Source organism: Glycine soja, chromosome 7, assembly GCF_004193775.1.
Source record: "Glycine soja cultivar W05 chromosome 7, ASM419377v2, whole genome shotgun sequence".
NCBI classification, from domain to species: Eukaryota; Viridiplantae; Streptophyta; class Magnoliopsida; order Fabales; family Fabaceae; genus Glycine; species Glycine soja.
In genome coordinates, this window is record NC_041008.1 from 41,883,372 (window position 1) to 41,955,460 (window position 72,089).

At 34.6% G+C, this 72,089-nt stretch overlaps 3 protein-coding genes, 1 long non-coding RNA gene and 1 pseudogene across 8 annotated transcripts; 2 read left to right on the forward strand and 3 right to left on the reverse strand.

Moving 5' to 3' along the window:
* The first annotated feature begins 17,799 nt into the window (after window positions 1–17,799).
* On the forward strand, window positions 17,800–25,145 carry LOC114419792. 4 transcript variants are annotated; one of them, XR_003668299.1, is made up of 4 exons: window positions 17,820–18,596; window positions 22,647–22,743; window positions 24,154–24,200; window positions 24,710–24,963. It is a non-coding gene; the product is annotated as an uncharacterized LOC114419792 (long non-coding RNA). The 4 variants fall into 4 exon arrangements; XR_003668298.1 differs by having other exon boundaries at window positions 17,800–18,596; window positions 22,647–24,200; window positions 24,710–25,145; XR_003668297.1 differs by having other exon boundaries at window positions 24,154–24,963.
* A 5,598-nt stretch (window positions 25,146–30,743) lies between these two features.
* LOC114420707 (protein MAIN-LIKE 2-like) lies at window positions 30,744–34,552 on the forward strand. Its single transcript, XM_028386531.1, has 6 exons — window positions 30,744–30,855; window positions 32,749–32,942; window positions 33,008–33,343; window positions 33,425–33,667; window positions 33,761–33,913; window positions 34,463–34,552. The coding sequence occupies exons 1-6, from the start codon at window positions 30,744–30,746 to the stop codon at window positions 34,550–34,552; spliced, it is 1,128 nt and encodes a 375-aa protein (XP_028242332.1).
* Window positions 34,553–39,281: 4,729 nt separating this feature from the next.
* LOC114420709 (protein FAR1-RELATED SEQUENCE 5-like) lies at window positions 39,282–40,259 on the reverse strand. The gene is made up of 2 exons (XM_028386532.1): window positions 40,173–40,259; window positions 39,282–40,085 (listed from the first exon to the last, which is right to left on the reverse strand). The coding sequence occupies exons 1-2, from the start codon at window positions 40,257–40,259 to the stop codon at window positions 39,282–39,284; spliced, it is 891 nt and encodes a 296-aa protein (XP_028242333.1).
* Window positions 40,260–42,911: 2,652 nt separating this feature from the next.
* Window positions 42,912–43,256, reverse strand: LOC114420710 (annotated as a pseudogene).
* A 2,573-nt stretch (window positions 43,257–45,829) lies between these two features.
* Window positions 45,830–54,359, reverse strand: LOC114419793 (protein NARROW LEAF 1-like). 2 transcript variants are annotated; one of them, XM_028385576.1, is made up of 6 exons: window positions 53,854–54,359; window positions 52,425–52,925; window positions 51,417–51,560; window positions 49,871–50,111; window positions 48,540–49,040; window positions 45,830–46,645 (listed from the first exon to the last, which is right to left on the reverse strand). In XM_028385576.1, the coding sequence occupies exons 2-6, from the start codon at window positions 52,911–52,913 to the stop codon at window positions 46,218–46,220; spliced, it is 1,803 nt and encodes a 600-aa protein (XP_028241377.1). In that variant the 5' UTR covers window positions 52,914–52,925; window positions 53,854–54,359; the 3' UTR covers window positions 45,830–46,217. The 2 variants fall into 2 exon arrangements, with proteins under 2 accessions (XP_028241377.1, XP_028241376.1); XM_028385575.1 differs by having other exon boundaries at window positions 52,425–52,935.
* Between the last annotated feature and the right edge of the window lie 17,730 nt (window positions 54,360–72,089).

Below are 72,089 nucleotides of genomic sequence, written 5' to 3' on the forward strand. Positions count from 1 at the left end.
TCTTCAATGTTGTGAATTATATGCAAACACGAGCGCAATACACTTCCCACCATAAACCCTGAACTAGTATCTCATCAACCACAAAATTATCCCCAGTCCCATTATTCACACACATCTGACGCAACCCAAGACACTTTTGCTTTAACCCAACTAGAACAAAATATATTTGAACTAAACACATCTTCTTTTACCTAACTTTTTTTTGGATCATTTTTCACCAATTTTTTGACTCGCAAGCATTTGATGCTACTGAGGATCAATCTCAACCATACTTGAGTACCCCTATAGTAAAGTCTTTCTCATCAACCCAACCAAACGAGCTTGAGTTTACAGTAAAGCTATGCTTACCTAACAAAGAACTCGGTCCCTTTAGTGATGATGAAGACAAAGCTCTACAAAATCAACTCTAGGAGGAAGATGATGAGGAAGAAGCTGAGCATGTTTCACCAATTACAATCGTACCACCATACTACATACCACCATACATGCAAAATTTAGAAGAATCCAATTTTCAAGATTTTGAATATGGTCATAGCTTGGATCACGAAGAAGTTTAACATTTGGTGGGGATTCTCTTCGAAAGGATGCATTTTCTGACAAAGCAAGAAGTACAACATGCTTTGTAGCAGTATCATGTGAGCAAATGAGCTAACTATAAGACACAACTATTGAACCCAACAAAACTAATTGTCATTTGTGATGACGATAGTTGTGCTTGGAGGTGTAGGACATCATACATCCTTGCAAGTAAGTAGTGGGAAATAAGAAAGCTTTGTGAACCTCATCATGTTCAAATCCATTAATATCATATGATCATGCAAAGTTGTTGTCTTTACTCATTTGTAAAAGCATCCATAACTTGATTAAAAATAATCCATCAACTTTCAATACCAGCCTTGATAGCACACATAAAAAACACTAAAGGTAGACATGGCAAGAAAACCCGTACTCATGGGTACCCGTCCGAATCCATCTTGACTTTGACAGGTAATACCCGAGTTGACTGGGTATGGGTTCGGGTTCGGGTTTTTCCCGATAACCAAAAGTTGGGTATGGGTACGGGTATGGGATTACTACATCCGCCCCGACCCCGAACCCGGACCCGCCCTGCCACTTAAAAATAACATAAATAAAAATCCTATATTATGCACATGAAAGAATAGGGTCCCGTTCAAGATGAGAGAAAAGCTAAAGCGTGTATAAATTAAAATTGTATTGTATATCACCAAACTTGTTTCTTTTCATTAGACCTTTTTTGGAAGGAATAGGGGCAAACAACAAGTCCTACCCCCAACCTTAACCCTAACTTTGGACCTTGGCTCTTCCTCTTCTTCTTCCTTCAGGTATTGCTTCCTTCTCTCTTTCGATTTCAACCCTCTCTGCTCCATCGTTGCCTTTTGCTGTTCTCTATTTCCCTTTTGTTTTTACGGTTCCTCACTTTCGATTTTTGTTTCTTATTTCTTTTAAATTATCAACTTTTGGTTTGATTTGATTCGATGCAGATTCATTCGTACTGTTAGTTATATTACTGGATTCGGGGCAGATTGCTGCTAGCGTGTTTCTCCGCTTTCACATATAAGGTAAGAAATGATGGAGAGAATATCCAAGGAAATCTATCTCTCTTTGAATTACTGATTACTTGATTGTGTATGGGGATATGAGAACAAATAACATTTGCGTGATTTTATCATCTTCACTAAATTGCTATGTTTCACGGTTCAAATGTATTTGCAACAACTAACAATCAAGGAACAATAGTTGACTCTGGCACAACATTGGCATACCTTGTTCAAGAAGCTTACAATCCTTTTGTCAAAGTTGTAAGTTTTCTTTTACTTGAAATTTTGTAGCACTACAGTCTGCTGTGACAAAATTACTGTGATTTTATTCTCAAAATGTATTTCTTTGAGTACATAAAATCTGGCATGGCCATCTACATTCTTAGTATAACAAATGGTAATGTGAGTAACAGGAAAAACATTCTTTCTCAACCAGAAGGTTAGGCTGTTAATTTGAGGTTGTCCTCAATTTTAAATATGTCCCTAGTCAACTAAATGATCTATACCCAATGATGGTTTAAGATTTATATATGATAAGTCTCTAAGAGGCTATTTACATGCCCATTAATATGTTTACACAATCTCTATGAAAAAAAAAATTCATATTGTCTAATTGTCAACTTCATCAATACGAGAGTTTTTAACCCCTGCAGAATCTTGTCTTTGTTTTGCAAAACCAGGGGAGTCGCTGCAACTAGACTAAGTGTGAAATAGAAACAGTAACCATCTATCTATAAACCATGAAAATGAGGATCAATTATAAATATCTCAGTTTTGTTTGAAGAAATAGTCAATTATATATATATATATATATATATATATATATATATATATATATAAGTTTTGTTTCACACATCTCCCTTATTAATTTGTATATATCTCTCCTTGCTATAAAAGATGTCATGAGAACTATTTGTTAAAATTACATTACTCTAAAATTATTATGGTTGTTCTTCCTCTTTCTAAGCTAGTTGTCACCCATCATTGCTTTTTGAAGTACTATTCTCTACACTAGCTGCCATGGATTACATGTTATATGTACTAATATGCATGCATATGGATTTTGTTAAATCTTACTATTTGATTCATGTTTGTTAATCTGTATTAATTGCTTTGATTTTTAAAATAATAGCTAGTTGTTGAAGTCCATGGCAGAAAAATATGCAAACTGAAGAACCTAGTTCACGCCAACCAACTCTACAGTCTTCACACCAACCAACTCCAGTAGAGAGTTCTACTGGTATAGCTGAAGGTCCTAATAATGAACTTATGCAACAACCACCTAGCATGGAGGTGGATGACCATGTTGCATCGTCAACAAAAACTGGAGGAGGGGGGCTCAAAAGTATTGTGTGGAACCATTTTGATAAGATTAAAACTATTGATGGGCAAGACAAGGCCCAATGTAAATACTGCAAAAAGTTTCTCGGGGGAGGGAGCATCAAAGAATGGAACAAAGCATTTGCATGACCATATGGAGAAATGCATTCAGAAAAGGTTACATGACAAAGGGAAGGTACAAACATTTCTTATTCCTAAGGTTACACAAGGTAGACAAGAATTGACTGCTAGAAGTTATAATGAAGAAAATGCAAAGAAGGATCTTGCATGTGCTATTAGCATGCATGAATATCCATTTTCAATATAGGATTCTCATGAGCCTTAGGGTAGATTTCGGGTCCATGGGCTAAGTAAGAGCCCACTTATCTTCGTACATATTAGATTAAGGTTTCATCATTTTTGGGCCTTGTATTTAGGGCTCCATAATGTAGGTAGGGTACCCTAGAAATGTAGGATTTTTCAGCCCTTGTATTTTTGGACACTTAGACTAGTTTGTGTATTAGAGGTAGTTTTGTAATTTCACATGCATTAAGTGAATATTTGATGCGTGTGCTGGGAAATAAATTTAATTAAATTGGGAGAAACCCAATCCAATTAAAGTTTAGAGGGGGAGGTGAGCATTTGCTTGCTACACCCCATTGCCACATCATATAGTCACACTTTATGCATGTCTTTCATGCTTTACATGCCTCATGACATCTAAGCACACTTAGTGGAGAATCTTGGACTTGATCTTGGATTAGTGGGCTGAAACATAGATAAAATTAATTAATCATAATTAGTGAAATTTTGGCTCCAAAATTTGGCTCCACAAATTCAATTTCAAATTCAAGTGAAATTTGAATAGAAGTTCAAATTTCCCTCCAATTTTGTGTGATACTTAGACTATAAATAGAGGCCATGTGTGCGCATTTTTCAACTTTGATCATTTGAGAATTAGACTTCAAAGTTCAGATCTCATTTGAGGCACAAAATTTTGTGCCCCTTCTCTCCCTCTCCCTCCACTCATCTTCTCCTACCTTCAAACTCTTATCCATGGCTTCCTATGGTGGTGAGCTTCTTCTTGACTCATCTTCTCCTTGAAGTGACGTCTCCAATCATCTTTCTTCCTTCTCCATTTCGCTGCCATGATCTTCAAGAAACAAAGGATTTCATTGATGAAGAAGATCCAAGGTCTACAAGCTCCACATGGAGCTACGTCATGTTGTATCAGAGCATCTTTGTCTAGGTGATGTTCTTTTGCTTCCTCTATCTTTTTGTTCTGTCAATTCACTTTAATTCTTTGTTCTTCATCTTATTATTTATGTATATCCTCCATTTTCTTGTGGTTTGGTTCTATTTGGAGTAGATTCAAAAAAATAAATCGATTAAATCTTAGATCTACACTTGTTCTTGCATTTCTATGGTTCAAATTTTATAGATCTACTCTTGAATCATGTTTTTGTGTTGATTTTAGGTTCTATCATTTTTCAGTCATTATCTTCTTGTGGTGAACCTTTAGATATAAATTTTCTTCCAAAATATTGATTAGAAAAAAAACACAAAAATCTAAGTGTAAATCACTTAATCCATGTTGTCTTAGAGTCATGTTTAGTCATAATAATTGTCACATTATGTTCTAAGTTTGTGTTGAATTTTGATTTTGTTGATTGAATTCTAGATACATTTGTTCATGTATTCTTGTCATTCTTAGCCTATCTTTTGAATTTTAAGTCTAATTCATGCATGTTATTTAGTTCATAACATGTTCTAAATCAATTCCTAGAAGTAGTCTTGTTGTTGAACTTTTTTTTTTTGTTTTCTAAGTTTCCTACATGATGCCTATGAAGAAGTTGAGTTGTGGTGCTGAGTTGTGGCTGGATTTGTGAATCAAAATAAGTCTTAAGATCTCTTGAATTGTGTTATTCAAGACAATTGAGCATAAGCAAACACAAATTGTAACTATCCAAGCCTTAAGCAACATAAGCACTACTCTTGATTTCTAGGTTCAAATCGCTGGTGCTCGCAGCTTGAACATACGAACTTGTAAAATTACTGGGAATTGGTCACTATGAATCTTGAGCTGAAATTTTTACTGAATTTTCTAGACATCTGGAAAAAGAAGCAAGTGATTTGGATAAAAGGAAAAAATACGAAAAATAACACAAGTTGACAGGAAAATCAGTGTCCAAGAAAAATAAAAGTGAAAGGGAAGTGTGCTTGTTGTTTTTGCTCGAAATTTGTTCTATAATTGATGTCTATTTTATACCAATCTTAGTTCTGAAATTTTAATTGAAAATTAGTGTGAAAACAAGTGCCAAAACTAGAGGTTTCTTGAGTCTTTTTTAAAGTTTTTTTTACTCTACTCTAGAGTCATTCTACGTTTCTCTTTGAGTCCTAACTTGCTTTTATGTGTTTTTCATTGCTTTAATTGTTGAATAATACTTGAAAATTTATCTTGTTAAAACTCTATTGGTTTTAGCTTTCATTTCATTTTTTGGTCTTTGGTTATTGCTTCGCTCTTTGCTTCCTTGTTTGTGGGTTGCCATATAGGGAATTGGAAAGGAGGATTGGTGTCATCCCTTGTAGAATTTGAGTCAAGAAGCAAGGGGACAACCACCAAAATTGAGGATCGTTTTGTAATTTTGTAATTGACAATTTACTTACCTTCAATACTTTCAAGTTTTGTAACAAAAAGGTATTTCATTGGAAGTGTGTTGGGAGCCTCCAAAAGGTTACCAAACTTCCATTTGTGTATAATAATTTTAGGCAATTTTCTCTTAGGATAATGAGTGTTTTGTTGGGAACCTTAAATGTGTTCATCCATACACTCCTAGGATTTGCCTAGTTTACATTTATTGCACTTTAATTTCTTGATTATTTTTATAGCTTATTTTCTTTACTAGTCACACCTAGTTTATCTTGTAATTACGTAATACTTTCTTCTTACTTATCACGCTTATCTTGAGTTCTTTTGAACCCTAGCTTTTACCTTTTACAAACCCCCAACAAGAAAGAACCACAACTTAAGAACCAACATGAGTCATCATTCATCTAGTGTTAATGGTGAGGGTACTAGTCATAAGAATCCTCTATCTAGAATCTTAGATGAGTTGAGTTCTCTCAAGTTATGGAAAGAAAAACTAGAAAGAAAATAAAAAGGAAAAGAGAGGGTAGAAATAAATCAAGATGAGAGAGAACAAATAAGAGAGGAAGAAAGAAGAAAAATAATGAAAGAAATGAAAAGAGAAAAACATGTCTCCTATAGTAGTCATGACTCTTGCAAGAGTTTAAGTGAAGAACTTAACGACTATTATTGAGGGCGTCATAGTTCACATACTAAACATCATTCCCAAAGAAGAGAAAAGGATAGAAGGCCTTAAGAGGTTAACATTAGCCTCCCATATTTCCATGGAAAAGATAATGTTGAGGCCTACTTAGATTGGGAAATGAAGGTTGAACAACTCTTTGTTTGCCATTATATTATCGAAGAGAGAAAAGTTCCATTGGCTACCCTTAGCTTTCAAGGGTATGCCCTCTATTGGTGGACTTCCCTTGTTAGGGAATAAAGGATTCATGGGAATCCTCCAGTAGAGTATTGGAATGATCTTAAGAGTGTCCTTAGGAAGAGCCACATTCCTTCCTACTATGAAAGGGAGCTTATGGACAAGCTCCAAAGGCTTAGACAAGGGAGTACGAGTGTTAAAGAATATAGACAACAAATGGAACTACTCTTTTTAAGAGCTGGACTTGGGGAGAAGGAAAGAACAAGCAGAGCTAGGTTCCTTAGTGGGCTTAATATGGAAGTGAGGGACAAGGTTGAACTCCTTCCATATAGGGACCTACATGATCTAGTCCAACTTTGTATAAGAGTGGAGCAACAACTTAAAAGAAAACCTTCTTCAAAATCTTATGGCTTTCACTCTTATCCAAGGAAGGACTAAGCCCAAGGAATTTTGGGGGATGAACCTTCAAAACCCAAGGAAGATAAGGGTAAGACCATAGATAAATCCACCCCTAAGACTAGTTCCCAAGAAAGGACTAGCAATATTAAATGCTTTAAATGTCTTAGGAGATGTCACATTGACTCTCAATGCCCCACAAAGAAAACCTTGATTATGAGGGGCCAAGACATTTATAGTAGTCAAGAGGAGACTACTTATTCCATTTCCTCTAGTGGAAGTGAAGATGAAGTAATGGATGAAGATTCTAGTGAGGAAGTCTACCCCCATGAAGAAGGTGACGTCCTAATGGTTAAAAGGCTCCTTGGAGGCCAATATTGTGATATATCCCAATCCCAAAGAGATAACATCTTTCATACAAGATGCAAATTTTTAGATAAAACTTGTTATCTCATTGTAGATAGTGGATCTTGTTGCAATTGTTGTGGCACAAAATTAGTTTCCAAGTTAAAACTCACTATCATTTCCCACCCAAAACCTTATAAACTTCAATGGCTCAATGAGCAAGGGGAAATGATAGTTAACCAACAAGTGGCAGTACCTTTCTCCATTGGGACATATAAGGATGAAGTTAATTGTGATATAGTTCCCATGAAGGCAGGGCATATTCTCTTAGGAAGGTCATGGAAATTTGATAGGAAGATCATTTACAATGGCCTAAGTAATGAGATTACTCTCACCCATCTTGACACTAAATTTGCATTGCATCCTTAAACACCTTCACAGGTGGCCAAAGATCAACTAACTATGAAAGATAAGAGGGATGAGGAAGAAAAACTAGAAAAACAAAAGAAAAATAAGGATAGTAAGGCCTTGTCTTCAATGGCCAAGGGGAAGGAAAAAGTGGAAAATGATTCCTCCAAGAAGATTGTTAAGAAGGAAAATTATTTTGCAACAAAAGGTGATATCAAAAGAGCAATCCTTCTTAAACAATCTTTCTACCTTCTCATATCAAGGGAAACATCCCTTAGCACTACCATACCTATTGAGCTTGAGGTTATTCCTCAAGTAAAGGAGTTGTTGGATAAGGTTTTGATTCGTAAGAGCTTAACTCCTTGTGCTTTGTTGGTGCCCAAAATAGGTATTATGAGGCACCAAATCCCTATGATAGGTGGTATGATGAATGTGTTGAGTGGTGCAACCCTCTTTTGTAAAATCACCCATGCATCCAACATCTTCATGATTAACATACATAAGGACTCATTAGGTAGGTTTGTTCTTATTTTTAGTTTCAATACAAACTTAGGTGCTCATACGGGACACCTTAGGTTTGTCGTAAATTTTGGTGGGAATAATCAACGTGAAAATACAGTAAAAAGTATGTTTTATTGTATTACTTTTCTTAATTTTTTAAATAGTGATCAATGGGTTCCTACGAACCCTAAGAGAATAAATGTCATTCCTGAGTGGCCCACTCCACCAAGTATAAGGAAAATTTGGGGCTTCCATGACTTAACAAACTTTTACAAAAGGTTTGTCCCATATTTTTTTATACTTGTAGCACCACTCATTGAGTTGGTGAGGAACCATGTTCCCTCATGGGAAGATTTCCAGGAAATGGATTTTCAAACCTTACCTTACTCCAACATACCAAACACCATTAATGTATATGTTTTTATTCTTTTTATAGGTATTGAGGGAAGAAGCCCAGAGTTTCAGGAACCTCTGTATTTGAGGTTAAATCCTTTTCAAGGGGGAGGGAATGATGCAATCCTACCCCTCAAGGGCATTGGATAGAAGACTCCAAGAAGATTGGACCAAAGATGCAAGAGAAAGCCCTACGGTTCTCATGAGCCTTAGGATAGATTTTGGGTCCATGGGCTAAGTATGAACCCACTTATCTTCGTACATATTAGATTAAGATTTCATTATTTTTGGGCCTTGTATTTAGGGCTCCATAATGTAGGTAGGATACCCTAGAAAAGTAGGATTTTTCAGTTCTTATATTTTAGGGCACCTAGACTAGTTTTTGTATTAGGGGTAGTTTTGTAATTTCACGTACATTAAGTGAATATTTGATGTGTGTGTTGGGAAATAAATTTAATTGAATTGGGAGAAGCTCACTCCAATTAAATTTTAGAGGGGGAGGTGAGCATTTGTTTGCTAAACCCCATTGTCACATCATATAGTCACACTTTGTGTGCCCTTTATGTTTTACATGCCTCATGACAGCTAAGCACACTTAGTGGAGAATCTTGGACTTGATCTTGGATTAGTGGGCTGAACCATAGCTAAAATTCACTAATCAAATTAGTGAAATTTTGGCTCCACAAATTCAATTTCAAATTCAAGTAAAATTCGAATAGAAATTCAAATTTCCCTCTAATTTTGTGTGACACTTAAGTTATAAATAAAGGTCATGTGTGTGCATTTTTTCAACTTTAATCATTTGAGAAGAATTATACTTTAAAGTTCAGACCTCATTTGAGGCACAAAATTTCATGCCCCTTCTCTCCCTCTCCCTCCACTCATCTTCTCTTACCTTCAAGCTCTTATCCATGGCTTCCTATGGTGATGAGCTTCTTCTTGACTCATCTTCTCCTTAAAGTGGTGTCTCCAATCATCTTTCTTCCTTCTCCATTCCGCTACCATGATCTTCAAGAAACAAATGACTCCATTGATGAAGAAGATCTAAGGCCTACAAGCTCCACATGGAGCTACGTCAAATCTTGCTAGCAATCAATGATTAAATACTGAGGAACTAATACAATAGTAAACAAGTTTGCTTTGAACTTGAAACCATATGCATATGATTCCATTATTTCACCTTTTTCATGACCTTCAATTTACCCTTTAATGAGGGAACCTCAATCTTCAATTTAGGGTTGAAGGTTTCCTTTTATTTGGAGAGGAAGAATGCAAAAAACCCCTAATCCCCCAACAATAAAAATGCAACATCAGTTGCATTCTTGAACATTGTATAGTAAAATATTAGTTCACTCTGTTACTGAACAACCTAACATTTTGTAATTTCCATTAACACCAACTCACGAAAAGGAATAAAATGGGTAACATTTGAAACATAAAAGGATGAAATCATGAATTCTAAAACACAAAGAACTAAAACATGAATTAGTAAAATCATAAAAGACCAAAATGATATTTTACTTGAATTTTTATAAGGATTTCTACCTATTGCATTTTTAGTCTTCACCATATTTATGATGTATTTGAAATTGGTGCTCGTAAGTTCTAATTATGCTCTTGTTATTGTGATTTTTTCATAGGAATCTTTTGTTATGGAAAGTTAGAAATATTGTTAAACACTAAATGTAGATACTTCTCTTAATAAAAAATAAAGTTTAGTTTGCCACATTATAAAACACTAACCTTCACACACATTTCATTTGTTGCCGATTGTTTTCTATTTTGCAGGGCTATTGAGGTAGAATCTAGCACTTTGACTAAAATTCTAGACACATATGGAAGGGCTTCTAGACAACTAGTCAATTTTCATAAATCCAAGGTTTTTTTTAGTCCCCATGCAACAAATGATATAAAACAACACATTATGTCATTTCTTGGTATTTCTAACATTATTGGAACTAGAAAATATCTTCGTATGTCCTCCCCCATTGGAAGAAAAAAAAAATACGTTTTTGTCTTCTTGAAGGATAAACTTTGGAATAGGATCAATCATTGGTCAAATAAACACTTGTCAAAAGAATGAAAGGAAGTTCTTTTCAAATCTTCTGCCCAAGCCATACCTACCTACTACATGAGTATTTACCTATTACCATTGATTCTGGAGGATGAAATTCAAAAGTTGATGAACTCTTTTTGGTGGGGCTCAAGAGCGAGATTGAGTAAAGGCGTTCATTGGCTCAATTGGGAAAAGCTAACTATGAAAAATGAATTTGAAGGTTTGGGATTCACACATCTCCATGGCTTTAACCACATGCTAGGGAAGCAATGTTGAAAACTTTCCGCTAACTCAAATGCTATAGTGACAAAAGTGCTTAAAGCTAAATACTACCGTAACAACAATTTAGGGATGCCCCTCTAAAGCACAATCCAAGTTATACATGACATAGCATCCAGGCTTCATAGGCTTTGGTAAAGGAGGGCTCAAGATGGAGGGTTAATAATGGTCAATCAATCAACATTTGGACTCAACTATGGCTTAAAAACCCAGATGAACCTTATCTTTCTTCCACTCCACCTTTCGATCTTGAACTTTTAAATGTCAATTCAATTGTAGATCACGAAAGTTGTAATTGGAGGTGAGATATTGTTGAGCAAACCATTTCTGGAAATGATGTGCACGATATTAAAACGATACCCTTGACAAACACCAATGATGATAATTTGCTTATTTGGAAATCTAGTGCAAGTGGTACATATATTGTGAGATCAGCCTACAACTTGTTAATGGAGAAGATTATAAATAATGAGCCTCTTAGAATTCCTGGAAATTGGTCTATGATTTGGAACTTAAAAATCCCACCCATGATAAAGCTCTTCCTTTGGCGTGTTTTGAGAGGATGCCTTCCAACTCGTATTCGACTTCAAACCAAGGGGGTTTAGTGCACGAGATGTTGTGCTTATTGTGGGACCAATTTTGAAAATGAGTGGCATGTTTTATTTGCTTGTCAACAGGTACAGAATACTTGGGAGCAATCTGGCTTATGGAGACAAATCCAGCATCACATGAATCACGTGGAATCAGCCACCAAGCTCATCTTTTTGCTGCTGAAATTTATGAAAGAAGATCGCAGATGCACGTTTGCAATATCTCTTTGGTGCATTTGGAAAAGACACAATGAAAAAATATGAGAATCCAAGAATCCTCCACAATTACCTCGTTCCTGCATGCAATGCAGTTCTACCATGAATGGAGGAATGTGAGAAACTTTCAGCTGCAACCATATTCAACAAACACCGCACCAGATTACTGCACCCATTGGCAAAAACCCGAGCATGGATTCTTTAAGTTGAACGTTGACGCGACTATTTTTTCAAACCAAGCTAACCATGGAGCTAGAATGGTGCTTCACGATGAACAAAGGAGATTCTTAAGGAAAAAAAACATCTCACTTTAAAGGAGTTCCTGAACCAAGGGAGGCTGAAGCTTGGGCATTCTATCAAGCTATAAAATGGGTAGCAAAGCTGCACCTCAACAACACTATATTTGAGTTTGACTACAAGCCTATCATGGATGAATTAATTTCAAAGAGAAAGGGACTTTCATAATTTCATTATATCATTGTTAAGTGTAATTCACTTTTATGTCATTTTCCAAACTCTAGGGTGAATTTAGTAAGGAGGCAAGTCAACCATATTGCCCATTCTATAGCTAGGGCACTTAGGTTTCATGTTACCAACCTTATTTTTTAGCATATTTCCAATTGTATTCATGCTTACATTTTGAATGAAATGCAATAAGTTTATTCTCTTAAAAAAAGAAAAAAAAAACCATCTCTTATATATTATTGAAACAGATGATCATAAAATAAGTTGACTTCGCCTAAAGAGCGTATTAAAGGTACTCGTTAATAAATTATTAAAATTATGATAAAACTTAATTAAATAGTATATTTTCATATAAACCATTTTCCTAAGTGCTTCAAGGATAGCGGTCAGCATTTTCTAACTAATTCTAACATTTGAAATTTCTAAGCCATGTCTAAATTATTAAAATTTAGAGCATGTTTAGGATAACGTTAAAAGTTAGATTATTTCAATAGTTGATTATTTTTATAATTGATTATAATTAAAATTAATTTTTTTTGTATAAATTTGTTAAAAATTTATTTGGAAATAATTAATTTTGTTTGGATGCAATAAAAAATCAGCTTATATATAATAAAAAGTATGAAAAAGAAAAAAAATATAGAAAAATAATCATAAGTTACAAATTTCAACTTCATAAAAATATTTTTTTAAAAAAAAAATATTATTCTAAATTTAAACTATGATCGGAAACATTCAGTTTATTTTGAAAAACCATTATTTTTCTATAAAAAAACAGCTAAAATTTGGGAATTTTATAAGTTGTCCAAAATTATTTTTAATGCTTTAGAACCAACATCTCCAATATTACTGAACCCTTTCCCACATTTAATACATGTTGTAATTAACCAATTCAATGACGTCAACCACACATGCAAAATATAAATACATTGAATCAGTAAGCGAATTGATTGGTCAACAGCAATTTTAATTGCAATGGTAAGAAAACCATCACATCATTCGAAAGCACTTGCTCATTTCAAAAATAAATGTTGGTTTGTTGACTTTAGGTTACCAAAACAATTAAAAATTGCGCAGATGGCAACTGGGAATGTAAAGGTGTCTAACATTTGGGAGGAATGAAATAAGTGTGATCTCCTTCATTTCTCTCAATTTGAACTTCTAAAGTGAGCAACAGAATGTAAAGTAAATAATTTTACTTATTGATAAATAAAAAATTGATATTAATTTATTACACATACATACATGATTTATTATGTATATATACATAATATAAATTATTGAATTTTTTTTATTAACAACTGACATATATGTACTAACATTTAAAGTGAGACTTGCTTATTCCAGAAAAGTGAAATTCATATAATTCTCTATTCTTACAATTAGGCATAATAACAAGGTGGACCGATCTCTTAAAAAACCAAGGGGTAAAGCTCTTCTGGTCTTTTTTTTAGACTATTAGTATCCATAAGTGAGAGAACCTTGTTGGAGGAACATAAGATAATTATAAATAATAAAAAATTTCCTTCAAGAATTTAATATAATTATATATTTAAGATTTAGACTCAAGATCATTGATTAGTTGGGATAATTTCACACCAATTGATCATATATTCTTTTTTATTTCACACCTTGTTCGAGAACCTTTTTTATTGCATTGATCAGTAACTCTTGTTTTCATCTTGTAAAAGAGAGAGCGTGAATGTTTTAGATCAAGTTTAGGAGAATATATATATATATATATATATATATATATATATATATATATATTCTTGATGATTTTGACCATTTTTATTTAGGTCCTTAAATTTTTTTTTTCAATTGGATCCTTAAACTTGTATTAGTTTTTTAATTGGACCCTTCCATCTAACTATAGATAAAAAAAAAAAATAACAACAAACACCTGATTAAAAGTTCAATAAGGCCATTGATACTTTTGAAGTGTGTTGTAAACACAACTAAATTAATTATGAAAGTTTTCTACAAGGTGCTATTGGATGAAGTCTACAAAAGACTTGTTACACGTGTGTTATTTTATTTTTAGCGAGGATTTAAAAGTATGTTTGAGAGTAAAATTAGTTTAATTTGCTCATATTTGACTACTCTCCAAATTAAAATATGTCTTGAGAGTAAAATTTTATTTGGAAACTCAACTTTAAAGAAGCAAGATTTTGTGATACTTTTGCAAACTCAGATTGCAAATATAAGTTTGTCAAAAACTTAAATTTGCAAATTATAATCCAAAACATACACTACTTCGATTGAGTTAACCTATAGTGGCTAAAACTTTACAGAAAATTCTTATAACAGTTTCAATCATTATACTTACAACACCCTTCTAGAAGCACCACCCCCTTGATTGCACTTCTGGTTAGGTTCCTATTTCATAACACAAATTAGACGGAATGACCCAATTATAAATAAATACAAATATAATGATTCAATAAAAAAATAGTTCATGAATCTAATTTAAAAATTATCAAATAACTCAACAACTGACAGAATAATTCAACCAAAATTTACACCTAACGTCATCTCTGTTGGGGTGAGAAAATTAATGGGGGAAATCACCTCACTTTTCTTAAAAACATTAATTTATTTTTATATATTTTTAAATAAGTTACATATTAAATTATTAATTATATTTTAATTTACATAATATATAAAAAGACAATGAACAATGAGAATCTTAAAAATAATATTTAAAAATTGAATTATATCTTTAGGATAATGTGTAATTTCAGTGTTATTATTTAATTACTATATCCAGCTCTATTTAATTAAATTGAAAAAAAAATCCAAATTAGAATTTAGTCAAAACAGATCTTTTTTCTTTCAAAATCAGGTTGGCATTAGACGAATATTCGCAATTTCTAATTTAATAGTCATGTCAAATCTCAATTAAAAATAACACATAAGTATGAAAAAAAATCTGTCACCTGGAGCTTAATAAGTTGCTAATATTTTTTTATTTATTTACTGATATGTGTCACCTTTTACTCGAGGAAACAAGGAAGGAAAAAAGTATAATTTGAATCCTATTTTGGAGATAATCGATAATATGAATCGAAGCATATGTTTCATTTTTGTTTCCGGGTGTCATATTTGAAAAACGTCATAGAAAATGGAATTAATTGTTACTAAACTAGTATTAATATCTTTGTGCTTCTTTAACTCTGGTTGCTCAGTGTTTTCTAATGATCTAGCTAGTCGAGTGTCTTCGTGTGGTTGAAGTGAAATGGAGCAGGTGAAACACAAGTTGGCCATGATAAATGTGATTTCCTCTAAAAAGTAATTAACATTTACCCTGATTTAGGTAGAGGCTGGGACAAACTAACTGTGAAATTGAAGGCACGGAAAGCAAAAGGGATCTTAATTAAAAAAACCTATCTATGTATAAAGGAGTTCATTGAACTATCAAACGAACAAGTGGGACCAAAAGAAAGAAAAATAAAAGAAGAGAACCCTAATACGTTTGGTAAAGGGAGCAGCCCTAATATGAAGTGTTTTTATTCACAACCACCACATACAAGTCACAACTACCTTAATCAATTGAAGATATCAAACTGATTATTGAGCTAAAACACACAAAAGCAAAACCATGTGACTCTATCCACTAATCAGAAGAACTATTTAAAAAAGATGCATATATGTGGTCCTTGCCTTCCATTTGGTCTGTCCATATGTCATTGTTTGTCAACCAAATACACCAAAGACAGAGAAACCACCCAAAGCTAAAGACAAAATGAGGGCACCCTCAACTGATTCCACCAACCTGGCCAATTTATACCCCTTTTTATTACATCTAATTACCAGACATTATTTAATTGTGATTATGTGGATGTAGGGACGAAGTGCTCTGAAAGCACATGGGAACATTATCTATAACTATCACCTGTTTAGAGCAAGATTAATCAAATCCAAAGAAACTCAAAATATGGTGCTAAACTATTGCCAAACTTTCTAGTAACGCGCTTCTATAATTTTAACAATGGATTTGGATTCTCTCATGTTTATTAACATGATATATATGATCATTTTGAAGAGACAGAAATAATTTTTAATCAAAGACTCATCATGATTGGTTGTAAGACTCACGCAATATTTAATAAAAATTATATTTTTCTTTTCAACATAACCATATCATGTTAATTAGTTAACAGTGTTATTAGGAAATCCAAATTCATTGAGTACAACCTTGCTGCCATAGTTGTAGCAAAATGAATATAATTGATTTTATATCATTGACAGCACTTATAAATACATTGGAAAAATATTTTGGGAATATATTTTGGTTTCAATTGTCTAAATGTCATAAATTAATAATTGATTGACATGAGTACAGATTAAATTAAACTTTCATTGTACTGCCAAATTTCTGCAACTATTACTATCCCGTTAAATTAAAGTCCACCGAATATAACGTTGACTACCTATATATAATTAATCATAATGTTTTATTAAGATATGAAATTGATTTGGACACTTCATTACCATATAAAATAAACAGCATAAAAATCATATTCAGTTCCTTTTAATCCTTATGCAACCTCTCATGCATGAACACTAAAATTATCAATAAAATCATGAATCAGGAAATACTAGACCAAGTGTATCAACATAAACTAGTATTGGTTGATCCTTGTCTGTTGTTAAAGTGTGAGTAATTATGATGTTGATTTTATAACACAAAACGTTTCACACACTTCAGCTACATCCATATGTATTTAAGTAGAAGCATTGATCGATCTGCAATTTCTTTTGTTAGAATGATTTATATCGTGTTCTCTTTTAATTCAATAATAGACTTTGAGAGGAAATTACCTTGCAAACTTTTGATAAACATTATTAAAGATCGATTATTTTTAAGTATATATAATATAATTTTATTCTGATTACTTTAGCTAAGAGAAGGATTTTTTTTTTATTTTTTTTAAAGTTTGGATAAATATTATCCCTACTTCATATATATATATATGTGTGTTTGTGTGTGTGTAAGGTCTGAGTTGAGGGGTCTCTCATTTTAAAAACATGACAAATACTAATTTTTTTTTATCAATATTCATGATAAAATTACATATTGTTTATCAATAAGAAGATAAGATTCAAATCCAAACCACGTAATTATTATATAAAAAAATCATAAAAATATTATGAGCAAAAGGTGAATGAGTTGAGCCAAAACTTATTATCAAATCGTAAAATAATTAACTATATGGATATTACAAATAATGATTAGTCGTGCAGTTAATTTATATGTACTTGACCAATAAATGCTGATTTAGATCTTATGGGACAGGTATTTTATCACGCTACTAGTACTACATATTTAAAGACGTATATAAATTAAATATAATTTAATAACTCATTTAATCGAAATAATTAGATAAATTTTATCTTTAATTTTTATATTTAAAATTTATTTATTTTAATTTTTTTTACTGATATTTTAATTCTTATACATACCATTTGTAATTCTTTGCTTAAAAAATATAAAAACTAAAAAGATAAAGATAAAATTTGGAGACTTTAAGAAGTAAACAAATAATTAAACCATTAATTTTTTTCTCAACGATAAGTAAACCCATTAAATATTTATTGAATCTTTACTACAAATCTCTCATCTTTTCCCTCAAGAAAAGGATCTCTCATCCAAGAGGAGGACCAGTGGTACTTTTTTGCTAACATTAGTCTAGCTTCTAATATAAACTTTTCCCATTTCGTTTTAATTAATTTCTTATAAGGACCATCATGTGGTCCCCTTATATACCAGTTATAATATGATTCACAATTGTAAACCCTATGGAGTGAGAGAGAGAGAAAGGAGAGGAAAAGGAAGTCATTGTCAATAGCTGTAAGGAGGAGCAAAACCTACCATTAAATACTCCCTCTATGGCACAGTAGTGAAAGAAAAGAGACATTGAGCTGCGCACAGGCATTCATTCATATGGATCAGTGTGGAGATAAAGAGGATCACGAGGGTCTCCCTTTAATTACTCCAAACATGCATGGCTTGTTCCCCTTTTTGTTAATTTCTATGTATCAAGATGTTGGTACCCTCTCTCAGGATTTGCTTCAATGAAAGGGGTTCATCACTTTTTTCATCACAAGTATGTTGGTTTGAGAGGTTGAAGCTGCCAGCATGATCTGGTAAATCACATACTTTTTTTTTTCTCACCTCTCATGCCTAATTTTTAAGCACCAGTCATTAGAGAAAATAATGGTGAAAAATCCATCTATTCAATTTTTTTTTCAAATTCAAGGTTTCCAGTATGTATCACTAATGGTGAAAAAAGTGATGGAATTTTGTAGAACATGGGTTAAATTTACTTTTTTTTTTTTGAGTTTTCATTTTCTTCAAGTTTCTGAGCCAAGAAATAAAAGAGACTTATAAATTGGAATTAATACTTAAAGGAAACCCACCAGAAGGGCAATTTGGTTATCATAAGATGTGGTTTCCATCAGGTCATCTTGCAGCTTCAATCACTCAATAACCAACAGATTAGTTTCTCAACTCATGAATTCCGGTACTGTTCAACTACAATCTCAATTTCAATTTCAGGTACTAGGCTTTCACTTACTTGACACGTTTAATCTCATTTATTTTCTGATATTGTTTAATTTTTTTTTAATTTCAACTGTATCTTTGTAAATACATCTCTTCTTTATATTCTCTTCCCAGTACCAATTATTATTCACTTTTCCATATATATATATATATATATATATATATATATATATATATATATATATATATATATATATATATATTAATTAGCTAGTGAATAATTCATGACCTGCATGAATTTAACATATTATGGTTAATTAGTACACAATTTCTGTGTATATATGTGTGGTTCGACAACATGAAAGTGATCTATCGAACAGAAATAATCGTTCACGTATTTGTTTATAGTCGTACTCATTTGTCTCATAATCTCAACAACCTTTCTCTAACCTTTTTTGGGATGCGTTTTCTGATACGAGTATAGAGACAAATTAATGGAAGCGGTTTAATTTGTTAGTTTCCTGTGTAGACAACTGTATGTGATCCAATCTACCGAAGCCTTCTGGAATATGTTCATTCTATTAATTCAGCATCTGCTAGCTAGAAAAGCTAATTTGGATCATATTCATATGGTAGATAAAGATCCACCGACTGAAAATGTTCTAGTGTAGGCAATTGAATGGACTATTTTGCATTTTCCTTCTTTTTTGTTTTTTGCGTTAAATTTTGTTTAGGTTGATCGGTGCTCATCTCAATCGATATTAGTCTCATCACATACATGGTTTTAGATTGTGATACAGTTTTGCAATTATATTGTGACTGTTACAAAGTTGATATCAATTGCCACCAAAATGGTCCGAAAACATGACCCCATGCTCAGTCCTAGCAGTAATTCCAACTGAGAAAATGTTGTGAACATTAAAAAAAAGACAACAGAATGTTGTCCTTTTTTATTTGGGAGTATATATCTTTGAGATATGTATGTGCGTAAAAGAAAAATGTATAAGCAAAAGATAAATATAATTGTATACAGTGTTACAAGCGGTATCAATTAATTTTTTAATGTTTTCAAATAATGGAAAACTGCAATTAAGACATTGCAACAACATATCATGTGATGCAGCTCAAGTCTGTTATTTAAAACTGACTATATGTGACTAATGTGAATAAATATTCTCTCAACCTTTTGTGAATTAAAGAGCTTAAGATTTTATTTGTGTGGTTATGCGTGCTTTTCATCCAGCTGCTTGGAAATTCTTTGTTTGACATGGATTCTTAGAATGCGTGTGATATCTCCTATTAAATTAATATACACAGTTGTTGTAGATTGTTGCTTTTTATTTTGGGTATGACAAGGGAGAAATCCGTGAAATGGGTCGACAAATAGGTTGTTTTTAACAGTACAAGGCTGATTATAATCATCAAATTGCTAGTGTTAACTTACAATAGTGAATTAACGTATTAGGGTCGGTCTAGTGGTAGGATATTAGAATAAAAACACAAAGGCTTTTGATACTTGTCATTATACATTAAAAAAAAAAAAAAAACTTACATGTGAATCTGGATTTGGTTTATAATTTTTTGTAAAATAATACAAACATCATTTGGGTTGCTTTAGTTGAGCTAAATAATGTAAAAATATCTCAAGATCAATTCCTAGTGCTGATTGGTCAGAAACACATACGTATCCACGCTCATTTGCTTCTAAAAAGCTAAAATCAGGTATATTTTAACTTGAATTCTAGTTTCTGATGAATCATATATATATATATCAGCAGACAGTCGCGTGGTGAGATGTGCTACCTACTCGAAATTATTGTGGAGGGGCTGAAAATTTTTAAATTAAAAGAAAAACTAGAAACGAGCTAAAAGTTTGCGTTCCACTAATTTAGGGTCTTTATTTTTCATATTCAATTTGTCCTATATTTGCTTTGTGTCTTGTCATGTGCCATGCCTTCAAATTTACTGGTTTTTCATGGACTGTTTGAGAGACTATTAAACTAATTTTTGAGTATTTTTTAAGAATTACTACTGTAAAATAAATGTGATCATTACTGCAAAAAGATCCTACAATGACGATTCTAAATCACTTCAAAGACTTTCGCTGACGTTTTCATAAAAATTGTCTTAAAAAATGATATTCTTCTAAAAATAATCTTAAAAGGATATTCTTCTAAGACAGTTCTTGAAAAAATTATCTTAAAATGATACTTTTCTGAAACGGTTGTTAACTAAGAACCTCTTAGAAGGATATAGGATATCCTTCTAAGACGGTTATTAAAAAAATAATTTTAGAAAATATATATTCTAAAACAAAACTTCTAAGACGGTTATTTAAAAAATCGTCTTAGAAAATATATATTCTAAGACTGTTGTTAAATAAAAATTGTCTTAATTTTTTTTAAAAAAAAAAACACTTTACATAAACAGAAAAAAATAAAGACAATCAGCCACAGTTAGAAAATGAGTTCTAGCAAGTAGTGAGAACAACAACATTTCTTGTCATCAATATAATGTTAGATACTAGCATATTGTGTAAGTACACTAATATTGTAAGTGAGAACACACTTAACTACTCATAATTTAAAGATAAGTGCATTAAAGTTATATTCAATCAATTGGCTACCTTTTCGATAGTATGTACATACCCAACAATAATAAATGTTTCGAGACAAAATTATAAGTATGTTTTTTTTAATAAGCAACATGAAAAGATACCTAGGAAGGCTATATACAAGAATCTTAATACATACAAGTCTTTAATTCTTGTCCCAAATTAAACGATCTACAATATTTCACTCTTGGAATTTTAGTTTTAACCTTCTTTCTTTCATGCCCCCTATTAATAGAGTGTAATGAATCAGTGAATAATACAGTGTCGACAGGTGAAGAGGTCATTTCCCCATCAACCCAAATGGAAAAAAGAGAAACCTAAATATATAAAATAAAAGGATTAAATAAAAAAAGGAATAAAAGAACCAGGAAAACCCAAGCTATGGTATAAACCTGCGGGGAGGTAAAGTCAAAATAAATATTATTAAAAAAAACCAAAGTCCAATAGGTTTAATAAACCAAAGAATCATCATTGGTTACCCGTGCAGTTGCTCTCTCGATCTCGGTCTTGCTCTTAGCCTCCTTTCTTCTGCCGAGAGACTATTATCTCTCTTTCTCACTCTTACTATACATGCTATCAATTTCTTTCCTCACATCCCTATTCTTGCTAGTATTCAACAATTCTTGCTAGTATTCAACAATGAAGGAAGGGAGAGGGCATTGCGTGTGAGAGCAAATGCAGAGCCAGACCTCAAGCCATGGAAGCTTGGGATCTGAACTTTGTGGTCCTTGAGCGGCACTGAGGTGGTGGCTGAGTCGATGAGTGAGAGGGGAAGTGCAAGAGAATGGAGGGAGAAAGTGGGTGAGGGAGTCTATGTTTGAGTGAGGTGAGGGACGAATAAGGTAGGGATTTCAAAGGACATGATAGTGGCAATTTTGTAATTAGGGGAACAAAATAATGATGTTTTTACACATAAAATTATTTTTGTTTTTGTTCCTCCTAATTACAAAATTGCCACTGTCCTAAGTTCTAAGACGATTTTGCAAAATCGTCTTAGAATGTGTGCCTTAAAAAAAATTATTTTTCCTAATTATAAAATTTTCACCTCGTGACATTCTAAGACGATTTTGCATAATAACCGTCTTAAAATGTGTGACGTAAAAAAGTAATTTTTTAGTAGTGGATGTTTAGAGGATTAAGTGTGGAATTATGTCTATTACTTGAAAAATAGCAATTAAAATTAAAATAAGAAAAAATAAATTATGTACTAATAATATAAAATAGATTTAAATGGTTATTTATTTACAAATCAACATATATAATAAGTTGATTGATTTTTTCACTTGTAGAAAATTTTAAATGTATAACCACTAGATTCTTAAGATAAATGTATACACTATTATATTTATGATTTGTTTTATATATGCATGTATTTTATTATAACCTAATTTATACAATTATATAATTTGTTATATATGTATGTACATTTATCATAATTTCAATTGTTAATTTTTTTAACTGATTTTAACTTTACATTTTACCTTCTAAAGTATACTCCTCGATCCCTAGCTAGTTCTGGTTCTCCTTGGAGCAGTTCAATGGTTAGATGGACCTCCACCTTTTTGTATTCATTCTTCTATGGGTGAGGTAATAAGTATTAATTTGCTTTGTATATAATTTGAGTTTCAACGTTCCTTAATTTGGAGTGATAAATGTTATCATAAAATCATAGTGAAAATTGCTTATAAGCTTCTTAGAGTTCTTTATAATTTATTTTAATAAATTCCATAAAAATTATCAAAATAAGCTCTTTTTTATAAATAAAACTTCTCAATTAAGCTTGTGAATGATCTCTTATAATAAGTGATTATCAACAAATGTTTAATTAAACAGTTTATCCTAATACACTTATATGCTAGCACATTTGTTTTAAGTTTAGTGAGTCAAATTTCTGAATTCATATGATTTGGGGCAGTTCGAGTTTTCCATGTAAACTGTCACCATGCGACATGGCAAAATCACTTTCAATCAAGTTATGTGCCTTCATGTTGGAACTTTCATTTTGCAGGCACACATCCAAATTTTGAATAACAATTTTGGTGACATTTTGGGTTATAATTCACAAATATATATCCATACACAATATATACAAACAATTTAAACAAATTAAATCTCATAAATCACAAAGAAATGAATAAATTAAAGCTAATAAAAATCAAGATTAATACAATAAATTTCAAACAAATAAATTATATAAAGTTAACAACCATAAAATTAATAATAAGCACAAAAGATGAAACGAAATTAACCTCAATTTCTTGCATTTTAATTCCTTCAAACCTGTTGTCATCTCATGAAAATCAATTGTTTGGATTCGCTAACTGTTTGATTACAAAATAATGTCAAGCAATTGGTACCGAGAAGGGAGATTTATTTCTCAATAATGGGTTCTTCTAGAAAGCATTTGATATAGATAAATAAAAAAGAAAGAGAGAAGATAAGATTTTGCGTAAAACATAAAGATAGAAAAGTTATATAAAAAAAAAAGCAATAAAAGAAAGACTATAAGTAAAAGTTTTAAATGAAAATAATAAATGACAGAAATTATAAAGAAAAATAAATGTAAGATAAAATAAACTTGTATTTTTAATTGATGGTGTTATTAAATTTAAAGTATAAGGTCTATTTAAAACATGGTTTGGGAGTTATTCCCTTGATTTTGCGCTCAATCGGTTGACAATTGTTGAAAATCGATGGACAGTTGTAGATAATTGACGGATAATTGCTGAGAATCCACTGACAGTTGCAGATTGTACCTAATCCACCTTCTGCTAACCTCTCATACATTCTAGGCACATTTCCCTCTTCAACAAACTAACATATTTGCATTTTAAATTTTAAACAAACTAGAAACTGATTCTTATTTTGAAGGGAGTAATATCATTATCCAGTTTTATCTGCCACGAGCCATGTAAATATAAAAAATCATAAGAAATATTATTTTATTTTTATTAAATTAAATATAATTTAATTCAACTGATTTTATGATGTTTCCAGATTGTTGATTCACCAATCTACCGATTTCTGTCATTTCGGCAAACGGTGTAAGCAATCAATTTGATCTTATCATCACTCAGTTAGCCTTTTTGTTCTAATACTGAACAATAGTCCGTCGCACATTTGACTAGGCTGGCCTTGTCCTCAATCAGCTAGCACTAATTTCAGCCAAATTTCAATCAATCGGCATCAATTTCATTTTAAGAAATTATTTTTATTTCTATTAAAATACCAAAATAATCAAATCTCTTATAAAAGAGAAATTCTTGGGCTCTAAGCCCGTTTTGACATCGTTTTTTTTATTAAAGATAAATTCATATAAGGTTTAGAATGTCTTTTGTGAAGATTTCTTCTCTAGAATCTCTCAGCAAATTCTTTTTATTTTTATTTTCCTCTTTGCCTCTCTTAAAAATAAGAAATATTTTGCAGTAAGTTACCAATTTACACCCAAAATTTAGGACAGAAAACTCAGTCTTATCTTTTACTTTAATGGATTACTTTAAGGGGTATTACTGTAACTTAAGATTCATTCTTTGTATCTCTCACTCTGTGTCAGTGAACATGAATGGAGGACAAAATGAAGAAGTTCGTGAAATGAAGGAAGGAAAAAATGTAGAATATGAATTTTTTAGTGTCACGCGACTTTTTAATTGAATAAATCCAGATTAACGATCCAGATTAGGAGTAACAATTTAAAGTTACTCCTGGACTACTTGGATCTCCTCCCCCCACACACACATATTTATATTAAGTAAGACTTGAACCCACATCCTTGTGGGATATAAGTTTTTTTCTTATTAATTGAACCAACTCTATTGGTATTTGCTTTATTATTTTAGAGCTAGTAGTTTGAGTACATGAAAATGAAATTTTGGGTTCCTATTTCTTCGGAGGTAATTTTATTGGGATAATTGTGTATGACCAAGACTCAATCCATTATATGTAACTAATTACGATTCTAATAATAAAGTATTATTAGAGTTTCAATATCATATTTTATTATAAATAATTAATATAATATTTTTTTCTTTATTAAAATTATAGACTTGATATTATAATAGAGATTATGACAATATCAAAAAATTAAAAAAATAAATAGAAGAATCAGTATAAAAATTGGTGTACATCTTTTATTGATCTTATCTTTCTTTCTCATTCTAGTCTTAATTAGTTTAGTGAAGATTAAAGAAAATATTTTTTCAAGAAAGAACTTTAACAAAAAAAATCGTGTAAATGGTGATTGATTAAATATTAGTTTATCAAAAATTTGTGATACAATCCTTGGAAAAGAAGTTTTTTTTAACTCTGGTGATTTAAAAGTTTGTTTTGATTTAAAAACCAATTCACCCTTCGCTCTTGGTTTGTGAGTTTCATCATCTTTTTCACTTGGTATCAGAGCTACATCTTGTAAGTTACTCAAGATCACAATTTTTCTAAAATGGACTCTAAACAAATCACTTTCAAAGAGGGTGCATCTTTAAATCAACCTTCGTTATTTGAGGGAGAACATTTTTCTTGTTGGCAAAAGAGAATGGAAATCTTTATTCAGTCAATTGATCCCAGTGCATGGAATGCTATTGTTAAAGGTCCATTTATACCGACTAAAGAAGTAAATGGTGAATTGGTACCTAAAGAATGGGATGAGATGAAAGATGATGAGAAAAAAAAAATGCAAGATGATAAAAAAGCTAAGAACATTTTAACTTCTAGTTTATCTTTTGATGAATTCTTTCGTATTGCAAGATGCAAAAGTGCAAATGAAATATGAAAAATGCTTGAAGTCACTCATGAAGGCACAATGGATGTGAGAAAAGCAAGAAAGCACACTCTTGTATCCAAATGAATAATGGAGAAGCCATTTCATAACTTCAAACAAGATTCACCCATATTATGAATCACCTTCTTGGTCTTGGAGAAACGTTTGAAGATGATAAGCTGAACATCAAAATCCTCAACTATCTTACAAGAACTTGGGAACCAAAGATCACAACAATCAAGAATCCAAGGACTTATCATCAATGTCGATGGAAGCTCTCTTTGAAAAATTGCTTGCATATGAACACAAGTTGATTCAACAATCTCATGTAGAAGAAACAAAAAAGAAAAGAAAATGAATTGCACTCAAAGTTAACTCTTCAAAGAAAGATTACAAAGAAAGTTTCAGTGATGACGAAGATGTTGAGAATTTTAGCTTGATGGTGAAGAAGTTTGTAAAATTTCTCAAAAGGTTCAATGACAGAAAATTCTCTAAGCCTTCAAAGAAAAAAGAGAGCAACAACAACACCTTCACATGCTTTGAACGTGGAAAGCAAGGTCACATCAAATTTGAATATCCTATCTACCTTAGAAAACAAAAAAAAAAGGCCTACATAGCTTGGGAAGATAATGCATCCACATCCTCCGACTCTTCTAGTGAAGAAGAAGTTGCAAATGTATGCTTAATGGCAGATTCAATAGATGACTCATCAACCATTGAAGAAACTGAGGTAAATTCTAAATTTGAAGAAGTTTTGGATGCATCTGATGAAATGTATGAAGAAGCATAAAGGTTTGTTGTTTCAAACAAAAAGCTGAGAAGCAATCTAAAACTGCATATCACTAAATTGGCTTTAACACAAAGTGAGTTGGATAAATTGAAACAAGAAAATGAAAAACTTGTTTCAAGCTACAAAGCCACTGGTTGTGTTTGCGCGTCTACTTCTCTTAATATGAATGATTACAAATCTTTGCAAATTGAGTTTGAAAAGTTCAAAAAGGATCACTATGCAGAACGTATGAAATTGCAAATTGAGCTTTCCTATCTTAAAGATATTTTTAGAAAATTGAACAAAGGAAAGAGTGATCTTAGTCACTTGCTCAGTGTTCAAAAGCATACTACCGATAAGACTGGTTTGGGGTATAACAAGCAAACTACCTTTTTTTAAGAAAACTAAGTTTTCATCCTCCAAAAGGGTGAACCCAAACAAAGCCTCCAGAAAGAAGAACATAGTGCATTCTAAGCCTAATGCAAAGACCTGTCATTATTGCATGAAAAAAGGACACATCTTATAAATGCTATGTTAGGATATTTGACATTCCTAGAGGAAAATGTGTTTGGATTCCTAAAGATTTAATTGTGGAAATTAACCCCATTGGACCCAACCTAGATTGGGTACCACCTATCTCTAATTGATTTTGTCTTATAGGTGTGCCTAAAAGCAAGGGACTCACTATGGTACTTGGATAGTGACTGCTCTAGGCACATGATGGGTGACAAGTCCAAACTTACTACAGACTTTTTGTCAAAGGAAATAGGATATGTCACTTTTGGAGACAAAAATAAGGGAAGAATTATGGGAGAAGGAAACATTGGAGATCAGTACAAAACACAAATAAAAAATGTTCTATATGTTAATGGACTAAAGCACAATCTCTTGAGCATTAGTCAACTATGTGACAAGGGCTTCAAAATTGAATTCAACAAGAATTGTTGTCTTATTAGTGAAGCTATGTTCGGTGAGGTTGCTCACATTGGTAAAAGGATAGGTAATATCTACATGTTGAATATTGAACATGCATCATTTCATAAACTTAGTTGTTTGGTAAGTAAGATTGATAATTCTTGGTTATGGCATCGTAGAGCTGCACATATAAACATGCATCACCTCAATCATCTAGTTAAAAAGGACTTAGTAATTGGTATTCCAAAACTCAAGTTTGAAAAAAAAAATTGTGTGAAGCGTGTCAAAAAGGGAAACAAGTTAAAAATTCTTTTCAAAGGAAAAAACGTTTCTACTTCAAAACCCCATGAACTACTTCACATAGACTTATTTGGTCCTTCAAGAACTATGAGTTTGGGTGGTAATTACTATGGCTTAGTTATTGTAGATGATTTTGAAAACCAAAAATGAAGCTTTTGATGCTTTTCGCAAACTTGCCAAGGTCATTCAAAATGAAAAAGGTCTTAACATTGTTTCAATTAGAAGTGATCATGGAGGTAAATTTCAAAATGAGTCTTTTGAAAAGTTTTTTGAAGAAAATGGAATTCACCATAATTTTTCTGCCCCAAGAACACCTCAACAAAATGGTGTTGTCGAGAGAAAAAATAGATCCCTTGAAGAAGGAGCTAGACCTCTTCTAAATGAAACAAAGTTACAAAAGTACTTTTGGCCTAATGTTGGAAGTATTATTTGCTATACTTTAAATAGGGTACTTATTAGACATATTCTAAAGAAAATCCCTCATGAACTTTATAAAGGAAGAAAACCAAATATGTCTCACCTTAGGGTCTTTGGTTGCAAATGTTTTGTTTTAAAAAAATGGTAAAGAATCTCTTGGTGAATTTGATGCAAAAGCCAATGAGGCTATTTTTCTTGGTTACTCATTGCAAAGTAAATCATATAGAGTTTTCAATAGAAGAACTTTATGTGTGGAAGAATTTGTTCATGTTGTGTGTTGATTAAACTAATTCTATTGTTTAAGATAATTCTTTGGAAGATGAAGATGCAAGTTTTCAGGATAAGAATTCTGCTCTTGAAGATAAAACCAAAGTTGAAGAACTTGAACAAAGCAAAGAAATCTAAACCACACCTCCTAAGGATCTCCTTAGAGAATGGAGATCTCAAAATGACCTATCCTTGGACAACATTATTGGAGAAATATCAAAGGGAGTTTCTACTCGCTCTAGACTCAGCATTTTATGCAATAACATGACTTTTGTTCCTCATATTGAACCAAGTAACATAGATGAAGCCTTGTACGATGAACACTAATTAATGGCTATGCATGAAGAGCTAAATCTGTTTAAAAGGAATGAAGTGTGGGACTTAGTTCCTAATCGTGCCTCCCACAAGTCAATCGGAACCAAGTGGGTGTTTCGAGAAAAACTTGATGAATCAGGCATCATAGTAAGAAACAAAGCCAGATTGGTTGCAAAAGGGTGCAACCAAGAGGAAGGCATTGACTATGTTGAAACCTATGCACCTGTTGCAAGGTTAGAAGCCATTAGGCTGCTACTTGCTTTTGCATGTATTATGGATTTCAGATTATTTCAAATGGATGTGAAGAGTGTCTTTCTCAATGGATACATTGAAGAAGAGGTATATGTAGACCAGCCACCAAAATTCATGGACTATGAACATCCTAATCATGTCTATAAGCTGAAAAAGGCTATGTATAGTTTAAAACAAACAGTTAATAAATGTTTTAATTCAAAATTTAAAACCTGTAATCGATTACACAAATCCTGTAATTGATTACCAGAGGAGATTTTCAGAAAATTATTTCCAAGAGTCACATCTTTTCAAATGGTTTTTACATGGCCACCAAACGTCTATATATATGTGACTTGGAACACGAATTTGCTAAGAGATTTTTTCATAACAAAAAGTCTTATTCTCTCAAAGAGCAAAAAAATTTTATCCTCTTAAGAATTCCTTGGTCAATACACTTGCAATTCAATAAGGAATTAATTGAGTGCTCAGATTGTACAATCTATCTCTTTTAAGAGAGATTTATTCTTCTCTTCTTTCTAAATTCTCAAAAGGGATTGAGACACTGAGGGTCTCTTGTTGTAAAGAAATGTAAACACAAAGGAAGGATTGTCCTTGTGTGTTCAGAACTTGTAAAGGGATTTTACAAGATAGTGAAACTCTCAAGCGGGTTACTTGGGGACTGGACGTAGGCACAAAGGTGTGGCCGAACCAGTATAAATCTGAGTTTGCACTTTCTCTTCCCATAAACTCTTTTATTTATTATTGCTTTGCATTTATATTCAAATTGTTTTTATTTGAATCATTATTCAAGAGTTCATTTTTAAGGGAACTTGTAACTTGCATTAAAATTAAAATAGAATTTTTATTGGGAAAATAGTTTGCAATATCTTAATTCAACCCCCCTTCTTAAGATATCTGAGGCCACTTGTCTAACAAACTTTGTTTTCCTTAATTAGCTTTATTTTACTCACTAAGTATCATGAATTCATCACTTTTAATATTCTCTGCACAAAAACTTAAATGATGTTAATTTAACAATTATTTACTCAAAAAGGAAAATTTAGGAGAGGAAAATTACAAATTCCTATATAATTTAACCCCAAAATAATTAGCAGTTATCATTGACATTAATGCCCTTCTATTTTTTCAAAAATGCCTAATAATGACATTAACAACTTAATTACTTTCTATCTCAATCATCCAGTTATGTCTCACTTTTATCTGACACTCCTAACTTGTCCTGCACGGTACAAGACTTCGTTGAGTCTTACACACTAGACTTCATCTTACTTTGCCCCCTATAATTTGTATTGACTTGGTTTTATAATGTGTTTGGTTATGACGTAGGTTAGGTAATGAAAGTATTCCAATGCTAAAATGCAATGAAATTGGTTTGCTTCTCCTATTTGGAAACGCTGAAAAGGGAGCTAAAGGAGGGTGACAGACCGTGGGCTCCACACACAAATACTTTAACCTAAAAATGACGTGAAAGAGAGAAAGGAATAGTAAATGACACCAAAATTAAAGGTTTCTGATCCTGCCCTCGAGCCATGGGTGATGCGTGGTCTTTGGATATGGGAGGAGATGGTGATGCTTTGTGATTTGGTTGGGTAGGCTATGGTGAATTTAGGTAGTGGTGCTGCAGGTTCAAGTAGTGGGTGCCATGGTGTTAGTCGCATGAAGAAGCATAAGAGAAGGGGTTATGCAGCCCAAGATGGAAGAGAAGGGGGTGTTACTTGGTGCACCCAGCATTTTTGCTAGGGCACCCAACATCGATGGTGAAAAGTCAAAAATGCCCTTAACCCTATTACTATAAAATCCTAAAGTTAGTCATTCGTACAGTGCATTTGCTTCTCACATTTCATATGGTGCTATTTCCTCTTCATCTTCCTCTTATCCGCTTGTTCTTCTTTTTTTGCCTACGCGCGTGTTACGGTCGTTCGTTCGTGTTTCGGTTCGTGTTCCTGTTCTGGTCATTTGGTCGTGATTGTTGTTGTTCCGGTGTTCTTCTACCATTCACTTCTTCCATTGGTGGTGGTTCCTATTTTGTTCCGGTCGTAAGGTAATCGTCTTCCAGGTAAGTGGTATGTTCCCTTTGAAGGTGTTCAGTGATTTTGTTTAAGCGTTCACTGATTTTTTCCTATTGCGATGTTGTTGCATGATTGTATTTTTGTTTGTAACTATTTTTGGATGGTTGTTGCTATTGGTTTTGAATTTTTTGTGAAGCTTTGCTTGAAACTTGTGATTTTGCATACAAAAACCCATACGGATCAGTGATCCGTATGACCCATATGGATCAGTAATCCGTAAGCTTTCTTTTTAAGTTGGATTTTTTAAATTTTTTTAAAACTATAAAAATGTTTAAATATTGTCTGTTAGAATTTTATTTTTTAAAATAATTATTGCTACTGGCATATAAATTTTATAAATATTGGATTTTAAAAAAAAAATTATGTACCATACGGGTCAGTAATCCATATGAACCATACGGATCACTAATCTGTATGGTTTTCTTTTAATTTTTTTGTTTAAATTTTAAAAAATGCTTAAATTGATTTTTCAAACTGCTTTGTGCCATACAGATCAGCGATCTTGATTTTTTCATATGGATTGTTAATCCGTATGAACCATACGGATCACTAATCCATATGGTTTTTTTAAAAATTTTCTTTTAAAATTTTAAAAATGCTTAAATTATTTTTTAAACTGTTTTGTGCCATACAGATCAGTGATCTGTATGAACCATACATATCACTGATTCGTATGGTTTTTAAAAAACAATTATGAACCATCCTTATGGTTTTTTTTTAATTTTTTTTAAATTTTTTAAAATGCTTAAATTGATTTTTAAAACTGTATTTGCTTTTGTGTCATACGGATCACTGATCCGTATGTTTTTTTTTTTAAATTTATTTATGAAATTTAATCATTTTTGAAATTATTTTTAGAGTAATTATTTTTTGTAGTATCGTAATCATTTCTGAAATTTAATCGTTATTGAAAATTTATTATGTATTGACTGATTTGGTTAGTGTTGTTGATTATTTTTCTTTAGTATCCTTTATTTATATTATTTGCCTAGTTTTTTTATTTAATTATGTTTGGTAATATAACATTAAAGTTGATTAGATTAGTAAGATTAGATTAGATATCCCATATGAAGAGTAAGATTAGATTACTAAGATTAAATTAGATTTCCCAAATTAAGAGTAAGATTAGATTGGATTTCTCAAATTAAGAGTAAGATTAAACTAGTAAGATTAGCTTATATTTCTCAAATTAAGACTAAGATTAGATTATCTAAGATTTCCAAAAGTAAGACTATATTTAAATTAATTAAAATTGGTTATAAAAATAATTGAATTGAAAAAAAAAACTTATCATACAAAACATTGAAACAAATATTTTAATTGTATAACAAATTTGTAAGATATTAAAAATGATTGAAATCGTTTATTAAAATCTGGACCATTGAATATAAAAAATAGGATAATTATTATGCAGATAATGGTTAGAACTAGAGGTCTTGGTTAGGCTTTAGGGCGAGCAATAGGAAAAGTGTTGGGGAAGAGAGACGAGAGTGACGATGATGCCCCCTAGCGGCGAAAGCCTATTGCATCAGCCCGTAGACAGCGACAGCAACAGGTTGTTGTCGAGGACCCTCCTACGGCCGAGGAGGAATTGGTCAACGACCAGCCAAAAGCACCTATTGAAGAAGGTGCTACTGATGTTGAGGGTTTTCCAAGTGGACCCCATGACACATCAGTTTTGAGTGATCTTGAAAATCACATTGCTTTGAAAGTGTGGAATGGAGAGGTATGTAATTTTTAATAGTTTGCTAGTTAATTATTTTTTTACATCATCCCTAATATTGTTTGCAGGAACGTCCTGAGTTGAAGTTATCTTCCCATGGAAGGAAGATGGCTGAGTTCGGGAGGCCTACCCCAGAGATTGAAGGCCTTGTGGTGGCTAGTGGACTGAGTCCTTTGATCGCTTGTTCCCTAGATACGGGTGATCGGGGACTAATGTCTACTTTTGTGGAACGCTGGCCTAAGGAAACTAGCAGTTTCCATTTGCCCGTCGGAGAGGTGACTATCACCTTGGATGACGTTGTGTCGTTGTTACATTTGCCTGTTGTAGGGGCGTTCCACAGCTTCAAGCTACTTCATGTCGACGACACTATCGAGATGTTGGTGGAGTTACTCGAGGTCAACGCTGTAGAGGCTAGAGCTGAGACCATTTAGTGTCATGGGTCTTATGTGCAACTATCATGGCTGCGTGACCTGTATGAGCTGAAGATTGAGGCATGTGACCGGATTGTAGCAGCGCGAGTGTATTTGTTGCATCTCCTTGGATGCACACTCTTTGCTAACAAGAGTGCCACACACGTGCACGTGGTATTCTTGGATGCATTGCGTGACCTAACGCAGAGTAGAGGTTACGCTTGGGGCGCTGCTGCACTTATGCACATGTATGATAATTTAAATGACACATCCAAAAGCACAGCGAGGCAGCTTGCAGGATATATCACTCTGTTACAGGTTAGTTAAGATGTCACAATAAAAAATTTCATTGAAGTTTATTATTATATGTTGTCGTGTATTTTAATAAATATGTTTGTAAAATATATTTAGTGTTGGATTTACGAGCATTTTCCGTTCGTTGCTTCCACTGTTGCTGTCGAGGATTACGATGAGAGGATACCGCGTGCATGTCGTTGGACCTCTGGCAAGGCACTACCCGTTTCCACGTATCGGAGGCGTCTAGATAGGCTGACCCTTGACGCGGTGTGCTGGATTTCGTATGGTGACCACCATTCATTTAGATAATTTGAGGTCATCTCATTATTTTTTGGCCATCTCAGATAGGGCCCCTTGACGGTCATTCACCGACCGGAGAGGGTTGTACGATAGTTCGGCTACATCTAGACTATTTCGCCACACCCTGCAGTTTCTTCGCTGTCTGATGAAGAAATTGATGATAGATGGATGCAGTTTGGTGACTACATTGCACCTGTAGGGCAATTATGTGCAGTTCCTTGCCACTGTTCGCCAGATTACCTGGATTGGTTTTACATGATCTCACACCCATTCATGAGTCCGACATAGCCAGGGGATCCTCCTAGAGTACCGCCGGTTCAGCAACATGAAGAATTTGTTGAAGCAGATATGTATTAGCAACCGATGGCAGCAGCGGCACATAATGAGGCAGACATTAATCAACATCATCTTCGGCATGTAGTGGTAATATTTGGTTTTGGTTTTTTTTTTTGTTTGTTGCTTTGTTTAGTATTTGATTACTAACAATTGTTATGTTTGTTTTATTTCACTTGCTAGGATGACTTTGCAGCAATTGCTGATAGGTTGGACAGGCTACTGAACTTGAGGATCTTGATCGAAGGAACAGAAGCCTATACTGTTGTTTAAGAATGTGTGGGCATCGCAAGACGCTATATTATCCAGCCAATTGTAGCCCACAGATCGAGGCGAAGGCGGCGTACAGACGGACATTGAAGTTTTACTTTGGCTTTGTAAATTTTCGATTTATAATTTTTGTATATTTATTTATTTTGGATATTTTATTTATTTTGTATACTTATTTATGGACAGTGACACTTGTTTATTTAATTTTAATGTGATATAAATTATTGTCATTCGTCTATCCTTAATTATTACTTAATTGTTGCATTAAGAAATAAATTAATTGGTGCAATTAAAATAAATTACGCATGTATGATACATTGTTGTCAGAATTGACAAGACATTGTGAAATACATGCGTATTAAGATAAAGTGTGACACGACATTGTCAGACTTGACTACACATTCTGATGCAAGATAAAGCTTGACACCACATTGTTGTAGTTGACAACACAAACAGAAATCATGTGCACGCGTCTCTATTTTTTAAAAAAATTGAAGCAATGTTATTGAAAACCATCTATATATATGACACACGCCAACACTCTAAAAAATCACACAATCTCTCCCAACCTAATTTTTAGAACAAAGTATGGCATTTTTGGGAGAAACAAGCAGTAAGAGGATTGTGAACTCCACATTGGGTTTTATTTTTCCAAATGGATCAATTATTCACAACAATAGTGGTGTTTATTTTCAAAGTTCCACTCCAGTATCCATTCGAGTACCTAACGCTTGTGATTTTGAAACAAGCAGTTAGAGGATTGTGAACTCCACATTGGGTTTTATTTTTCCAAATGGATCAATTATTCACAACAATAGTGGTGTTTATTTTCAAAGATCCACTCCAGTACCCATTCGAGTACCTAACGCTTGTGATTTTGAAATGCTAAAAACCAAAATACACAATAACCTTCAACTAACCGACAAACAATATTTGGATGAAATTTACTACCGGTAGCCATTCACAAATACAGATAACCAATTTCGCTTTCAATGTATGCAATTGAAAAATGATGATGATGTTAACACAATGTTAATGTGTAATCATCAATTTTCGTGTGTTGGCCCGATTGAGTTATTATGCACCATTGGTAGAGCACCAGATGATATATTAAACTTACTTGAAGCCACTATGACCCCTACTCATGATGCCCTGCTATATTACAATGGGAGGTGGAACATGCCACGCCAAAATGAGTTTGTTGGTTACTCGTTCATAGGAAAAAATCCAAAAAAGTTTGACATTCCTTCTAGATGTACCATCGATGAACTGAAGGACTTGATCAAGCGTATTTCACCTCATGGGATTCCCCCTTATGGTATTCATGAATCACAAACGGTAAGGTGATTGTTTTTTTGACAACCAAGCCACTATGAGTATTCAGATAAAGTTATCAAATTTGAAATTATTGAGCTGAAAATTAACGATGATGTGCTAAAGGTCTTAGTACAGTCTAACTATTGGAAACATTTTGGGTCAATAGAAATTTTATTTGTTTTTAGTAAACAGGTAATGGAAATGGAAGACGACGTGTCTCGGTTGCAATATGATTCAATGCAAAATTAGTATTACTTAATTGTAGTTTTCATGCAAATTTTATTTGTTTCCACTATGTTCAACTTAATCTAATCTTTGAATTTGTGTCCATTAGCGAATGAAACCGTATGATTATGATTTTTAAAGCTTTTAATTGTTTTGAACCTTTTAAAAATACTGATTGAAAGCAAAATTCTAAGTGTAAAAAAAAATTACACAAACGTCAATGCTAATAAAATTTTATGTTCATGGTTCACCTAAATCAACAAATTCGGTATTCGGCCTAGACAAAGTTGTGTAACACTGCATTCTAGCTATGTACGGAGTGGGTCACTGCTTTGCTTGAGAATGACAATGTGTACTCTACACTCCACAGCAATGCCACTGGTGGCAAAGGACAATGGTCTCGTAACAACACTTGTTACATAACGACAGTGGTAATTGAACGTTAAATACGCAACTAAATTTTTAGCATGTTTACTAAATTCATAATTATGCAATTACCTGTACAAAATGATTTCCATACACATGACCAATGCATATTACACGATGCACAGAAGAATTTGGCGGCGGCTAACTTCTAAGAGGAAAAAATGTCATGCTTTGTTGTCGTGAAAGAGAAACAACGATCACATTGTATCGTGAAGCAATGACGTATCTCATATCCATAATATTCATCCACTTGTCCATGGTATCCTACATGTAACAGATAACAAATAGTGGTTACTTAAAATGTTATTTTAACAAAAAATGACATAACAATAAAATTATGCACCTTAGATAAGTCGTCAACAAGTAGAGAACGCTTTAATTCCTCAAATCTCTATGCCACCAACCAGGTTCATATACTTATCGGACCAACTAGTCAGTTCTTTATGCAGATGATTCTTCACCAATGACCACGATTCTTCACTCATACCCAATAACGCAGCTATTGCATGATAACCACAATTACCATCTGTTTTGACATCAATAATGTTTTCAATAGAATCCTGGAAGCAAGGATGAAATTGATTCAACATTGGAATATTCCGTCTCTGTATTGGGTCCTGCCTGAGATGATGATGCACTATGTTTCACTCAGGAATTACTATTTTGCATAGAGTGTAACGTATCAACATACTCCCAATAAGATGGATCACGTTTTGTTCACTTTTGTTATTTGGCAAGCAGCTTTTTTGGAGCACCCTTGGTCTTAACTTTTTCTGGAGGAGGACACATGGAGTTCATATTAGGGTAAACAATTTCTCGTATCTTTGACTTCAAATGCATTTTACCACAAAGATCGAGCTGCTGAAAGCATTTCGATATGGTTTCCATCTCCTCAATTATGGTCACTTGTGTATCACTTTACCCTTGATCTGAAAAACTAAATCTCCGCCAAAAAATGTGAATTGTCTCCAATGGTACGGAGCTAACAACATATTTAAACAACTCACATGCACATGGAAGACCGTGGGTACTCCTCATGACACATCCACATCATGAAGGGGTTTTGCCTGCATAAGCTACATGCTCATACTCAGCAGCAATTTCATTTAAAGCGTACCTTGTGATGTAAGCTCCATTGGAGCTTGTAGGCCTAGGATCTTCTTCTTCAATGGATTCCTTTGCTTCTTGGAAGATGAATGGCAGCGGAATGGAGAAGGAAGAGAGAGAGGAGACACCACTTCAAGGAGAAGATGAGTCTAGAAGAAGCTCACCACCATAGGAGGCCATGAATAAGAGCTTGGAGGAAGAAGGAGATGAATGAAGGGAAAGGGAGAGAAGAGCACAAAATTTTGTGCTCTAAAAGAGCTCTAAAATCTGAAGTTAATATTCAAATGATCAAAGTTTAAAAAAATGCACACACATGACCTCTATTTATAGCCTAAGTGTCACACAAAATTGGAGGGAAATTTGAATTTCAATTCAAATTTTACTTGAATTTGAAATTGAATTTGTGGAGCCAAACTTTGGAGCCAAAATTTCACTAATTATGATTAGTGAATTTTAGTTATGGTTCAGCCCACTAATCCAAGATCAATTCCAAGATTCTCCACTAAGAGTGCTTAGGAGTCATGAGGCATGTAAAGCATGAAGGACATGCACAAAGTGTGACTATATGATGTGGCAATGGGGTGTTGTAAGCAAATGCTAACCTCCCCCTCTAAAATTTAATTGGATTGGGCTTCTACCAATTCAATTAAATTTATTTCCAACCACACACATCAAATATTCACTTAGTGCATGTGAAATTACAAAAATACCCCTAATACAAAAACTAGTCTAGGTGCCCTAAAATACAAGGGCTGAAAAATCCTATATTTCTAGGGTACCCTACCTACATTATAGAGCCCTAAATACAAGACCCAAAATTAATGAAACATTAATCTAATATGTACAAAGATAAGTGGGCTCATACTTAGTCCATGGGCCCGAAATCTATCCTAAGGCTCAAGAGAACCCTAAGGCCTTCTCTTGCATCTTTGGCCCAATCTTCTAGGAGTCTTTTATCCAATGCTCTTGGGGGGTAGGATTGCATCACCTTGATACCATGCCAAGTATTTTTTTGTACAAGGTTACTTTAAACACATGCCCAGCCACGTGTGTGCTTGTCTCAAAAGATGCTTTAATCTGGGTGTGTTGAAGTGTCATCATATTATTTATTGCTTCCCAAACACTGCATATGTCACCAATAGAGTTTTGTAGGAGTCTCTTTAGTGACCAATGACCACTTTCAACCCTACAGAGGAAATATACAAAAACATGTAAACAATCGCATCATTGTAATTTAAATCAACTCTTTAACAAATGAAAACAAACAAAAATCAATATTCATACATGCTAGTGGTTGTGTTTCCTAGATGCATCACTTTGTTTCTCCATGCTTTCATAAATCTTTCTTTGTGTGGAATCATAGATGTTTGCCACACATAGTCCACAAACATAGGCCATGGAGAGTAAGCCACTTCAAAGTTTTTAAGGTACTCATCAAAAGAACTTTCATTGGGACAGTCAACCAAACTCCCCCAAGCCTCCATCACATAATCCCATGCATTCTTTTGAGCAACTAGGGTTTTGCACTTTGCCTTGACATTCTTGTCAATATGGAACCGACACAGCAAGTTCATAGCATCCAGGAATACAGTTTTCACTGCATTCATCAAAGACAAATCCCTGTTAGTGACAACAACCCCGGGGAGTGCATCAGCTCTCATGAAAAGACCCGAAACCGTTCTAGAGCCCAAACAACATTATTAAGATGTTCTCCTTCCATGTAAGCAAAACCAGTGGAGAATGTCATTCCTATTGGTGTAACACCAACAATATCAAGTAACAACAATTTGTACCTATTTGTTTTGTAGGTACTGTCGATCAAGAAAACCAAATTACAAGAATTGGTTAACTTTATTGCATCAAGATGACTCCAAAACAAGTCATGTACAACATTATCATCCTTCAGCCTATGCCAGTGAATATACTGATCTCGATTAAGCAGCATCATCAGTTGTTGCATTTCAGTGTTACTCCCTTTTATGGAGGAACGGTAAGCATGTCTCGCATTGTAAATTTGTTTGATTGTTGTATAATTGTTGTCATTGTTCTCCTTCAACGTCAACAAAATATTTCTTGGCTTCACCATGGACTTCGTCATATCAGCAACAACAATCTTCTCATCCTTTGTCAGTCGACCTGCATATGGATGCCCAACCAATGACTTTGCCATTTCGTGATTGTGAATCTCACAAATTAACTTCACCATCCAATTGTCTCCTCCCAAAACTGGTTTCACACGCAACTTAAACGGGCATCCACATTTTCTACTGCCAGTGCATGTTCTTACCAAATTATGTTTCTTAGGCCTGTACTCCCCACTTCTTTCACAAGCTATCAATAGAAATGAGGCTCTTCCTCGAACACCGGTATTGGTGTCTAACCTCATTATAACGACAACAAATCCAATGTCATGAGCCAACAATCGAGTCCATTGTAAAACTTCATCACGGCTACCAAACAACTACAACACAATTCAAATCAGGTTTGCCATGAGTAAACATTTAAGTAATATAATTAATGTACCAACAACAACAAATTGCACAAATACCTCAAAAGTATTAAAGGCATCAGAGCAATCAACTTTAACGCCAACATCTTCCTCATTTTCGACATTCATTTCAACTTCTTCAGACATGATACTATCATACATCCACTAGTCTTCATCCATCTTAATAAAACATTTAACAAATTCAATAAGAACAAATTCAAATTCAATTCACACAAATATAGTTGTTTACACAAAAAATATTTTACAGGACTTTTTCATTAAAATGTCATATAAATCTAATAAATACATCCTTCAATAAAAAACATTAAATACATAATCATTCTCATATAAATTTATTTAATTATTAATCATTAGTATATTCATTTTTAAGCAATGTAATATTACCAAAATTAGTAAAAACAAAATTTACTAAATTATTAATAATTAATTTAACTATCATAAATAAAAAAATTCGTATGGGTCATACGGATTGGTGATCCGTATGATTGTTGATCCGTACAGGTCATACGGATTGTTGATCCGTACAAGTCATACGGATTATTGATCCGTATGGTCATACGGATTGGCAATCCGTATGGGTCATACGGATCACCAATCCATATGTTCTTCACGTACCTCTTCTTCTTCAGCAACGAAAACCGACCACAATTCACTGTATACTCCTCACCAATGCACGTACACCACCAGAGAACAAATACGCTTCCAAACCACCCGTAACGGAAGCAACATACACTAACTTACTGAAATTTTTTGGAAAAAAATGGCGTTGTAGAAATAAAAAAAAATCATACTACTATTTATAACCGAAAATACCCTTTGGCATTTAGGAAATTTGTTGGGTGCCCCAAGTAATTCCCAAGAGAAGGGGATGGGGCATAGAAGGTTTTGGAATATGATGGGATTCTCTTTCTTTATCTTTTACTATTTGCACATCCTTTTTACTACTTGCACCTCTTCTTCCCAACTACATTAAGGGGTAAAATTTGAAATGCATAATTCTTTAATTCATTTTCTTTTATTTTCCACCTAACCATTTTATTTCAAAAATTTCATCTCTGTAACTCTTTCATCTATATCAAAGAACCTCAATTTTATCTTCTTTTTCTCATTCCTCACACTTTCATCTATTTTTCATTCACCTCTACCAACACAACCTTAAACTTATTGTAGCCCTTTGCAGCCTTGGCTCAATGGTGAATTTTCTCTTTGTGACCCAGGGATCTATTTGTAACCATGTTTTACAACCAACACTTTATATTAAATATTCATAAAAAATACTCCTTAATATGAGACACTGCTTAGAAATAACTGATGATTCTTTTTATAAGACATTTTGAAATTCCTACAGAAAAATTTAATTTTTTTCACTAGTTGTCCTTATTAAATAGTTTAAGTAATTTTGTTTTTATTGATAATTGTGCATAATAGTCTTAGACTTTAATATTTTCACATCACACATAACAAGTTAATGATTATTAATAAGGGTAAAATTAATACCATCTCCTTCCCATATCTTTTGAAGTTTTAGCTTTGTATTTTTTTTTCAAAACAATTGATGATTTAGAATTTCAAATTTAATTAATTTTTTTTCAAATATATCATTATTTAATACCTACTACTAGTGGTACAAGTATCAAAGATTAAAGTATTAAATAAGGGCATTTTAGTCTAAATATATTAATTTTTAGTTTCAATAAATGTTTCTTAACTTGTGTGCAATAACCTTAAATATCAAAAGAAATATGAAAGAGATAATATATTAATAGTAACATTTTTAAAATAAACAATAAAATTAACGTAATTAACTATTTTTAGTGTCTGTGTGATTATCTCCAATGTGTCTAATATTAAGGACTCGGTGGAGTTATAAATTGTCAGTAGAAGCTTCTAACTTTCCCAACAATATTGATTACAGTCCATAATTTTTATCCAAATGATGTGCTGAAATACACACCTCATAGTTTGATGTTATGAAAGGGAGAGAGCAGCAACAATGGGCACAACAATCAATTAACACTGAAATAGAGATGCAGAAGCAGACACAAGGGAGACAAGCACAAATTACAGGCCCAAAAGGAGAATCATCAAACCTCAGCATTTGAAAGATTTCGTATAACCAATTCTAACCAGGAGTGCTGAGCTGGCAAAACTTAATTGGCCAAAGGAGCAAGTGTTGTCTACCATATATGTTTCTTTTTGTTATTTGCTAAATTCCGTTAATGTTGTTAGTACAATTTGTTAGAATTTGGTTGACAACTTTTCATATTTTGGTGCTTATATATGAATGAATCATGTAATGGAAATGAACCAGAAAAATAATACAAGTATTTCCTTCTCTTAGGAGGTTCCTAGGCCTCAAACACTAGGACAATTTCCTTGAGCTGATCCCAGCTCATAACATTTTGATGCCTTCATTGAGCTCCAATGACTGCCTTCCAAGGCTGCCATGTCAGTCCACACCACCAGCTAAACCACCTCTTTCCATGGCATCCTCTCCACACAGCCTTCCACTGACAACCACTTCTGCAAGACTCATCCCTTTCGTCTCAACACACACCTTCTCCCTATGTACATCTAGCTCAATCCCTTGTGATTGATTTTGAGAGTACCCGGAACCACTTGCCAGCCTTGTGCGATACCATGGAAACTCTTTATCCACCATCTTCCCCCTCACACCCAAATTTGGAAACAAATATCCATGTAGAAGTTGTGGATTCTAGCGGCGAAGTGCGCGCTGATGAAGGTGATGACTCCCTGCGGGGTGTCCCTTTGCCCGAATCACACTCCTCCATCATGATTGTACCCACCACGACGACCACTGCAACCATAGAGAACCCTAACCTGCCTCTTGAGAGCACCAACAACATCCATAGTAGTACTCGTCTTCCTCTTAACGTGCTCGATGTAGGTAACAACGTCGCAAAGCACATTCTCGAGAAAGTTCTTAAGGACTGTACGGGTCTTTTCTTAGAAGAAGCCACTAATTCTCTTGACGTTGCTTTCGCGAGCCAAACAGAAAATCCCGAGTTTCGTGATGTCCTGCATGTTGTCGCATAGCACTGCTCTGTGCCCCTTGGCTCTTCTCTTTCCCAGACCTTTGCCTCCCTTCCATGACCACCGCATTTTATGTCGTTACCCTCACCACCATATCCACCGTCACCGTGGTTGTATCCACTGAAGCCACCGCCTCCACCACCACCATCAAAGCCACTGCCTCCACCACCACCATAGCCAGCGTTGGTTTGCGCTTTGTGGACAGTGGTGTTCGGCCATCAAGGTCCTGGTCATGCATTTTTCCATTCACAACTCTCACTCCCTATTGTTGCCTCTTCTTCTGACCATACAGCAGTAGCATCTCTTCAACTTGGTGAGTTCCCTTTGTGGCTTGCACCCATTGGAGCAAAAGTTAGAGTTGCCAGTGCTTCCACGAGCCACAGCCAAGCAGAGAAAAGGCGCAGGAACTGGTTCAATGCTCTATGGCGCAAGTCACCACCCAGCCCTCTTGCCTTTCACGATGTTGGTAACCTTCGAGGGTTATCATTGTCAGGGCCCAAACCAGCCCACAAACAAAGCAACTTCACCAGCGTACCTTTTTTTTCTACACCCACCCCCTGTTTTAACTTGTTTTTATTGCACACATTTTTTTTCTACACCTACATCTTTATAGCAAGCCCAAATCACCATGGCCCAAACTGCATTCACGTGTTATTTTTTTTCTAAACCCGCCACGTGTTTTGAAAAATTTTTTTTTTGAACTGTGTCACCAAGCTATTTTGAGGTTTGGATTTGAGGTCCAACACCTTGAGGACAAGGTGTTTTTAATGGGCCAGAGGATGTTATGAAAGGGAGAGAGTAGCAACAATGAGCACAACAATCAATTAACACTGAAACAGAGATGCAGCAAGCAAACACAAGGGAGACAAGCACAAATCAGAGGCCCAAAAGGAGAATCATCAAACCTCAGCATTTGAAGATTTCGTATAACCAATTCTGACCAAGAGTGCTAAGCTGCCAAAACTTAATTGGCAAAAGGAGCATATGTTGTTTGCCATATATGTTTCTTTTTGTTATTTGCTAAATTCTATTAGTGTTGTTAGTACAATTTGTTAGAATTTGGTTAACAACTTTTCATATTTTGGTGCTTATATATGAATGAATCATGCAATGGAAATGAAGCAGAAAAATAATACACGTCTTTCCTTCCTTCACCTTTCTCTTAGGAGGTTCCTAGGCCTCGAACACTAGGACAATTTCCTTGAGCAGTTCATAACTTCCGTATTTTTATTTAACTCATTTATAGTGTGTCATCCATTGTGGCTGCTTTAGGCAGTTTGAATGAGTTTTGATAAGGTTTTAATACAAAGTTGCAAACTAAATACTCAAATTAGTTTTTGGCAAGCTCAAAATCAAAAAGACTAAGCAAGCAATAACATAATAGCTAGGGGTGGAAACAGGTCAAGTCAGACTTGGCTAGGCCCGATCTTTGCCTAAATTAAAAATATAAAGCATGGTCTGACCTATTTACTTGTCATTGACTTTTTTTTTTTAGGTTTGGCCTAACTTATTTAAAAGTCTGGCTTGGCCTATGAGTCTATTAAAAAGCCTATTGTACAATAAATATTATATATGAAGCAAATCTAATGACTATATAATGAAACTTCAAGAATTTGTAAAGTACTTTTTATATTTAATATAAAGAAAGACACATACTTCCCCTTTAATTTATGCATGAAAAAAATAAGTTAAAATTAATTAGAGCACTCTAATATGATATTAAAATTCAGTAATCACAATGACTTAAGTAAGAATGATAATCGGAACACTTTAAGTATTCAACAAAATATTATAAACAAAATAAGCAAACTAAGTAAAATACCATAAGTTTCATTCGATAATCTAATCTTAATGTCAAATACTAAAATAAATAAGAAGTAAGAAGCAAGGCAAGTTATACAAAGAAGAAAATTTTTAATTCCCAAGTCATCTCCCAAACATGAAGCAAGGAACCAGCATATCATCAAATCTTCAATGTGATTTCTTGAAATTATTTATCCATTTTCATTTTGTGAGGAAAATGTTATTAGAATATAAATATTTTATTTTATCTTATTTTATTAAAAGATTGTCTTATTTTATTTTATTTATTTTTTAAAAAGATTAATTTGTCTTTTAAGTTTTAATATATATATATATATATATATATATATATATATATATATATATATATATATGTATATGTGTGTATATTAAACAGACCAATCTAACATACCTAATAGGTTTTTTTAAAAACTTAACCTGATCTTTTTATTTAAATAGATTTTTCAAAAAGTCTAAACTTGACCTTTATAATAAACAAGTAAGATCAGACCTTAAACATGTGAGGCCAAATATCCCTACTAAACAATCTGATCCATTTTCATCCCTGATAGCAGCCATTGTCTGGTATTCTCAGCTACGTCAACGAAAGAAAATTAGTGACCACAAAATGTCGACTTAAGAAAATTTTACTCATACTTCAACAAAAAGATAAGTATAAGAAAATTTTACTCATACTTCAACAAAAAGATAAGTATAGGAATTCCATGGAAGACTAAATTAAATTTCCTTTTACATAAAAACATCAACTGTCTCATGAAAGGATAAAAATCTAAGTCATGACTGGAAACTGAGTACAAGGAAGGAAAAAAAAAGGATACTGAATAAACAGAAGCTGCTTAACATGGATATATTTCACATTCCGATAACTTACAATAGTTGTTCCTCCTTCAGGGAGTGCTTATAATACAAAGTCTACAAAAGTGGTATAAATCATTCAACACAGTGCTAGCTAAATGTCCTCTATAAAATATTATATAACCCACAAGTGACTAATATCATCACTTTGCCGAAACAAGATTTGAAAAAGAAGAAAAAAGAATAAGAATATCATCCAGAAGTGAACCTTGTTTATCCTTTGCTTTTGAAGCTCCTCCCATACTAGGCACCACATGCTAAAGGCCTTGCGTTTCTATAGCATAGAGAACAGCCATGCAAATGTGACAGTCGCTTCATTCAGTATATATGCTTCATATTTAAACCTACTAGTTACTTTAATTCTTTGATGCAAAACGAGGAATTTGAAATCTTTCTTCTCTTCATTTCTGGCTCTCCTAAATGCAAGGAAACAAAATTATCTTCATCAGGGCCATTCCTAAGTTCGGCTAGACTTTTCAGTTCCATGTCTTCTTTCAGGTAGCTTTGACAGGCCGGAGACTTGCCTGCATAGCTTGGTATGAACTGGTGTTCTACATTTGGAGCTGTTTCAATCTCACTTTTTATATGAAAATCACAGGGCCTTATTGATGGGTTGACTCTTTGAGAGGGTTCATCTTCAACTTGAGCAAGTGGGATATTCAAGCAAAAAGGCTCAAAGCTCTCTTCAAGCTTTTCTTTTATTGGCACAGTGGGAGAGGATTCTCCAACTGTAGAATCAATTCCAGCAGCAGAACCATTCCTTTGCTCTAGCACCGCAGCTACAAAAATGACAAGGAAAGGAGAAGTCAGCTGTGAATGTTTAACAAATAAATTAAATCATCAAAAGCCGGGATATTGTCACCCATGCTCCAGCTCCATTTATGAAAACGGTCTGGCAAAGTGGATCCATGCCATAAAAACACCAGAGCGAAAGTAGCAAACTTGCATATTTCACCACATCTTTTGAATGATAGGGCTTGAGATATTAAGGCTTGCATATTTCACCACATCTTTTGAATGACAGGGCTTGAGATATTAAGGAGCTTACGGGTCATTCAGCCATATGGATGAAAATTATACAGCCTATATGGATGAAAATAATATTCCTTAGTATTGTATTCTGGAGATTCCTAGTTGTCTGGGGGTGTTCTCAGTCTTAAGGCTCACCAAACTGTGGTCAAATGACCAGCAGGAGACAATGTGTGCACACAAATGGCTTGGGAGATCCTAATTGGGTAGTCATCAGTCAAAAATAAAGGGCAGGGGTGGCCAGCAGCAGAACATTTGCAGCTGGTGGTGGAACAGTGATAGACAGTGCCAGAAGCCACTAAACAAGATGCAGGAAGGATGACACAACAAGAGGTGACTAAAAACCAAAGATGAAACACAGCAAGAGTGACGACTAATTAGACTAATTAGAGAGGGAGAATAGTCATGGACATAAAGTAAAGCTCTAGATCGAAACATGCTCTGGTAAAATGCATGGCAGAGGAGATCGAAACTCAGACAAACTCGAAGCCAAAAAGAAGGCACAAAAGGAGAAACGATTAAGAAGAAGAACATGGATTAAAATAGAACTCATTAGGAGGCTTGGCAAGTGTAGCAGTGACTAACAAATTATACTTATCATAATCTTAACAAGTTAGGGAATAAGGAAATATAGTAACCAATCCTAAGCAATGATGAGAAAGAAGGGAACTAATCAGTCATAGAGAATAACCTAGGATATTCTAAAATATGATAAGATGTTTTCATATGTTCCAACAAACTCTATAAACTCATTTGCTTGAGGTGTGTATCAAGGAGAAGAAAGGAGCTATTTTCCAAGGATGTTGCCAGGGTTTTGATACAAAGAGTAGATATAGTAGTTGTTGGGATCCCACGTCGATTATAGACATTGATAAAATAGAGCTTATAGAGGCTTGTGCAATCTCGCCTCATGATAGAGTTATTCCTAGCCCAAATTCGAAAGTAGTCATCCTTGTACTTTTTTAGTAAAATTTCAGGAACTTCCCCATTTTTGGTAGTTAGTTGAGAGTTTGCTGACAGTAAAAGTTGTTAGTTTGATAGTTGTAATGCCTAACAGAATAGTTGGATACTTAGATATAGGATGATGTATAAATAGCATTGCCCAAGTCTATAAAGGGTATTCAGACATACAATCAGCAATTCCCTCAATACCCACTTGATCCTACACTGTGGAGACAGCTGCTCTCGAATTCCTGAGCTACATCAGTGAAGTACTAGTTTCCAAATTCTGTTATTGAGATCAGTTTAATTGGTCCAAAATAAATAAAAAAATTCAGAGTTCTCTATTTCTGTTTATGGTTTGCAACCTGTAATAAGCATAGGCTGGAGGGGAGGTGTTAGAAGATATATCATTAGCTATTACTTAGTAGTACTGTGATTGGGGCCTGTACTAGAAGTGCTACTGCTTGACCTAATTAATACTAATAGTATAAATAGGTGCATTAGGTTATTGTATCTATGAGTAACATCTTACTATCAAACTCAAAATGCATTGCTAGCCTTTTCTCCTTCCTATCCATTGTCTAAACCCTAAAGTTTAAACAATTGTGAAACAATAAAACAGTCAATACTGCAGCCTTTTAATACTGCTATTAATTGAGAGAATTGAATGTTTGAATTATTAATAACTGAATGTTTGCAAACCTTGGAGTGCTTCATTTGTTGTAATGAGATCAAGTTCAAGGAGATCAAGAAGTCGGCCAAGATCAACTCCACTTGTCCAATTTTCGGGGGGTTGACCAACTTTTAGTTTCAAACGACCCCGATTAGCTGTCCCACCCCAGATAATGCCAACAGGGCGTGGCTTCTCCCCATTTTGCCCAGTCAAGAGAATGAGACTTCCACTGTCACCTTCAAGGTCAAATGTCTGCTGGTTCTCACCAACAACAAGAAAATCAGTGAGAAAACAAATCCCTTTCTCATCATTGTACTCTAGAGCATATGCCATTATAGTCCCAGTAGTCAAACCAGAACTTCTTCCAACTTTGACCACTTGTCTTCCAATGAGACTGTTGATTGGAGACTGCAAGTCTATGATGTTCACATCACTGATCTCCCCTACACCTTTTACAGTTGTGATTACATTGTTCATATTGAAATCTTCTGCAAATGGGATGAATGCCCCATCAGCTCGCACAAATGTTTCTGCAAGATAACAAAATTGTAATGTGCATGTGCAGCAGTCAAGGGTCAGGACCCACAGAAAATTCTAAGCCAAAATCATAACCAACAAAATTGAAATGAGAAAATCATGAATTTGACATACCATTTTGGAAAGATTCTCACACATACTCTTTTATCTCATTATAAGAACTTAAATCACTACTAAAGAGCAACATCTCCTAGTATCAAAGGAGCGCTAAAGAAATAGATTTAGCATATGATATTGGGATGAAACCAAAATTCACTATAAGGTACACTTATCAAACATAACCTAGACAATAGACTGGTGTACTGTAGAGGAAGTGCAGAGTGGAGAAAATTATGGATTATTTAGCAAAAACTTTTTCACATAAAGAGCTAAACAATACAAATACAACATCTTACTGAAATAATTAGCAGAAAAACTCCAACATTATATTTGCCTTCCACTGCCGAAGATTTCACTTTTCAAGATAATTCTCTAAACAGAGATCTTTAACTCAACTGTAAAACCAACATTGTTAAACCCCTAGCCTAGCCTCTGGGTTCCAAATTGTGAAGACGGGAGTCACCATTCCCTTGGGAAACTGAAACTCACTAATATGCAGCCTCCACAGTCAGGTACTTCTACTTTTGTATTTCTTATGAAATCAAAACATTTTCTAAAGGAACATCACTTTATGTAAAGAAACTTCAGTTGATTAACTTGTAGAAACCACCAACACAACACCTATTATTTTGCATTAAAGGCAAGTTAGACCCCAAATTTTAAGATTGGCAAATTGCTCGACTGAGAACTTCTGGTTGTTGACTGAGAACTAGAACCACATTACCTGGGTTTGTTCCTGCAAAAATTCCGTACCAAAGATCATCAGTAATAAATGATGTTGCTCTCTCAACTGCACCAAGATACACACCAGGTCCAAGGCTGGGTGGTAATGGGTGAAACATCTTCTGGTTTGGATAGTCTAAATCAACAGCTACATGTCGATTTGTTAGAAAGCCAACTTCTCGATTTCCTGTTCGGCTTCTGACAATAGCACCCAAGGTTCCATATGTCTCTTGGCTTGCAACCTTCAAGGAGAAGAAATTATAAAGGAAAGATAGATTCCAGCATTATATCAAGGTTCACGTTATGAGGAGCAGAAATCAATACTTGGAAAAATGAAAAATGAGAACAAATATAAACAAATTCTAAGAGTACAAGAACAAATGAAAGTGAGTTTCATATACTATCACTTGTTCATCTAGTAAAAGAATGAAGCTGTCTATCAACAGCATAGCATAACCATCAATGCCCAAAAGAGACACACAATTACTTCTTTGCAACTATGACTGCTCAACCATTTTAGCCACCATTTCATATGAAGAAATGTATTTAAAGAAATTTATTTCTGCAATGGAAAACTATTATCTCAGTTAATTAAAAACAAGAAATGTGTAACTTCATTTTAGGCCACTTGATAATCTACAGTTGCACACAACCACACAGAAAATCTGGGAACAAGAGAGCAGCTAACTAAATTGATAAAAACCTAAATTGATTAGGTAAAAAATGAAGGAAAACTTCCATTTTGAATACAAAATGAAACTGCAAATTCAGTAATCCCATCAGTATTTTTAAGATCTGTTGGAAAAGCCGCCTTAATTGTTGACACCCCTTATCACACCTTAGTTGCAGCCTCTTTGGGGGTTGCCTGAAGTGCAACCTTGAAGCTAGTGGTTTAGTGGTTTAGTCCCACATCGACTAGAGATATGGCCAAAATTAAAGTACATAGGTGGAGGACAATCCTCACCTTACAAGTCGATTTTGTAGGGTTAAGTTAGGCCCATAACCCACAATTCTAAGAAGATCAATTTACAAGTTACCAGCCACAAATACTTATCACTGCAATCCCTATCTTTCATCATTAATAATAACATGCTCCATATCTATCATATACCAATAACACTTTCTTAAGAATTTTCCATCAAAGACCAATGCAAGGGTTTTAACGTAAAATAAAATCTATAATACATATATAAACATAATTTATTGCCATAATTTGAACCAAGAGGAATTGACAATATTTTTGGTAAACTGGCAATTATAATGACTAGTACACCATAGAACCCAATATATTCAGAATGTGATGGTTTCCCACCAGATTACAACACATTATCATCTAATCTATTTCGAAAGGAAGAAGTGCTAATATCAAATATATAACTGCATTCAAGTCCATAAAAATAAAAATAAAATGATGGCCATGATGGCAAGATGGTATATCTCTTCTCTAATATCAAATTAAGAAACACTATTTCCTTTCACTTACTTCCATTTAGTATGCAGAAAATCTAACACACAAGATATTGATTCTTCAAACAAAGTAGAAGTACCTGAGAACCAGAGCCAACACATGAATCACTTCCCCTTAAGCCATCAGCAAGCTCCGTATATAATTGTTCTTTAGGAGTTTGTGCAGGTGCACCATAATAGGAGAACTCCACAACATCCACATCACACCAAACACCTCCCGGCCCCTGTTTGGAAATAAGAGATAACTTCAGCATCTTCAATTAGAAATTATAACAAACATAAGATCTTAAATAATATTGCTTTAGTTCCATTGTTGCTTTAAGATGGTACTTCTAGAGAAAAATAGATTTTACTATAAGTTAGGTTATCACCATAAAGAAATTTGTATGTTTCCTGTTAATCCATAAAATATGTGTAATTAAATTACCAAAAAAACTAAACAGAAAAAAAAAACACATTGTAGTTAGATATACTATATTCTATCAGCATTTGACACCTAAAACATGTGGAAAATTTTATGTTAATGCAACTCAGATTTACATAAACTCAGAACAGTGTAAGTCCCAGGAAATTGACCAATGTAAAGATAAGTGAAATTGTGAGAGAAGCTTACTTTTTCATACTAGAAATTTCTTAACCATTTTCTCACAAGAGATCATTGTAGGCCAAAGAATAATAAATGATATTCACTGTTCAGTGCCTTATCAGCATGTGGAGACCATTCTGCTTTTAGCCTTATTAAAACATCCATTGAGTGACCTAAAAAATTCTGAATAACCAGCACCTGTTTCTTATGATAAATCAATGTTTATTTGCAACACAATCCTGAACAGTTAATAAGAATTGTGAAAACTTTTAGAAAGTAAAAAATTTCCCATATATAACATTCCATAGTTTTTTTTTTTTTTGGCCATCTATAAATCCAAATCATGGTGCCAAAATATTACCTATATGTAAATACTAAAAACAAAGAACCAAAAGAGAAACAACAAAAATAAATAATCAATAATTCGATTGTAAAGTGTGAGGAGATCCACTAAAGCCATGTAGAAACCTGCAACATAGCCAGAAGAACCAAAATTCCCCACCTCAAGGGCAGCAGGTAGGCACTGAACATGGTTGAGCCATTGCCTGAGAACTTTACGGGCAACGAAGACAAGAATAGCTGGAATATCAGTCAAAACACCTCCTCTAATTCGAAATCCAATGGCAGTGCCAAGACTGAATCTGCGTAAGATCTTGCTATGAAATGCCCTAATAGTCATCAGTTCAAGCAAGGTAGTAGCTTGCTGTCCTGTTGGCAATCGACCCAAAGTTTCAGGCAGCACACCCTTTTGAAGGTTCCCAAAATAGTTGGCTCTATCCTCTGCCGCATCATTCCAGCGACTCAATGTAGGCCAAGAAAAGTAGGCAGCGTTGCTCTCAGAATGCTGAGCACCTCCTGCAAAAGGTTGCAAGGGTGAAGGACAGGAAGGGTTAGGATGACCATAGTAGCTCCTTTCAAGGTCCAGAGCTGACTCCTCTGATTGTGTTGATCCAGAATGATGAGCTCTTAAGTCCAATCGATTCTGATTCATCGGTCAATTTTCCTACATCACACTAAACTTAGCTTCAACAAACTTAATAATTGAAGACCCAGATCCACTAAACCAAATCAAAACACCATTTCCTGTTATAGTCAAACTACAAAGATTTTTCAACAAAACTTCAACATAGGTGGAGAAAATTGTTCGGGGTAAACTTCATCTGCATAAAGTAACCCTAACAAGTCAAAGACTACTATTTCATGTACATAACCCTAACAACACAGACTGGAATGCCCCAGTACATCTGAACAGGAAGCTCCACAAGTTTTCACAAAATAATAACAAAATCGACAGACAGGAAAAATACAAACTATGGGAAATAAACATCATCACACAAGCTCTTCAGTTGCAAATACCAGCCCATCTCCAGAAATTTATCATATGAAAACATAAAATATACTATCAAATATTATAATGGTACTCAAAAGTTTACATTCGCATACAAAATATCAACACCACTTGGGCACTAAATCAAAAAAATTAGGACTACCATCCCCTTAAAGCCAAGGTAATAGCAAATCTTCAAGTCGCACATACGAAGTGAACCCATGAGAAGAAAAATTGCGAGTCATCATGCAGTGCACAAAAGAGAATCCATAATCTTCACGTGCAATAACAGCTTAAAAATCCGAACCCCGTATCAAGCTAGATGCTTTTATCAGAAGAGAGGAAAAGAAATTTAAGCAAAGCAAACCCAGAAAGCCATTTCAAGAAATAGGTGCCCCAAAATGGAACAATGGGCAAACAGTGTGTGCAACAACAGACCCATCTCAGAAAAAAGAAGAAGAAGAAGAAGAAGAAGAAAAAGAGAGAGAAAACACAAAGATTCTCAACTCAGGCACAATCAGTATGAAAACAAAAACGCAACCCGCTCATTGCAAAGGGTTGTGAAAAAGATAAAATTTTGCAGAATCAGTCAGAGAAAACTCACCGATCAGCAATGTTGGAGCAATGGAAATGGCCTCGGAACAAAGAAGCTCGAAGGTTTTCATGCCCTAGTACATGTAAATTATGTGCTAATCATCTATGAGATTAAGATTTCAGATGAAGGGTATCGCTTGATCAGAACAAAGTTCAAAAGGGGTGCATTAGAATCGTAGTATTAGTGAGTATGATTCCTAAGCTTTGCCTCAACCTCGTTGTGTTGTGTAGAGTGTACCAATGAGTATTGAGACTGCAGAGAGAGAGAGAGAGAATAGTGATGATGATGGAAGAGCACTAGCTAATAGCTATACTTGTGGATTGTCAAAAAGCACTAATATATCTGTATGTAGTATCTACCATCTAGTATGTTACATGGCAATAATACAATAAACTATGGTATAATTAAAATTAATTCTTTTAGCCCTTTTCTGCTGTTCTTTAATTTATAATTTTTATATTATTAGTAGCTTTTTTGTTTCAGCTATGGGGAGATCCTATTCCAGTCACACAGCTTACAGTCATGAGTGGGAAAATTTTAATGGAGGAGACATGGGCACCCAGGCAATAAGGAAAATAATATACATTTCTTGGATACAGATGATATGATATATATCAATTTATTTATGTGGGTGGGGTATAGGGGGCCATCCCTGTTTGCTCCCCAAAAGTTGCACACCCTTTCAATCTTAATAATTCATTTCCCATCTAGCTACAAATAAAATTCACACAAAAGGAAAGAAACGGACCTAGCTGCCTTACATTTTTGTCCACTCCACTTGCTTCTTTGGATCACATGATCATGTATTTTATCTTGGTTTGATCCTTAAATTATTTTTAAAAAATCAATTTAATTCTTAAATTTTTAAAAGATTTAATTTTATCTTTAAGTTTTTTAAAATGTTTAAATTAATTTCTTTCTGTCAAATCAAACTGACACCGTTAAAATAAGAATTATGATGATTTTTACTTACAAATAATGGTGGTTAAAAACAACCACTCTATGTATTATTATTTTTAAATTTTATCAACACCATTAACAATCTTTGTCTTGAATAATGTCAGTAGTGTCTTCAACAATGTCGTCACCACCTACCACGAGTCTCTTAAAGAGGTTGGGATCATCTTCTGTTCCATCTTCGAGGCTGTCAAGGAATGTCCGAACTTTAAGACCTCTGAGGTTGCGTCCACACCATATCAAAGCTAGACAAAGGGATCGAAACAAATGAGGCATCATCCAAACTCCATCATGCACCAAATCATTGTAGCCCAACACCATCACCAATCCATCATGCCACCATTAATGTCGGCGCACTAACCCATCATATAGCCACCACTATCTCCAACCCAAACAACCACCCTATTTGAAGTTTGCGCACACGACGACAAAGGAGTTATGTGTGTCGAGATTTGTGCATGTCGAGGCTTTGGCGCGTTAGGAGGGGAGATCCTGAGATGTGGTGGTGATAGGAGTTACAATCTTCCTCTTTGACCTCTTGGAAGAGGAAAACAAGTCACAGGGTTGCTACTATTGTGATGGCGACAGAGTTTTGATGGGCCAAAGGATGTTTTGGTGGGGATGGTGGCGGTCTCAATGATGGTTATGATGGTGCTATGAGTTGTGTGGATTTGTGACAAAAAAAAATAGTGATAATTTTTAACCGTCAATATTTATAAATTAAACTGTCAAAATTCACATTATAATAACTTTAGTGCCGATTTGACAAAAGAATCTAATTGAAACATTTTAAAAATTTTGAGAACCAAATTAAAATTTTAAAAATAATTTAGAGATCAAATTAATAATTAAGCCTTTTATTTTTCCTGTTTTAATTTTGGTTTGTTGTTTCTTTGGTTAGTTTCTCTTCTTTTTTTTTCATTTTCTTATAATCAGAGTTATTATAATTGAAAACAAGTAAATGATAACAAAATTATTGTCCATACCAAACAACTACTTTAATGTCCCGAAGAAGGAAAAATGCTACCATACTACAAAAATTTGTAGTTGATCTCAACATTTTATACAATTTGCTCAAGCTCCCATTCATCTAGTGTTCTTCACAAATGGTACATTTTTATTCTTGCATAATCTCCAAATTTAAATGATTCAAGGCCCTATAGAAGCATATATGAATTGTCATAAAAACAAATGGTTGCACAATTCTATCTACTAATTTTCGAGATAAAAATATATATTGTTCTTATTTAAATAAACTTTTTTATAAGTATTCATAAAAAAACAAAAATGATAAGGTAAAATAAATTTAGTTTCTCAATTTATGCATCTTAATTTCTATAAAAAGCTCTTTTCATTTTAACTTCTAAAAAAAGTCGGGATTTATTGATTTTAAATCATGAAGAATCTCAATACATTTTATTTGTTTATTCTTTTTTTTTCCTTGTTGGCACCTTAAAAGTAATATAATTTTTTAAGAGTCTGAATGGGTAGCTAAAGTGACCAAAGGTCTCTAGCCGAATTCATGAAAATATTTGGTTACCTCATGCTTGAAGTAATTTCATGATTACTTATAAGAGGTAAAAAGGGAACAAAATAAATATTGTGATAATATTCAGCTATAACTATAGTGCAGACACTCAATTAATACTTTTTTTTTATCTTTTTTCTTTTCCCACGTCATATTATTTATCATATTTATAAGAGTAAATTATACTCACTTTCTTTGAGTTTTTTTTTTTAAATTACACATAACATTACTATTTTTTTTAGAATTTCTATTGTGACCTAAAAAATTGTGAGGGTTTAGGTACTGATATTTTTTAACTAATAAAATTATCATGCCATATGTATTTTCATTAATTAAAGATTTTTTTTTAAATTAGTCCTTGATTTGTTTATTAAAATTAAATTACAAATATTTTAAATTATAAAAAATTGACTAAACATAAATTTAAAAGTATGAATCTTAATCTCATTCACCAATATTAATACAGAATCACAATTTTACTTCTGTTCAGCGTAGCCATCACTTTATAGGAATTAACATGGTTTACGGGATGAAAGAGGTTAGAGATTAGTCCATTTATATTATAACATGAGATTCAATATATTTTTCATGTAATATATTTCTTTTATAATTTACTATCTAAAAAATATTTTTTTATTATTGTGTTGTTTATAGTCCACAAAATACATGTGACATCCTACATGCCACTCAGAGACATGTGTCCATTCTCCATGTCAGCCTTGGTATAGGAGCACGCACGTCGGGCTCTTAGCAACTGGCTCCACAATAGATGAAAAAAGATGATGGAGCTCACAAACCAGAGAGGGTGAATTGGTATTGGTTTCTAAATCAAAATAGACTTTTTAAAATTAGAGTTAAAAAGAACTTTTTTCCACGGATTGTATCAGAAACTTTTGATAAATCAATATTTAATCAATCACCCTTTACACAAAATCCTTTGATAAAGTTCTTTCTTCAAAAAGATATTTTCTTTAACCTTCAATAAATCGATCAAGACCAGAATGAGAACGAAAGATAAGATCAAGAGAAGAAGTACACCAATTTTTTTATCAGTTTACTCTTTATCTCTAAAGAAGCTAATCCAAATATCTAATCCAACCCGAATTAGATTCTAGCATGCCTTCAGAAATTCATGCACAAACTAACAATGTGTAAACCACACAAAAAGTAAAGTCAAAAAAAGACATAACCTGATCAATCATACACAAGATCCTTGCATGAATGAATAAGTGTCTTCTTGAACTTAAGAGGAATTCACAACTCACTTTTCACAGTATGATATTCATAATCAAAGATTAGAAGTTGTGAGTCACACTATATCTAAGCATTTTTTTTCTTCTCTTTATCACTTACTTCAGTTCATATGATTTCACACTTAATTTTTTCACACACTGAAGTGAGAACACAAGGTGACTATTTATAAAGAAAATAGTTATAACCGTTTGTAATCAATTAAATATACAATATAAACGATTATTTCGAAGAAGTAATCAATTATATTATCATTTCAATCAATTAAATTTTTCTTCCCAAAATCGGGAAAACTTTCAAGAACAATTTAATCGATTAGATTTTCGATGTAATAGATTAAAATGTTCTTGATCACTTCAAAAATACTTTTAAGAGAGAAGTAACCGATTATGATCACCTAGTAATCGATTAAAGCAGATACTGCTGAAAAACCAATCATTGTCTCAAAAAGAACTGTGTAATCGATTACGATAAGCTTGTAATCGATTAAACCGATATGAAAACTTATCTGCAAGCTATGAACACTTATGTAATCAATTACGATTAGCCTGTAATCGATAAAAATAGAGAGTTTTAAACACAGAAGAAATTTTCTAACTTTAGAACCTTTCTTCTTACTCCTACATGATGATGCATGATGCACATATGAAAAGATAGAGACTAAGATGCAACACACATACAATAATCAATACAAATGTCACTCAAAAGAGTTGGACATGTAAAAGACAAAACTTCTTCAAGCTTCAAGGCTAAGTCTTCATGTTGCTCCACCTATCTCTAACAATAGACAGGTTATCTCTAACCTCTTAATTATTTGGATATACCCTAACCACTTTATCTCTTGGCAGGTATTTAATTATCTACAAGCAACACATTATCTGTTAGTACTAAATTATCTACTAGCTTTTATCTCTAAATTATATATTATCTCTAATTTTATCTATAAGTTATCGGCTATTATCTACAAGCCAATAATTATTTGCAAGGGCTATAACGGTCCCTACAAACAAGGACTCGCAACTCCAACACATATACGCACCTGCTTGCATACTCTTGTATACATGTTTTCTCTCTTATTCTCCTAACTCATATACTTACTTGAGCATCAAAATCTTTTATTTTGCAGGTTCCCCTTCTTGTCCTCCTAACAAAGGTCACCCTCAGTCCAACGTGTGAAATCCAGGAGCCTACCTTAGCCACGTCCACCTTAACGTGTGCCAGCTTCAGATTTTATTAAATACATTTGGCGCCCACCATGGGGTCGTGGTAAAATATACCCCGCAATCTCTCATTATCTCTCTCTCTCTCTCTCTCTTTCACCCATGGTTAGCACTCTTTTTGGTCTTAGACACGAGACCCCTTTTGAAGGCTCCAACCCTCCACCAGCATCCATGACAAACATAAATACTCTTCAGCAACTCCAAAACCGTATTTTGGAGATAGAGCGACACTATGAGAAAGAGCTGAGAAAGCTAAAGGCTAACCATGATTAGTTGGAGGCTTGTCTCAGACATCCCTAGGGCAACGAGCACTCCGCTCACACATTGCCTGAGCGCACCCAAGGGGAATCACACCCCCGATGCACAGTCAACACTATAGATTACTTAGGTCTCTTCTACATGCACCATCCAACAAGGCAGACTACCCATCGGTACCCTTTTGTTGACCGCATCATGGAAGATGACATACCCTCGAGTTGAAAACCACTCAACCTAGAGCAATATGATGGGACCACCAATCCAGATGAACATCTGGATGCCTTCTTGACTCAGGAAAATTTGTACAACAATGAGGATGTGATCCTATGTCATGTCTTCCCAATGTCCCTCAAGGGGGCTACATTGACATGGTACGACAGACTTCCTCCACGGTTTGTCGATAGTTTCACACTCTTGTCGAGTACTTTAGCGCATAATATGCAATCAGCCGATCTCACCGTATGGCATCTACTACACTAGCCAGTCTGCGACAAGTAGATGATGAATCTCTCTGAAAATTCATGGATAGGTTTGGACACATTGTCATCCAAATCTGCAATCTCAACCCAGAGCCAACATTACATTTCATCCTCCTCGCTCTACGACTTGGAAGTTTGTAGACAGTTTGTGCAAAAAAAACCACTAGTAGCATGGACGAATTGCATGAACAGGCCAAGGGCTACATCTAGATAGAAGAAATGTCTAGATTCAAGAACAAAGTCAGACAAGCCAGACAGAAGCGCGACAAGCGAGAAGGAAGCACCAAGAACGATTCACACAAGTCGAACAAGAGGCACAAGCCAGACAAGCACCAACCTCTCCCAAAAGGGCCCAGATTTGAGCATTACACACCCGTGACAGCCAATCGCACTACGATCCTTGAGGAAGCTTTCAACTTGGAGGTACCTATCAAGTTATCTTCGACGAAACCTTTTAGGCCGAGGTTAGACGTGACCAAATACTACAGGTACCATCACTGTATAGGTCATAACATAGAGGATTGTTAGGCCCTGAAAGACAAAATAGAAGAGCTTATACAAGCTGGATACCTATCTCAGTTTGTTAAAAGATTGGACAACCACCAAGCAAGAGCGAGACCCAGAGGACACCAAGAGGAGCAACATAGGAGTCACGACGTGGACAGAAGAAGAGATAGAGCAAAAGATTAAGGTAGACAGAGACACTAGCAACAAATATGTAAGCCAACAACCTCCATAAGAATAGGAACACGTCCAATAAACCAAAGGTGTAATCAACACCATTACGGGCAGATTTTCCTATGGAGGACAGTCCAGCCAATCCTGTAAACGTCATCTTCATGCCATTTGGGACATCAACATCAACTTTGTCAACGTACCATCACAACAAAGTCTTCCTCCTATCACTTTCACGGATAGAGACTTCAAGTGTATCAACCCCTTCAACTAGGATGACCCCATGGTTGTCTCCATCATCATCTCCAACTTCATGGTGTCTAAGGTCCTCATCAACCAAGGTAGCTCCACTAACATCCTATATTGGAAAACTTTCCAGAAGTTCGAAGTCTCGCCCACCACTGTCTACCTTCACGTCAGTCCACTCCTCAGCTTCGCAAGTGAGAGAGTAGAGACCAGAGGCTATGTTGACCTAATTTCCACTTTCGGTCAAGGCCAACTCTCCAAGAGTATCACAATAAGATATTCACTTATTGACGCAGATTCATCGTATTTTGCTTTAATTGGCAGGAAAACACTTAACAAGCTTGGAGTCATCATCACCATGCCGCATTTAAAGATAAAGTTCCCCACCCCCGATGGGAGAAATTGTGATCGTGAAGGCATATCAAAAGCAAGCACGAAAGTGCTACATAGAAAGCCTGAAGATAGCACCTTATCCTCCCACCAGGGAGCCTGCCAAGCCTTACCCCGCAGCGGCTGAAGGTACTCAAGTCATAAGCGTGGATGAAGGACCTCCAACCTGAGCCCTAGCTATCTACTAAACAAGCCTAGACGAAGAATTCAGTATAGATCCACATGATGACACTTCTGGTAGAGGCCTAAAGCCCATCAAAGAGCTCGTTATGTTGCAACTCAAACCTAAACTTGAGCAGTGTACGCAGCTCAGTAAAGACCTCACTAGCCATGAGCACAGGGGCATCATTGATGTCCTACACAAAAACATGGATTTGTTCGCTTGGCCGCCATCTGACATGTCGGGAATCACCCTAGTATTACCTGCCACAAGCTTGCCATTTGTCCCCAGGCAAAACCGGTATCACAAAGAAAAAAAAAAGAAGATGGGAGAAGAATGACGCAAAGTTGTCAGAGAAGAAGTGGACAAACTCCCTAATGCCAACTTCATCAGAGAAGTCAAATATTCCACCTGGCTCTCCAACTTCGTCATGGTCAAAAAGGCCAACGAAAAATGGCAAATGTGTATCGACTATACTAATTTGAATAGGGCGTGTCCCAAAGATGCATACCCTTTGCCCAACATCGAAAGGCTAGTCGATGGAGCGTCTGAATTCCAGGTGCTAAGCTTCTTGGACGCTTACTTCGAAAACAACCAGATTAAGATGCACACTCCAAATGAGGAGAAAATGATATTCATCACTGAAGATGTCAACTTTTCTTACAGGGTCATGCCCTTCAACCTAAAAAATGCAAGCGCTACATACCAGAGATTGATGGACCGGATTTTCAAGCAGTAGATTGGACGAAACGTTGAGGTCTATGTCGACGACATGGTTGTCAAATCTCAGAGCATAGCCTAACACATGGCAGACCTAGAAGAGATCTTTAGAGAGCTCCACAAATACGACATGGGCCTCAACTTGAAAAAATGTACTTTCAGGGTCGGCGAAGGCAACTTCTTGGGCTTTATGATCACACATATAGGAATAGAAGTCAACCCCAACAAATGCACTGCTATTTTGGAGATGTGCAATCCTACTAATGTCCATGAAGTCCAAAAGTTGAACAGAAGACTAGCATCCCTGTCCAGGTTTCTCCCGAAGCTTGCTGAAAAAGCGAAGTCGTTATACAAATTGCTCAAGAAAACCGAGTCATTCCTATGGGATGAAACCTGTGAACAAGCTTTCTAAGCCTCCAAGAAAACCATCACTACATCGCTGATCTTGAGTCAACCCAAGCCAGGAGTACCCATACTCCTATATCTCTTAGTAACCAATGAAGCCATTAGCTCAACCCTTGTACATGAGGAAGGGAAGCACCAACTCCCTATCTACTTCACCATTGCATACTCCATGACACTGAGAAGCACTACCAAATGATAAAAATGGTGGCACAAGCACTCATTACCTTGACCCATCGACTCAAGCCCTACTTTCAGAGTCATCAAGTGGCAGTCAAGATGAACTATCCCATCAAACAGGTTATGCGAAAACTTGAACTGGCAGAGAGGATGGTGGCCTGGTCCGTAGAACTTTTAGAGTTTGATATCCAATACGAACCCTATGGCCCCATGAAACACAGTTCATGGCAGACTTCCTGGCAGATTTCACTAGGAACCACCAAACCACCCTAGACTGGTGGAGCCTCTATGTTGACGGTGTGTCCAATGTGAAGGGAAATAGGGCAGGAATCATCCTCGAAGGCCCCGACAATGTCACCCTAGAGCAAACCCTTAAGTTCAACTTCAAAGCCTCAAACAATCAAGCCATGTACGAGGTGTTCATTGCACGTCTAAAACTAGCAAGAGAAGTTGGGGCCAAGAAGTTACAATGCTATACTGACTCGCAACTTGTCCAAGGACAAGTTGTCAATGGATACCAGACCAAGGAAATAGTGTTGCTTAAGTACTACCACATTGCCAAAACTCTCATCGACAATTTCAAATGCTTCAAAATGTACTACATACCCAGGGAGAGCAACACCAGAGCAAACTTGCTCTCTAATCTAGCCAACACCAAAAAGACCAGGCACTTCAGGACTATCATCCAGAAGACACTCCAAACTCCCACCATAGACACTAAAGTTATGGCTGGAGAAGAGAAGGAACTAGACTGGATGACCCCCTACAACAATTTCCTAATTCTAGGGGTGTTGCCATTAGATAAGAATGAAGCCCGACGTCTGAAATAGAAGGCAAGCTACTACGTTTTCCTTGATGGCGAGCTATTCAAAAAAGGGTTGACAACACCCTTGTTAAAGTGTCTGAACAGCTAACAGGTAGGTTATGCCATGAGAGAACTTCACAAAGGAATTTGTGGTCTCTTTACAGGGATACGCTCCCTTGCAACAAAGGTGGTGCGTGCTAGCTACTACTGGCCAACACTCAGGGCAGATGCCCTAGACATTGCAGACATTCCATGCACCCCTCCTAACAATCTCCATAGTTTGAGCTCCCATTGGCCCTTTGCCATACGAGGAATAGACATATTGAGACCATTGCCAAAGGCCCCAGGAGCAATCAAATATTTACTAGTCGCCATAGACTACTTCACCAACTGGATGAGGCAAGACCACTCTGGAAAATCATGACCAACGAGGTGGAGAAGTTCACCTAGAAACACCTCATATACAGGTATGACCTCCCATACACCATTGTCACCGACAACGACACTCAATTCAAAGCTCAGACCTACGAAGACTTCCTGATGAGGCTAGGCATGAAGCACCTCGTCACCTCTGTTGAACATCCCCGGACTAACGGTCAAGCAGAGGCAGCCAACAGAGTCATCCTCAATGCCCTGTGCACTAGACTCGACAAGTCTAAGGGTCTATGGAAAGAGGAACTCCCTAGTATACTCTGGGCCTACCATTCTTCACCCCAAATAGCGACCAATGAAACTCCTTACCGACTCACATATGGCACAGACGACATGATCCCCATTGACGTCAAGGAACCATCGATAAAGATATTGTTATTCTAGCAATAACAAAATGAAGAAAACATGAAGGTAGAGCTCGAGACAACAGATGAAGTCCAAGAAATGGCCAAGATCAGGGAAGAAGTTACCAAGCTTCGAGCAGCGAGGAAATACAGCACAAAGGTTCAATCATGAGCCTTTCAACTCGGTTACCTCGTATGGCGAGTCGGAGGTGAAGCCAAAAAAGATTCCTGAGCGGGAAAACTTAGTCCCAACTAGGAAGGCACATTTAGGGTTATAGAAAGCTTAGACAACGACGCATACATACTACAAGAACTAGATGTCAAAGAAATTCCAAGAACATGGAACGCCACCCACTTGAAGTTTTACTTTAGCTGACCTAATGCAAACCCAAATGTTGTAATCTTTTTCCTACTCAAGTCTTTTGTTCTAAAAAGAGAGAAAACCAGGATTTTGGCTTAAGAGGTTTTAACGAGGCATATATGGGATAACGAAGCGAATTTGTACTCAATCAAATACATTGAATGAAATTCTACATCCCTTTCCTTTCATAACTTTCTTGTCAAGACAGGTACATCCGTAGTCATAACTCCAAGGCTCTTCAAACCCAAGGACCACCCATGGTGAGCCCTCATTCTAGCACCAAAGTCTCCAATATGTGTCACCCCACAAGTGACATGTATGCAAGAGCATCACGTCTCTAGTACATGTCATAGATGCCACGTATGCAAGAGCATCACTTCATAAGTGCCGCGTATGCAAGGGCACGACACCACGTCTCTGGTACATGTCACTTCACGAGTGCCACGTATGCAAAAGCACGACACAAAGTCTCCACTACGCATCACTTCACAAGAGACATGTATGCAAGAGCATGACACCATTTCTCCAGTACATACCACTCCACGAGTGACATGCATGTCTATAATACGTACCATTCCATGAGTGACACGTATGCAAGAGCACGCCACCATGCCTCCAGTATGTAACACTCCACGGGTGACACGTATGCAAGAGCATGCCGCTACGACTCCAGTACGTGCCACTCCATGAGTGACATGTGTGCAAGAGCATGCCGCTACGACTCCAGTACATGCCACTCCATGAGTACCAAGCTCGTTAAACCAAAGTTCACCTTTGGTGAGTCCCTTCAAAAACCCAAGACGTACAATTCTCTGGTCGTTTCCCCAAAGGCTCGTCAAACCCAAGGTTCGAACTTGGTGAGTCTCACAGGTTCACAAAACCCAAGCCCATCCTTGGTAAGCCTCAACGCAACTCTATAAGCTTGTCAAAACCCAAGGCAAACATGTCCCCGGTCCAAGGCTCATTAAACCCAACATTCACCCTTGGTGAGCCCTTCTTTTGCTAAGTTCCATCTCTACAGGAACTCAAGGTACGCAAGGTCTACCCTTGACAATCTTTTTTATTCTTAACTTTTATCAGTGTAGGAATACAAGAACAACAAAAACCCAAGGTCCACCCTTGCTACACACTCTTACAAAACCCAAGGCACCCCCTTGGTTCGCTCACTTGCAGCAACTACGACGACTATAGTCTAAGGTCCAGGCTTCACAAGTCAAGATGACCTACCCCCAGACTAGTTGGCAAGACCTCCAACCAGGGGCAAGCCAAACATATTCCTCATAACCATCAGTGGAGAAAGTCCATAGGCCAAGACAACCTATCAGTAGATCAGTTGACAAGACCTTCAACCAGGTATCAATCAGAGGAAAAGCTCCCCAAAGCAAAAAGGAAGCACCACCCTATGAGTGATAAGACTTTTAATTAGGTTGAAAATAAACCTGAGATGATTTCACGTCATCTACTTTTCTAGCTCACAAGACCACCAAAGTCTTGCCTCCACCCCACAAGGTCTTGCTTCCTATGCCGTCAAAGATTTCACTTTCATCATGGTGGCCTAATCATACTACCACAAGCAACAGAACATTGCATAGACAAAGGCAAACACAAAAGGCATACATAACATACACACAGGGCAAAATTCGTCAACAAAGGAAAAACATGTACATTAAAGAAAAATAACAATTTTCATAATTACAAGGCCTATGCGGCCAAAATCCAATAATGAAGAAAATGAGAAAATAAACCCAAGTCAAGCAGAACACCATCCTTCACGTCCTTTAAAGGGTCAAAAAGACCCAAGTCAAGATCCTTGGCAAAGAACCCGACCTGCCTGACGGCCTTTTGAAAGTCCTTTTCATGCTGCTCCACAGCCTTTTTCTTGTACATTGTCAGCTCCTCTTCAAGCTCCTTGCTAGCCTCCCTCTCCTTGGCTGCCCGATGCTCGAACTCCTCCAACCTAGACTCTAACTCCTTTAGCCATGCCTCTAAATCAGCAACCACTTTAACAAGCTCGTCCCTCTCTCCTGCAATGCCAAACAAAAATGAAGACATTGTCAAAGATGAAATACCTCGAAGGATTGAAGAAGATGAATGAAGAAGAAAAGGAATTGCAAGCACGAAAGGAAAAAAGGTTCAGGAGGCAGGAAATCAAAGTGGCGGTGACCCGAAACCAAACATCCCCTCCATTTAAAGAGGAGATGGACTCTTCGGTAACTGGCGGGAGCTGAAGTAGTGCCCTAAAATTTTGCACCACGGCGCAGCCCCACTCATCCATGCACCATGACTCCAGTACGTGTCCACTCCACAAGTGACATGTATGCAAGAGTATTGCACATGTGTCGTACACACATGCAACAACAGACAAAATGTAATGTTTGTCTTTAATGCACCCTCCGACGGTCAGAAAATGATAGAGTTGTCAAATCCAGAGGCTTCCCTCACCTAACACGTTAGACTTCGCCTGCAAACCCAAAAGCATGTCCACCTTGGACAACTTGACAAAACAACCTGGACAACACTTGTCCATGCTTGGGGGCTTGACAAACTCGTCACCCTCCTACTTGCCAAGGCCATTGCACTAGACATCAGACAATCTTTAACACTGAACAACCACTATCACCTACAAGACGGCTCAGAGCTTGGAGGGCTTATGTACTTTTCAGGGTCCACAAAATACATGTGGCATTCTACATGGCACTCCGAGACACGTATCCACCCTCCATGCCAGCCCTAGCACAGAAGCGCGGACGTCTGGCCCTTAGCAGTTGAGCTCCACAATAGACAGGTTATCTCTAACCTCTTAATTATTTGAATATACTGTAACCACTTTCTCTTGGCAGGTATCCAATTATCTACAAGCTACACATTATCTATAAGTATTAAATTATCTATTGGCTTTTATCTCTAATCTATATATTATCTCTAACTTTATCTATAAGCTACCAGTTATTATCTACAAGCCGATAATTATCTACAAGGACTATAACGACCCCTACAAACAAGAACCCGTAGCTCCATTCCACTCCTATAAGTATCTAGTTCCTTCGAACCCTCAACATCACATCTCCAACACACATGCACGCTTGCTTGCATACTCGTGTATACATACTTTCTCTCATATTCTCCTAACTCATATACTTACTTGAGCGTCAGAGTCCTTTGTTTTGCAGGCCCTTCCTCTTGTCCTCCTAACAAAGGTCACTCTCAATCCGACGTATGAAGTCCAAAAGTCCACCTTATCCACATCCACCATGACGTGTGTTAGCTTTGGATTTTGGTAAGTACAATTATTTTACTACTTGACATTTTCAAATTTTTGTTTTTTGTATTTGTTGTTAGTCTCGATCCATTAAGTGGTGACATGACAATCTAATAGAGTGTTAAATAATAATGTGATAGGCTAATAGAGTGTTACATAATCACTTAATGGATTTAGTCTAATGGTAGGTACTAAAAGTAAAAATCTCAAAACGAGGGATACTAAAATAATATTAAAAAAATTAGATAGTAATACAATTCTACTCCACCAAAACTATTTTAAAATTGTTGTGCAGGAATATAGGTTGTGATTTCTATCAGTAATTGATCGAAGACATGTTGATATCATTTGAATTGGAATTTCTTTAGGTTCAGTTTTGGAGACATTATTAGAGAGATACAAGTATAAGGTTTTGGTGGAGTACAAGTGTAATTGGCTCGGATGGCAATGTGTTTTCTTTTGGGAGGATTTGATGCACAGATCTATGGCTCAGGGTTGTATATAGGAATTCAAAGATAGTTATTTTGTAATCTTCGGTAGTTTGTCACTACACATCTTGTGCTGGAAAATGTTTTTCTTTTAATATATTTATGTTCTTTGGCCTTAAAAAAATTAGGGTTTACACTTCTAAATTTATATTTAATCATATTTTCTAATTTAAAACAATTATAATTTTAAATTTTAGAAAATATTTTAATTAATCAAAGACTAATTTTAAAAAAATAAAAAAATCTTTAATTAATGAAAAGACAAATAACATGACAATTTTATTGGTTAAAAAACACCCGTATGAAAACCCTTAAATTTTTTAGACACCATATAAACTTTTTTTTTATTCTTAAACTCAAGGTTGTCAAACTCGCAATTCTACGTAAGCTCATGGATGTCTCATAAACTCGACTCATAGAATCGACTCATAAATTTGTAAGAGTTTAATCAATATAAAAATATTTTAATATTCATATATATGAAAACATAATTAAATGTTTCAACCCTAAAATAAATCAAAATAAAGAACTTTAACAATAATTCAATAAACTAACATAATCCACACCCAATCAAACATAAATTCATACAATACAAAACATAAGTTCTTAAAATAAAAGAATCTAAAAAACATAGAAATAGTTCAAATGTCCATCAATCCTCTAATTAAATCATCTCCAATATAACCACCACCATCATCTTCATCTCCATCATCTTCAAGCTCTTCCTCGATTAAGAAGTGATCTTCAACATTGTCATTCAAAACCAAATTGTCAATATCAAATGTATTCAAAGTTGAATCACTTAAAGTTCCTCCAACCAAGTCAATATTGCTTCCACTACCACTTTCACCTAGAGGTTGCTCAAGTTGGACATTGTCTTCATAAAAAATATCATCTCCCTCTTCTATTATCGACTCATCATCAGATTTCATATCTTCAAATGGAAGATCAAGCAACAGTTTTTCTTATTTGTCTACTTTTCAGCTTCAAGTTGTACATCACATAAACTAAGTCATTCATCTTCTTTTGATGCAAGTGGTTTCTCCTCTTTGTATGAACCTATAAATAACATAAAAAACTAAAGTTCATAACTTAACTCCAAGTTTGGTTTGATTCTACAGAGTTTGCTTTGATTCTACCGAGTTTACTCCGATTCTACCGAGTTTAGTATCGATTCTACTCGATTTGTGATTCTACTCACGATTTAACTCGTGGAGGCATTGTGGAATCGTAAATTCGTACGAATTTATGAGTTAAATCATGATTTTGATAATCATGCTTACATTAACCTTCTTATAAAACATTACATTGTCAAAATTTGCTATATGCACTCCCCACCTAAATGCTAAGTGCACCTCTTTTTCATATTTCGCCTACTTATTTTCTAAAATACCCTTTTGTGTTTGAAATGTCCAATGAGAAGCTTTAACAATGATTCAACATGCAACGAACACAACAGACACACTTTGAAGTACGTCATGACAGTGGTCTCAAACATGTCATTTCCGTCGACAACATCGCAGGATTCAAAACTCCATCAATGTCTTGCACATGGAGTTATTCACATCATATTTCTTCACATCAATGTCTTGAACCAGAATTGTGGACAAATCTGCTTCTATCCTCCTAAACATAATCACTAACATCTATATCAATTACACTTTCATTGTCATCTGATTCATCACATTCTTGTTACCTAGGTATATGTCATAACAAGTTCTCACAATCAAGAGCAAGCAATCACTGTGAATTCATAGTGAAATCGAGGATACTTCGAAGTGACATCAACGGTTGGATCAACGATCTTCATGATGCTGGAAAGTGCAATGATGATGATCTTCATCAACGACTTTATTTCTAACCTCTTGACTTCAATCCTACTTACTTAAACCTAATCACTTTAAAACATACATTCACTTTATCTCCAACTTTTTAACTTTGACCCCATTTACTTAAACCTAACCACTTTAAAATATGAATTCAATTTATCTTTAACTTCTTGCTTTCAATTTTACTTAAACATTAAAGTCCTTACCTATGCATTCCACCATTAAAAAATTTGGCAAACCACCACCAATTCACCATTAAAGAACAAATTCATTCTCTTATAACTACGAAACGTGTGATCATTCTCATCTTTTAGGCTTTATTGAACATATCTAATGTCAAATAAACAACCTTCACACATATTCATAACTTTTGAATCATCCAAATTCGCACTAACAATGACATAAACATTAAGGATCAATGAAATTTTTTTAGAGTAAAAAAATTATACATTAACAATATAATATTATTTTATATTATCATCTAATCATAATTTTATATATATATATATATATATATATATATATATAAAATATGTAATTTCTCATTTTTTTCGACTTGACTTTGAACCGGGCCCAACCTCAGCTGGTCCCGCCGGAACAAGTTATCTGTAGAAACCTTTTAGGACATAGAAATAGAATTTGATGGAGACATGCAAAGGGAAATTACTTAACAGTTGCTGCTTCGGTTGCTTGAATGTTTTGGGAAACTACACCCAACTCAAAAAATATATGATACTTAAGCTGTCGAAATCAACAATTCTAGCAATTTGAAATTATGAATAATAAATATATTTTTTTGAGAGAATTATGAATTATAAATATAGATATTATATAAAAGTATAAACGAAAAAACACATTTTGAAATTTTGATGAAGTAATAAAAAATATTTTACGGGTATAAACTGTTGAGTTTGTCTGATCTCTCATAAACAACTAACGAAAAAATAAAAATGAAAATATTTGAATGTTTTTAGTTTTTTTAGGGTAATCTTTTTAGTTTTAAACTATTAAAATTTAATTAAATCAATGAATATTATCTTATTAATTATGAATATCTCATTATACTTAATATCAATTAAAAAGATTAGAAAATTATCATTTTTTCTAAAAAATCATTTAAAAGAATAACAATAACTATTTGAAAATATTGTTCAATTAAATCTAAAACATGTTCTATAAACAAACTAAACACAAAGACACATGACTTTATCTAATGGATTTGACCCTAATTGAACTGGTATGGCATGTTTAATTTTGATAAAGTTTTGAGGTGTTCTTGTGGTGACTTTTTCTCCTGACACAACGTAAATTGGTGGTGAAAGTTGTATACATATAAAGATATTTCAACGTTTAACTCAGTAAGAGTTTTAAATAGTATTAATAAATGTGTTGTATTAATCAGATGGCAAATTATGGGATGTCTTTAGAGGGAGATATTAGAGTTTTTTAATTTTGTTTTAGCCTGTATTTTCTTTGTTGTAAGGACTGATGTTATGTCCACCGTGTTTCTGCGCAGTTTCTAATTTCTTTAGGGGTTCTTTGTCTCTTTTTCCACTCCAAGAAAAAATATTAATAAATATGACAAACTTATACTTCATAAATGATCTATTTACAAGAATATTTTAAAGTGAATTATGCTGGACACAAAATCTTTATTGGAAATACAAGAGAAATATATTATAAATATGCGGATAATGAGTCTGTTTTTCAAATATGTCTAACCATAGGTAAATTTGGGTCTGGTTTATACAACCCTTGAATTTTGCAAGCTAAATTCGTGAGCTCACGAGTTAGCTCATGAAACACGCAAAAAAACATGTTAAGACCTTGATGTTCAATTTGAAAAGTTTGAATGTTTGATCTTATTATAAATCTTGATATATTTTAGTTAAAAATGTTGGTATACATCAGTTTTGATAGATTTGACCTTAAAAATAAAAGGAAAAAAATTCTTGTAATTTGATTAATTTTTATTTTTTTTAAGTTTTTTTTATAAATTATTATTTGAGTTCCTAGACGGATCTGTTTATCAGTGAATTTTACAGATCAGATATAGATATGAAAAAAAGATTATTTATCTCACGGATCATGCTTATTTGACCTTATTTGACCTATATAAAATGAGAAGTTCGCAACTCACATCTTAAATCTTAAATAAATTAAATTGGTTAGTAAATCCATCCTTAACTTTTATATATTGTGAATTATATTGAATTCATTTTTGTAATTAAATCTTGTTATGGACTTAAAATTCATTTACT

What these genes read in the sequence shown, in the direction of transcription:
- LOC114420709 (XM_028386532.1), bottom strand. Translation starts at nt 40,259, where the DNA reads ATGTCTGAAGAAGTTGAAATGAATGTCGAAAATGAGGAAGATGTTGGC. An exon ending in ATGCCTTTAATACTTTTGAG is followed by an intron (nt 40,086 to 40,172) that starts GTATTTGTGCAA and finishes ATTGTGTTGTAG; the next exon opens with TTGTTTGGTAGCCGTGATGA.
- LOC114419793 (XM_028385576.1), bottom strand. Translation starts at nt 52,913, where the DNA reads ATGAATCAGAATCGATTGGACTTAAGAGCTCATCATTCTGGATCAACA. An exon ending in GCCTACCTGCTGCCCTTGAG is followed by an intron (nt 51,561 to 52,424) that starts GTGGGGAATTTT and finishes ATTTCCAAACAG; the next exon opens with GGGCCGGGAGGTGTTTGGTG. An exon ending in AACAAATGAAGCACTCCAAG is followed by an intron (nt 46,646 to 48,539) that starts GTTTGCAAACAT and finishes TCATTTTTGTAG; the next exon opens with CTGCGGTGCTAGAGCAAAGG.
- LOC114420707 (XM_028386531.1), top strand. Translation starts at nt 30,744, where the DNA reads ATGGTGAATTTAGGTAGTGGTGCTGCAGGTTCAAGTAGTGGGTGCCAT. An exon ending in CCAAGATGGAAGAGAAGGGG is followed by an intron (nt 30,856 to 32,748) that starts GTGTTACTTGGT and finishes CTATTGCATCAG; the next exon opens with CCCGTAGACAGCGACAGCAA. An exon ending in AGTTACTCGAGGTCAACGCT is followed by an intron (nt 33,344 to 33,424) that starts GTAGAGGCTAGA and finishes TATGAGCTGAAG; the next exon opens with ATTGAGGCATGTGACCGGAT.